At 45.4% G+C, this 72,089-nt stretch overlaps 1 protein-coding gene across 1 annotated transcript; it reads left to right on the top strand.

Annotated features, from left to right (window-relative positions):
* The first annotated feature begins 13,857 nt into the window (after positions 1-13,857).
* LOC119182255 (cytochrome P450 3A8-like) lies at positions 13,858-56,655 on the top strand. The gene is made up of 14 exons (XM_075868290.1): positions 13,858-13,972; positions 26,967-27,063; positions 27,662-27,714; positions 28,236-28,332; positions 33,119-33,244; positions 40,175-40,427; positions 41,524-41,654; positions 42,815-42,926; positions 49,495-49,588; positions 49,926-50,034; positions 50,113-50,201; positions 51,111-51,251; positions 54,592-54,757; positions 56,461-56,655. Exons 1-14 carry the CDS (start codon positions 13,917-13,919, stop codon positions 56,542-56,544), a joined length of 1,608 nt encoding a protein of 535 aa, XP_075724405.1. The 5' UTR covers positions 13,858-13,916; the 3' UTR covers positions 56,545-56,655.
* Positions 56,656-72,089: the final 15,434 nt, after the last annotated feature.

Here is a 72,089-nt window from a genome sequence, read left to right as displayed (position 1 = left end):
TTAGATGAATAACAGATGCAGTAACTACGAGATAGTTATAGTGATAGGATACGTATTTTTCCCTTCAAGCAGCATGCATATTGTTTTGCGCCAAAGGGCTTCTTTCCGCATATCTTCTCGCATACAAAGAGTTTTCTGTGAATCATAGCATCATGAAACAGCCGTTATTTTCTTTCATGTTGCTCACTCGTAGAATTATTTCTTTATTTCTGTGTGGCGAACGTACCGTCTCAGTTTCAATATAAGAAATGGCAACGATAATCTGTTTCTTCTTCTAAAAATCAAATGTGCTCCAAGTTTCACGGTTTTTTTGGGGTTCGCCTCTCAATCTCCCTTTACGTGTCGTTCACTCTCACACTCGGGCATTGTGTTTTAATGTATGCTCAACATACGTTTGTAAAACATAGCCTTTAAGGATATCAGTCGGAGTTCAACATGGCTTATCAGTACTCCACGCTTGCAAGTCGGGCCTAAAAGAGGCCCCATACCACGCAACTCGTTGCTTCAAAAGAGACTTCAATTGGTTTATGTCGTCCGATATCCTTAAACTAGCGGTTGTTTTCTGCCATAGGCTTTTTAGACGCTCAGATGTTTTCATAAATTTCTCAGGAAGTAGTAAATACCGATTATTTTGTGCAAATATAGTGCATCGGCGTACCAATATTCTCAATGAGGGTATATTGACATTGGAAGCATGAGCTTAAATGTGTCAGTTATTTTTAGTGGCAACTATTTGCGCTCAAAATGCTAAATTTAGGTGATCTTGCGAAAGATTACGGCGTGTTTCGAAGCAAAAACGCGCTCAAAATCCGCGTATCAACGTTCTTAGCGTTCACCCTTTTCACTTCATGCTTAAGAATCTGAAATGCGCGAAATATTGTAGATAAACTGCGGAAGAATTCAAGAAAACCATTGGACAAGCAGCAACAAACGCGTCGCAATATTGCACTTCTTTCGTTCCCCACTAAACTGCGCAACAAGGCACCTTGAAGAGGTGAAGAGATGTGACTCGAACCGGAAGTATCATAGCAGACGACACACTGGTTTGCTATTCACCTACTACTTATTGTCAAGTAAGAAAGAAAAAACATTGCCATGGCATTTTTTACCAAAGTAAGAATGAGGGCAATGGTAGCCAGGAACACGAAGGTTTGTTTTTTGTGACTGGTCCGGGAAAGAAAATAACGTTGGCGTGACATCGTTTCGAAGATGAGTTTTTGGAACCGAGTGGTCACAACATAACTCTGCAAAATGGTCACCGCAAAGGCTTCCTGCAGACGGCATTCAGTTGTCTCTCTTTAAGTTACTGACCCACTTCTCGTATACTTGAGGCCTCGAGCATAGGAAACTGCATATCAAAACGCAAACACCTCTAACAACCCCCGCTAAAAAATAGGCGGTCAATTACAAAAATTTCCTCGCAGCATGCGTAAAAATAATTATATCTTTGAAGGGAAGTTGAGAATTGGACGAAATCTCGTCTGGTCGGGAAGTAATGGTATTGTAGACATAAAGAGACATGACGCCGACCAAGATGGTGTTAAAAATACAATTAGAGATGTTTCGGCTTCCACATGTAAGCCTTCTTCACCTAGCTAAGAGCGCCAGCTTAAATTCACTAAAATAATCGCATGAGGCATCTTGCACACGGAAGCCTTTTTCACTAAGCTAGGACGCCCATCTTAAATCCACTGAAATATTCGCTTGAGGCATCTCGCGTTCGTCAGTGATAGATTTGCGGCGTTGGAGTTCAGCGTGTTGCTGGTTGTCTTGATAGTTGAAGATTCCAGATAGTGCCGTTTTGGGCAGTTCATTTCTCGGGTGATAACGGAAGCACGTTCCATGTCGAGGCAGTGGTGCATTTATTCTGCGTGCTCTGCGAGAGCATTGGAAGGGACTTAATTATTTTTCACGTCACTCATGTGCTCTTTTAGGCGTCGCTCAAACTCTCTGCTTTAACCAACTTAGACATATTCGCAATCAGCGCAATTCTTTTTATGAATGACCCCAGGGAACTTTTTCTTTTTTTTTATTTTGTTTTTGACGCAGATGAGCTCGTTACGAAGCTAGTGGCTTGCAGTGCGCGCGACTTGCACTTTGCATCGCTGATGCCGGAAACGTACAAAATGGAGGCACGACACCAGCTGACGGAGACACGTGGCTCAGTCGGGCGTAAGACTTGTTTCTCCGACGAAGAAAGAAAACTTCTGGGGTACTTGCAGGCGCCGAGTTCCCGTCGGATGCATGCTAGGTCGGAGCCGAAGTCCTCTTGCCTACTGCAAATTCTTTGGGCCTTTTTTATTATTGGAAAGGCTACAGACCTTTTGTGGCTTACGGGGTGGACCGACGCGAAAGGAAGATACCACCCGCCATGTGTGTCCTTCCTCTGAACACTGAAAGACAAACGCTGTTCTATATCGCCAAGAAAATGTAGACGTCCAGAGCTTTCTTCTACAATGGTGAAATTTACAGCTTTCTCAAGGCTGTTCATGTGGTTGGTGAAGGCGGCCAGGGCGTTTTTTTAATGATGTAAAAGCCTTTATCAACGTATCGAAAAATACTTTCCGAGCAGGGTCGAAGGAAGCCAGAGACCGGCTTTCCACTGGCTCCATAGCCAGGTTTGCCGCCGTCACCGAGATCAACGTACCCGTAGGGGTTCCATGCAGCTGATGTAAATTACCCCACGAAAAATAAAGTAGGTGTTATTCAAACAGAAATCAAGTAGCCTCATGATATCCTGCACTTCAAACATAGTGCGTTCACACAGTTTCTCATGATCATGCAGGGCAGCCTTCCACTCATTCACAGCAAGTGCCGCAGTGTGACGTCCGCGCAAACACGGACTGAACCCCGGTCCTTTCAAGATTTTTACGCTCGTTCCTTAAACCCACGCATAAAAACAGGAAAAGAAAACCTTCGGTGTAACGAATGGGCATTCCGGAGTGGAGTACTTGGAAGGATTATTTTTACTGTTCACGCCCCCCTCCCCCCCCCCCGCGCAAACACGAGGACCGGGCGGCGCCTTGTTGTCTACAGACAGTGTGACAGTGTACGGTGGCAATAATCCGCGCGCACCCTTCAGACTTGTGGCATAGGGGAGCAGCAGAGCACCTTTTGTTGTTTCGGGGAATGCGACCCTGCCGCAGCGCCTGTGCCGGATCGGGTCTGACTTTCCGTCAGCCTCCGTGCCTCCAGGGCTCATTACTGCGTTCTGCGCGGATGGCCACCCGCGGCGTTGAATGACGAAGAAGCGGCAGCTACGGAGAATTTCGCGGGAGACACCGAGCTGCATGGAGACGTCGAGACTCGTTCTGGACATCGGCTCATCAAGTACCAAAAACCGGGGAAATTGGTTCGGCCGAAAACTTTTCGGCACGACACTGCAAACTCCGGACGTTGGCCATTACAGGCGATGCACTTTGTCGGAAGCATCGGAAAAATTGTTCGCCCGTAATTAAAGTGTCTTGAGACAGCTCGCCCATCCCTCTCTCGGAGGCTTAGTTTGTACATTGTTACTTGCTCGGCTTTGTTTGGGAGGGGGTTTTCTACTGGTGTGGGCCGCGGGGGTGGCCGTCGAAGATGATACACTCCGACTGACAAGAAAATATGCCGCGTCGATAGTGGCGATTGGTTTGGTGCCCCGGATGGGCGGAGTCGGGTCCTACAAAAAGGGACTACGAGACAATACGAGAGAGTCAGAGATACTCGGCGACTGAGTCGAGATGGTAGAGAGACGGAATGGAAAAGGAAGATAATGGTGCGAAGAGATAGCGATGAGAGGCGATGAGATGATGACTAGGGCAAGGACGGTACGATGAGGAATGAAAGTTAGGGATAGGAGGCGAGTGAATGGAACGTTACGAAAGAGGACTAAGATGGAAATCTCGGAGAGGCATGACGAAGGTGACGATAACGAAGACGATGAAGACGCTGACGAATTGGACAATGACCCCAGGAAGAAGCCCTGAGCCCCAACTCGAACGGCCAGCTTCGAGGCCCCCGTCAACATGGACCTTTCGTGAGACGGACTTTATGCACCTTATTTAGATTAGCTTTGCGGAAATGGAGGGGGCGTGTTGAGACATTGCGGGGTTTTATTCATTGATAACTTCATCAATTGTGTCGTCGTGTGTTTTTTTTATGCATACCCTTGTATTGTTCCAGTTTCTTTATGTGCCTGCCCTGTGTCGAACGTCGCGAGTGTCTAAATCATGTGTTATAATTTTGTGTAGTGGTTGATGTACGCGGGTATACGATGTTTGCAGTTAGTATTAAATTTAAGGAAACAGTAAACAGAAACAGGTCGTAGCGTCTCTTACTTCCCGGCCTCAGCACGAATCCCTGTATGTGGAAAGTGATTGAGGCACATAGCCAAGAGGGAACCGGATAGACAAGGGGTTGAGTGGTCTTCCCTTTTTTTTGGTAATCGGTGGCGTAGCAGGGGACGTCTCAGCAGGATCACAGGTAAAAGGGGAGACGAAGTCAAATGACACCATAATTTCATCGTGTACAGTGAGATGAGTTGTGTGTAAAATGTGTTCGCGGCGACATTTTCATACGATTCGTAAAATTTATTGCTCTGCAGGTCTAAATTTCATTAAAAAGAAGGAAATATCCCTCACGCCTGCAGTAGGCGATTGTTCATGGCGGTGACTTCCGGGACACCAAAGGCGCCTTCCGGTATCTTGAACCGCGCGCGCTCGATGCGTTATCGAGCCCTCCCTAGTAAAGATCAGTGTTAGCAACCCCAAGTCGTCAATCCTGAAATGAAAGGTTCCTACATTTTTGTTTTACAACGTGAATCGTCTGCACGACTGCTGCTTAAAGCATGGAACGTAGAAAAACAAAGTAGCTTCATTTGCCCAAGTTCGCTACCCTTGAATTCCTATTTTGGCTGCTGTACGTTTTATCGCAATTCAGCTGCTGTGAGAAAATACTTTAAACAACGCTTTGCCTTTGAGCCAACGTTCTCACAAGTGTAATTGTCTCCCTAAAAGCTAGAACCAGATCAGTTTTAGCCTTGAGCAAGACAGGTCCACTTGTCGAAACGTGCGCTCGAGCACGGGACCCCAGTTTACGGATTTTTTGATCGCAACCTTCCCCTTCCGGCTGTTTATCGGCAATGGGCTGTCAGCAGTCCTCGTTACGGTAGCCTCTTCAGCCCCTGGGTACCCAATTGGGTACCGTTGTTTGAAAGGCTACAGATCATGACAATTCAGCGTCCGCCTGTGCGAATTTGTTTTGGCACAATAAAGATGTGCTTCTTTCACGAATCCCTGAGAAGTGGCGCCGTGTGTCTAGCCACGATCGCAACGTGAGCAAATGAAACTGACTGAATACTGCTAGAGTGCTGGGATGCGTCCTCGGGAGAAGTGACTATTTTTGCTTGTTTGCTGTAGCCTGAACGACATCATCTATGGTGCATTCTTTTATATGTGGACACCTTGTAGATCATATTGAAAGCCAGTGCGGTCTGATATTTTTGTTGCACTCAATCTTACAGGCTAAAAAAATTAGAAGTGCACATATGGCCACCACGACATTTTGTGACATCTCTTTGATTTTTCTAATTCACCATTTTTATGCGTTTGTTTTTAAGGGCAGGGAGTCAAATATTTCAGTTTTGTAAATTCTTTTTTCATTGGTTCATTCTTGGGACTGAGGATGATATAATGTTTACACGCAAGCATTTTTGTTGAAGTTATATCCACAATATCTGGTGAAGCACATCCCTTCATACACAAGTAAACAAAAGCTGCTCAGCACAAGCACTTAGTAATGGCCACGAAGCAATAGATATACTCGCCTTCCACTGAAGATAATTTTTAGGTGAACTATCAAATAATATTTGTAATGTGAAATTTTTTTGGAAAAACTTTTTTTGCGTGACGGAACCTAGAGAAACGGCGTAACCGAAGTGACATTACTCTTGACCTCTCCCCAGCAAGCCATAAAGCCCATTTTATTTTATTGGCATTTAAAAATAGTTGAAACATATAAAAGGATTCCGCTACGTGTCCCGTGTAGTATATGCTTAAGTTATGCGCTTGCTAAATTCACTGTGTGAATATTCATGGTGTTGCACGAGATATTTTTGCAGCCCTTATGGTTGACCGACGGATTGAGAGTTGTTCTTTATTATAAAACGTGTGCATGATATTTTGGGCAATATCTGTTGCACAAGCTTTACATTTGGGTCACTTATGTTCACTTCGTTCAATCTCTCCGTACACGGGTTTATTAAAACATAAAATGTTTACTTCGTACTTGGTGGTATAATGTAGCATAATCAATCCACGCACAAATAAAAACAAGCACAATAAAATCCTTATTGACCTCGTTTCTGTCAATTTCTCTCTATTTTAGCTCGACAGAGCTGCTTTATATATGCCAGTATGCTATTCCGATCTGACTCTCAATTACCAGGGATTCATATAAACATTTATGACTCTGAATCATCATTGATTAAGATCAACATGTGTTACCCACGTCGCTCTTTCGATTTTTACTAATATATAAGTCTTAAACACCTGTTTTCCCCTTAAACAACTCTGCTCTTTTCTAGTACCCTAAAATTACGCATAATTTTTCTTTCCGAGTCTCACTGCGTCCTTATGTATAAAATGAACCCAATAGACTATTCAATCTAAAGAAATCACAGCATATACACAGAGTGACTTATTATGAGTGGGGCGAAGCGTCCATGCATTAATTCGTTCATTCGTTCTTTGTCCGTCCGTGCATCGGTCTCTCTGTCTACGACGAAACAGTTGTTGGGATACAAAGAATAATTTTCTTATATAGTCATCAGGTTTACGGGAAGCTTTGTAATTACCAAATGTACAACAGAAGTACTTGCGTTGAGGCGATGGCTCCAGAGACGTCAGTAATTCTATCATTACTGATCATTCAGCATGCGTGTTTTTTTCAATATTATTACACGAAAGTGTTTTATGCTGAGGCTCACTAAATTGCTCCGCTGACATATTTCCTTCACATATATTACTTTGTAAAATATACTCTATCAAATGGCAAATAAAAAAGTGGCCCCGTATCGGCATGTTACATTGCAAATGTCGTCAAAAGGCGATAGCCTTGCGTCTAGAGAGAGTGAACAAAATATTCATTTTATGTTCTGCGCAAGAAAATTGGTGAATGGTATTCTAGAGGCGCTGCGTTAGAGTGCCTCGAGCGTGTAGCGGAGGCGAACGAGCGCATTGAGGCACGTTAGACACGAGTGCCATCTGGCAGTTATCTTCGGAAACGAAGTAAGGCGTGCGCGCCTGCGGAGAAAGATGCGTGCCATTCTCGGTGGTGATAAGGTGCAGAACGCAAAGCGGCGGGCAGGTGCCACCACTGTGTCGTTATGCATTCGTAACACTTCCCTTTTAAAGCACCAGGTTGCACTGCCAGCACAGCGTGTATAACGCTACGGTCCTTAGAATTACTTTAGTGTGCCTTCTCTAGTATAAAGTCAGACATAAAAAATATCGACGTGCTGTTATGGTAACTTAGATATGCGCAACGATTGCTTTTTATTTGATAATCGCACAAGTATGTGCGCCGAAGCTCGAGCAATATTGGTGAGCGCTGCGGATGGGGTCGGCCGTTTGAGGTATCGTTAAGGGCGGACAAACAAACAAATATAGACAGACAGACAGACAGACAGACAGACAGACAGACAGACAGACAGACAGACAGACAGACAGACAGACAGACAGACAGACAGACAGACAGACCAACTTTTTTCCGTCGAAGGTCCCCAAGAAAGACTATCACCTTTAAAAGAACGAGAAGGAAAGGTTCAGCCGCCGAGTGTGGATCCAGTGACCTCCCAATCTGCTTGGCGCGGCGCTGGCCATAGCCCACAAAGCGTAAGTTGTTATGAGTGCTAATGGCAAGCAATTTGTTCATATGCACCATATACCCTTTGGCGGTCCTCGTATCCTCAAAGTTTCAGTGTTTTTATGTCATCAGTAGTGAGATGGAATGGCGAGCTCGCGTTGGGCGCGCTTGGAAGGTAATCGTCTCTCACGTTTCGATAAGCGCCGCCTTCGCTGAGCATGACCTATTCTGCGCGCGTGCTTGCCAGCCTTGGGGACCTAATAATTCAGGATTACACAAAGAGCGCTCCATTCGCTTCCGTGTTCACGAATGTAGCACTCTGCTCTTCCACCAATAACTAAGGATTCCGACTGCTGTTCGTGCTTGTCCTGTGCCGACTTGGGCTTTCTTTCCGTGCGTCTTTCTTTCTGTTTGAACAGCGTCCTTTATTACAGTCGAGCTTTGACAAGTATTAGTCCGCACTCGGCCTGTGCGTGCTCATTTTGTTCGTGTTTTCTATTTTATGTGCGTGCCGCGAGTTTCGAACTATTTGCCGTTCTTCGCATGACTTTGCAATTTGTTGTCGTTGCATTCATTCGTTCGGCCCTGAAGCGAAACAATGCACACATAACGCTCGATTATCTCTATAAAGACACGTTTCCCTTCCGGTGTTTACCGACTCTAAGAAAGGGCGATTGGCTACGTTTTTTTCTTTGTGAACTGCATTTTTTCAAGAGCAGTTGGTCAAGCTGCTTGATTGATATGTGGGGTTTAACGTCCCAAAACCACGATATGATTATGAGAGACGCCGTAGTGAAGGGTTTCGGAGATTTTGACCACCTAAGGTTCTTTAACACGCACCCAAATCTGACGGGCCTAAAGCATTTCCGCCTCTATTGAAAATGCACCCGCCGCAGCCGGCATTCGATCCCGCAGCCTGCGGTTTGTCGAGCTTAGCAATAACACTCACTTAGCAATAAGACTATGGTCTGCATAGTCATTTTTAAGTCCATCCAGACATGAGCAGATATTACGCATCGTTTATTATTGCAAAAGAAAAAGACTTGGTCGAAAGAATTGTCAAAAAAATTGTCAGGTCATATGAAGGCTCTGACCGAACAGAATTTTTCGACGACGTGTTCTGCTACAGTAGTGTTTCCCACAACGTAGAACTCACTTTGTTCACAATAAAATTAAGCCTGATTATGTCAGCCGCTCAGTGAAAGTCATTTTACGTGAGTTGCAGTGACTCACAGATTTGCAGTAATAATAAAATTTGACGATTGGGCAAGTTGGTGATTCACAGTCATTGATTGTTCTTAGCGATTCATGGTTCTTCAGCCCAGATGAAAACAGACCCGACCACAAACAAGCTCAGACTATGAAAAGAATATAACTTTTTTGTTTGCGCGAGCTTACAAAAAAAAATCGAGCACATCGAAACAATGCGTACCAGACATATTGAATTAAACTTATCACCTGTTTAATACGAAGAATATCATGATGTATAGATATCCTTGACGCGGTGGTCTAGTGGCTAAGGTACTCGGCTGCAGACCCGCAGGTCACGGGTTCGAATCCCGGTTACGGCGGCTGCATTTCCGATAGAGGCGGAAATGTTGTACGCCCATGTGCTCAGATTTGAGTGCACGTTAAAGAACCCCAGGTGGTCGAAATTTCCCGAGGCTTCCACTACGGTGTCTCTCATAATCATATGGTGGTTTTGGGACGTTAAACCCCACATATCAATCATATATGCAGTGACCACATGCATGTGCACTGATGCCCTGGCTACTACCGTTCATAATGTTCATTACAGATACACCCGTGAAAGAAAGTACTCAGATCACGGAAGCGCTTGCTGCTATCGCTGTCCGTGTCATTTAGTGGCAAGCCATCTGCAGTCGACAGCATTGTTCCTAAGGAATTCGTCATAAAAGTGGCCACGACATCAGACGGATGTTTGCGCCTGTGGAACGTAGATTTTCCGCATCAGGGGAGTAAATGTCTTGAATGATGTAATGGAGGAACGGAATTTCGAAGTCCGTTTCTTTTGTCTGACACAGCCCTAATAAAAACCATTGTATAATGAAGCCGTGGAAAGCTTTCTCACTTTCGTTATCCGTGACTTTTCTTGAAAAATCGGTATGCACAGGCATTTTAAATGAAAGTATCGAAATACTCTTGACACATTGTTGAACACAAAAATAAGGCTTTAAAGTTTTCCTGAACAAGGCCCTCAGTTAGCATGTCTCTTTTTTTCTGAAACAATAAATGACTTGAACAAATTAGACCAGTCTATCATAAATATATTATCTAATGACGTATTTTTATACTGATAAAACAATTCTTTATATATCATAGTTACTGTTCACAGAGATCCCTGCTGTATGCTTGTGTACTCGTAATTTTGTTTTACAGGGAAAGCTGTATATGGCCATCAGGAACGAAAAACCATCCTAAGCGCTCTCGATTGGCTGTGTTGTCAGTTACGTCGTTTCCACGCACGCTCGCCATTGGATGCGTCGTGAGTGGCGTCGTCGCAGCTGTGGCGCGAGCCCACACGCAACTGTTTTTACTGAAGCCTCCCGGCTGAGTTGGCTTGCGACATCATACGCTTGCAACAACGTGGCATTGCGGCGCCAGTGTGGTGATTGCAGGAGCGCCTTCGCCGGAGTGAACGCTGCTTTCAGCGGGAGTTTCTCCAGCGGCACATTAGCTTGGGTTGTGGCGTCTAGCACCGCCTGTTGTTCGGAAACAACCACTGCTTAAAACGCATTCTGCAGCGCATTTAACCACTCATTACATTCCTCTCTGACCGTGATTGTACGAGACACAATGTGCTGCATGTGAAATACCTAAGCACTGTGGTTAACCCAAGCCAAAATTGTGTCTAACCTCGTTAAGAAGCACGAACATGCAACCAGTAATTGTAAAAGGCTTCATTGTAGCGTCTCAAGGAACCCACTGCTAAACATCGCGGCCACACGTTTCAGCTTTTGCTGGTTAACCATTTGTACGGAGTGCTTGGGCAGTGCTTTTAGTTCATTAATGCTCATATTCTCATATTATTGTTCATTAGTGCTCATATGATTTTGTATTGATTACTATAATACACATTCTTGGTAAGGTACTTATATGTGACCTTGTTGAGTTTTATTTTGTATTGTTTATAAGTGTTTGCATATGTATGGGTAAATATACCACTATGGTGGACATTGCTGCAACATATAGTCGTCTGTGGTGCTGTATAGCTTGCTACCACACTTATTTCTTCAATTTTTTTACTCACCTTTCCTCCCCTTTACCGCCAATAGATGCTGTGGCTCTAGCGTAAATAAATAAAGAATACATCATGATTGAGACTCAAATTGGGGGCGATTATTGTGATGCACGCAATTCATTGAAGGTTGATCTTAGCGCCAGCAATTGCTGCGTTGGTCCAACATGCGCGTCTGCGGTAAATTACCTCAGTGCCTGGACGGAGTCCCGAATGGCATCACCACCATCATTATTATTTTCGGCCTGCCTCATTCCACTGCCGGACGACGACCAACCGAATGATCTCCTTTTTGTCTTATCCTGTGCACTGGTTTCTTTTTGTCGTTGAGATGTTCTTAAAAGTATGTTAAACTGGTCTGATTATTCATTTTATACTCCTAAATGGTACTCTAAGAACATTAATTTCCTATATTTCACCACCATAGGTTTTATCCAAGAAAAAAAATTTCCATGCCAGTTTCAGATTTGAAGTCTGCGCCGAAATCTCCACGAGTAACGTTTTTCCGTATTTTTGCGATATCGGCTCATTGACATTTTCTGAAACTTGGCATGGCAAGTTTATGGACCGGTGAGAGGACCTCATACTTGCTTTTTCGCGATTACGAACTACACATAAGCAAGTAGATGCCATCGACATATCTGACGTAACAACATTCAGTGCGAACAATTTCGTAATGGCGTCGCCAGGTCCTTTTCAAATGTCCTCTGGATTTTAAAGCGTGTTCTATAGTGGTGTTTTCATTATTATGAAGGTTTCTTTACTAATACGTGAAAAAAATTACTTTCGCTTCAGGGTCCCATTTGTTTCTTCACCCATGTCCCCGACTCACGGATTTAAACGCAACACCATTTTTTTTTAAGTAAACCGATTGGTATGCCAGTTTTTATCGAGATAGATGCATCACGTCACAACGAATCAGGTCTCTAAATATAGTTTTGACTGATACGCAGCTGTGAGGCCATTCTTGCGGGCAAGCAGTCTCAGAGAAAGACTGCAAGCATAAGACAATCAGAAAACTCCCAAGAAAATTGTAATCACAAAACTTTACATTTCGAAGCCAGACCGGCTTCTTCAGCAGAGGTGAGAAAGCCAGAGATGTGCGCTGCTTAGTACGCTTGCTCGCCTTGAGTGAGATGTTCGCCGCGACTCGTCGTAAACCCGAGCAGTAGACGGAGGGCAATGTCTCAGTGGAGCCGTTATTGTTTCCCGCTGTCTGCTGAATGTGCCACGATTCGAGGAGTCGGCGTGTATCGTTTTTGTTGTTGTTGTTGTTAGAATCACTGCGTCAGGTCCAGATAGGTGTGGTAGTCAGACCATTCGCAGTGTTGTGCTAATGCGCTCCGTTGGCTGTTCAGTTGATGGAGGTCGTTCTTGAGCTGTCGGAACCTACGAAGGAATTTCTGCGCTTCCCCATTGATTCTGGCAAACAAATTCTCTAAACTGCAGTACTGCCTAAATATGCAAATTTTTCGGAAATTTTGGGTAAATGAAAAAAACACCTATTTTTCTCACTTTTTTTCGAAATTTCGAAAAAAAGTCAAACAAGAACGAACTTTCTTTAGCATATGACAATAGCGTATTGCCATGTGTAACATTTTACTGCCAATGGTCAAAAAGCAATAACTTTCGTTATATAAATAGAATAAATCAAATTATTTCCCTGTTTTTACAAGTGAATGCGGCATTTAACAGATCGAAGGCAGTCAGAAGCATCACCGTGAACTCATTAAGCTCTCATTTAATGGGTGTGGCTTTCTAAATATTTACGGCATTTAGAAGAAAGAAATGTCTATTTTGTCGTGCCTTTCACTACGGAAACATTGAACAAGAGAATAAAAAGATGAAGTTCAAACTCATCCTCAGAATTAATATCACTGGCAACTACTGCTGTCTTCATCATGTTAAGATATCGCATTGAGAAAAGAGTAGCTGCTGTTGAAGTGCTTACAGACAGCGACTCCCAGTTTCCCACCTCCAGTCTTCTCGACCATGAAGTGCATCCACATATTATGAATTAGCCCAACCATGGCAGAATATCGTTGCGCACGGCTTTTTAAGCGGACATCAGCCGCAGGTCACAGAAGTTTACGAGGGAAAGTCAAAAATGAACAATAATGGGTACCAAACGTCAGAAACCACACCAGACCATTACCACACCAGACCGAACCCGAAGCTAAGCTATAGACGCAAGCTACGTTGACGCTGCAGAAGCTGACTTCATGTGATGTCGATGGCGATTGCTCAGCCGTCGTTTGGTGGTTTCGTATCATGCGGGATGTTTTGACTTTAAGTTCAACGCTAGGTGGTGCCTAAGCTTTATTTCTGTAAGTGTCATCCCACAGAAATTTTGGCCAATATTTCCAACTGCGCCGACAAAAAAAAACGAAAAAGAAATTGTTGTTTTGTGGATTTTGTTTCCTTTTTTTTCCACACTTCGCATCTCCAGTACTGCCTCAATCCGCAAGCAATTACTGCGGTCCTTGACTGCGTTCTTTCAACCGTGCGTTGTACTTAATTGGGCACTGATATACATTAAAGTGGGTTGATTCACTCCGTATTTTGCATTATACCACGTAGCGGGCGCGAATATGTATGTTGAAACAAGTACCTATCTCACATCATGAATAACAGCGACACCATGAAGTGCGTACTCGCACGATTTCCGGCTCCGCGGAGAAGCGAACAACCCTTCTGGCGTAGTTATCACAGGTGCGTGCTAGAGGCCACAAAACGTTTACGCAGAGCGTCCTTCGGGCACAACTCTTGTTGTTACACTCGGCTCCACAAGGGCACCGCACTCGTGCGAATCATGCTTGAAGTGTTTCTCTTGAGCCTGATCGTCGGGTTCACAACATGGTTCTTCATGTAAGTATTACTTTGAACGCACGTTTCAAAGGAATATAACTCAGATATGTGAACTCTTTATCCTTGGAAGAATAAATAGGAAACTTTAGGCGTTCAAGTTTATGCACATAAACTTCCCAGGGAGGCAGACAGATACTTAAGTGCGTATCGCCCTCATAAACGAGAAACTAGCTTCAGCACGCTCAATACACTGCTTGGCGCGTGTAGGTTTCGGTGTAATACTGACGCTGCTATCAGTTTGAGCGTCTTATTTTCAGTTATCCCTTTTTACATCGCGTATTGCAATAAAAATGTAAACTGAGGCATATTTCTATGTTCATCTTTCTTGACCCTGTTTTGTACCTCATGGTAAAATGTACTTAGGTGTAGCTTGGATGACTGGACGCCTCACCGAAGCCGTATTTACTGCACCCGGCAGTGAACAATTTTGGAACATAAAATATTGCAGATATCTTTGCTCACTCCTTCGTTTGTGAACATTGACTCTACTTTAATGTTCCATCGCATAGCACTTCTTGTAATCTGTAACGTTAATCACTAGAATACAAGCGTCAATCATTGACAGATCGGAAATGCGTACATAATTCCTTTCTGGCTTGTTAAATCATAGATAACGGATGTCTTACTCCGCGGATGCGAAAAAAAACATGGAGAGGCAAAACAAATGATGCCATTTTTTTTTCAACATAGTTCGGCTTAGCAGCGTCATAAAATGTTTTAGGTGTTCATTTATTCTTCAGTTTGTCTTTGAAAAGTACAGTTTGTTGTTTTCCAACTTTGTTACTAAGATTAGTCATCTTCTCGCGCTCGAGAGGCTTCAGGTCGTTTCAGAATATTCAGATCGGGCAATTGTTAGTTGCTTTTAGAAAGGCTTTTTTGGAAGCAGCACGTTGACCGAATCAGGGGTATTGTTTGTTATCCTTGTCAGTGCAAGCTACTTGTCTTGGGATTGCACAGAAAAGTTGATATTTAGTGTACGCACCCACATGTGGTGCTGGCGCACGTGCAGTGCCTAGTGCGCGGACTGTTTTGCATGCGTCAGGTCATTTAGTTGCTCTTTGAAATAATTACGCAACCATTTTACATACCAAAGGTTGTGAAGCATGAATGTTTTGGGGAATCTTGAAGGCGGTTGAAGTGATGAGGCATCCCTCAGAAAGAGCAACCGGAGGCGAGGGCATGAAATAACACAACGTGCAGTGTGCAATTAGCCACACTCCTGCCGTTTCAAGCATACGTTGGTTCTTCAAATATACAAGATTTAAAAAGTGTGAATAAGTGCATATGTCATTGGAAACTGCTGTAAAAGCGTTAAAATATTGTTGTATACAAGAGAATTACAAGTTGCCTCTGCCGCAATGCAGATGTCTTATATGCTGAAGCACACAAAAAAAAATCACAAGGGGCCATTGTCATCGGACTTACTCTGCCTCTTTTTTGTTCTTTTAAAGGCGAAGCATTTCTTAGTGAACTTCGGAGAATTTGAGCGTATCTATCTATCTATCTATCTATCTATCTATCTATGTAATCACTCTATCTATCTATCTATCTATCTATCTAGCCGCTTACGTTTGGGTGCTCTCGTGGTCACCCGTTTGGCGTGATGGGGGGGGGGGGGTGTAAATGGTTCGACGAATGTGATGCACTGGTCAAGACAATGAATTTTGTCACAGTGCCGTCGCGTATGCCATCAAACACTTCCCGTGGACAGCGGCACATACCCTCGGGCGTGTATGTGCCACTGGTATGCGAGTATACGCCACAGGTGATTAATTATTAGTATCTACCCAGTAACGACGAGAACAGGCATGGGCAATTTTAACGCGCCAACGTTAAGAAATACCTGGCATCGGCAGCGTTGACCCGAAGAATGCAAAGAAAAAATATCAGGGCCCCAGCTGAAACCGAATCCAAGCGTTCTGCATGACAATGAAGCAATTCACCACAGAGTTACGCCAGGTCCCGGAACTAGCCTTTAAATAGACTCTAATCTTTGTGAAACGTAAATAGCGATTGCAGTGCTGCCTACCCAATCTTATAAAGATTACGTATGTACTCCTTTGATACAGGCGTGACGTCGGGTTCACGTCAATTGTGGTTAGCTGCCATGCGCTTAAGTTCATTTATTTAGCAGTGTCTAGGGCCAGCATTTTCGCGAGCATCAGCGCATCATATAAGCTTCTGCTGTTGCTAATACGCATGTTCCAGTTGACATCGTTGTGGAAGTACAAACAACTGGTTATATAAACAACAGCAACTCTTCAACATATCTCTGTGCATGAAACATTTGTACATATATTTCGGGTCATTTCATTACGTGTCGCTCAGTTGAAACATGGTCACCTTCCCTCCGCATGCTTCACATAACGTCGATTCTCATTTACATGAGATCTGGCCTTTTCTTTAATGCAAAGTATTTCTTAGCGAAATTCGGTGACTTCGAGCGTATCCGAAAGACGCGCCATAGAGGCCACCCAGAGCGGCCACGTTTAGCTAGCGCTCCGACAAAACTCCTGTTTCTGACTGCTTAAGTCATTCAATGGCAACTTGAACAAATGTGAAGCTTTCTACGGGAACGACCACATCATCTGAATTGATTTCAAGTGAGTGTTTCGCATTTAGCGTCCACGAACATAGACTTTTTGGCAGTATTCCACTACCTCGGTGGGCCTACTGGCTAGGCCTACCAACATGGTCATTCATCTTGGGATGGAGAGGGGGAGGAGCTTGCCTCCTCTCCCCCTCCCTCTTAACAGGACACCGAGAGAGAGGAGCTTGCCTCCGCTGAAGCTCTCGGCGATGATGAAGGCAGCTGGCGTCAAGTGTATGCCAGGGCCAGAAAGCCCACTTCATCCCCGAAGAAATCGACGCCTGCCATCAACACTTCGCAAGAACAGTCACAGAAAGCTCTCCCATCGTCTAGTCGTAGTGCCCCCATACCCCCTCTACTTCCAGCGGACGACTACAAATAGTCCTGCGAATACGTGGAGGCCTCATTTGTGCTGACACTCCCCTTCCGAAGCCCATACATGTCGTCCTAAAAGCAGCAGCGCTCACAAACTTCCTACGTGACTAATACCGCATCAACTCTGTAAGCAATATTCTGCTTATAAGCACATTGGACTGGGAACGCACCGAAGGATACCACCATATCAAATCCATAAATATGGATGAGCGCAGCTTTGAAGTTTTCCCCCAAATTACCGATCCATGTAATACCTGCCGAGGGGTCATCCGTAATATTCCTACGGAACACACACCTGAAACCATCTTGTCAAGTCTATTGGACTATGACAGACTAGGCCTCATCCTGACAGGACGCCGAAGGGTTCCACAATGCCCATCTTGGTCACCTTCAGAGGTACGCGCGTGCCTTTCTACATAAGCTATCAGGGTAGCATCACCAGATGCATGCCCTATAATGATAAGAAGGAAGCCTGTAATCTCTGCCGCAAACTTGGCCACAGACCAGACGTATGCCCAGGCGCCCCTTATTCTTTATGTTCAATGTTTGGCATTCCGAACCCACTCCTTGATAACGAATGTGAACCTAAGTGTGTAGTGTGCAACAGTGAGCACCCCACCGGCTCGCCCCAGTGCTCACAGCTCTGCAAGCCCAAACTAAAGCACACACTCAACGTTCGAGCAAGATGCAGCTTCACTCCTCGATCCAAGCACGTCTCTCAAGAACGCCCCTAGAGGACGCTCACCCAGTACCACAAGACAACAAAGCTGAAAAAGCCGCATCCGCAGTCGAAGACGCAACAAAAGCATTCGTCAAGACCCCAGCCACCGGACTGGCCTTGGACATGAGGTGAGCTGGGCTGACGTAGTTTCCTTTGAAAGATCCATTCAAAAGCAGCTCAAACTATTGCAGGGTGAAAGTGCAAAATGAGGGCAGAAAATCTAAAACGACGCCTAGACCTTCACTCCTTTAAACAACCATCTACCTCCCCAGACATCCCCGCCTCATCTCTTACCCCGACACTGATCTCACCGCCACCAGCTCCTCCCTCAAACACCCCTATAACTAGGTACCCCGCTCAACCACCTGCGCAAAAACGAAAAGTCTCGACTCCCACATATTCATTAGAAGAGCGAGTAGACCAAGTCGTAGTGAAACTAGAGAAGGTTGATAACGTTAAAGAAAAAGTAAGCAAACTCGAGGAAAAACTAGACAACTTTATTACCTTCTCCACAGCTTCATTGCAGAAGCTACATGAATCCGTGTCCTCGATACAACAAGCCATGTTACCGATGAAACAAACCCTAGATAGAGTCACGCAGTGGATCGACATGGTCCACGCTAACCATCCAGAGCTTGTCCAACCTAAGCCAAATCGACCTAGGGAAAATGCCTCCTCGTAACCACACTGGACTTGTCGTATGGCAATAGAACTGCAGGGGGTTTCGCCGAAAGAAGGCAAAGCTCCTGCAGTACATCAAATCACAAACTACTCCTTTCCCCACTATTACATTACAATAAACAAATAGCGTAGTGCAGCTGTCAGGTTATAGAACGCATAAAAACCCGGCTGATACCAAACCAAACACTGCTGTCTTAACTCAGAAGCACTTTATAGTTACCTATTCAAAATTTGCTGACATCGATATCAAGCATGACGTTCTCCAAATACTACCTGATAAACTTGACTCACCATTCTTATATATTCTCAATTTGATTGTAGACCACAAGAGAAAAGCCACCGCTTCGATTCCCTATTCGCCCGAGCTACATCCTCGGCTGGCAAACCCACCCTCATCATAGTGGGGATTTCAACGCCTCTCACCCAGCGTGGGGTTACACCGCATCTACACCGAAAGGTAGAACCCTCTGGCCCCACATTCAGGCACATCATTTTACATTGTACTCATTTGGGGAGCAGTGTGAACAAAGATACATTCCCCAATCTTACCCTCACTCACAATGCTCCCACAATGGTTTGGACTAACACCCAAAGTAATCTTGACAGTGATCATTATATTATTATATTTACCTTACAGCTAAAATGCTGGCCCATTGCACCCAAACCCCTGATGCTCACAGATTGGAAAGAATTAAGAAAGACCTGCAAGAGCGCCACTCCCTCACGTATTGCAGACCTTACTGAGTGGACTGAACATCTTCAAATAGGTGTTGAGTCCACGCTATTACTAAATTATTACAAGAGCTCAGTCACCATTTATGACAGCTCTTCGATAACATCCGCACGTTGCATTTACCTAAATTACGTAAGGATTCTATACCATCCTACACAGGGAAACCTAATGAGTCATTATATGAGCCGATAACACAGGCGGAATTTAGGCACGCCCTCGCAACACTCCGTACCACGTCGGCTTCAGGCCCCGACCGCGTTAACATCATACTACTTAGAAATCTTGACCCTATTTCTATCAAAGCTTTCACTGAGTACTTTAACGACTGTTTTTACAATGGCACCCTTCCGCTTTCGTAGAAAGATGCGAGAGTCATATTTCTATTCACACGGAACAAAACAGTCTTAGTAGAAAATCTGAGGCCCATTTTCTTAACATCGTGTTTCGGAAAGACTATGGAGCATGTTGTGCTCGCACGCCTCCTGAGACACGTGGAGGATAATGGACCACTGCCTCCAGAAATTATTGGCTTTAGAGCATCACTTTCGGCGCAAGATGTGATACTTCGCCTTCAACACGACATCATAACTCCTAACCAGAGCGAGGATACTCAGGCGATCTTTGGACTCGTCGTACATGGAGAATTCAATATGGTACCCCACTCAGCTATATATATGCTGGCCTCAACCGCATTCCTTGTGGCCCTAAAACGTACTCTTACATTAGAAGCTTCTTCACAGACCGCACAGCTACATTAACTTTAGGATCAGAACATTTCTCACCCAATACACAAGGCAGCTTCGGAACGCCTCAAGGGCCAGTGCTCTCTCCAATCCTTTTTAACCTCGCTATGCTACCTATACCCAACGGTCTTCAACGTATCCCTGATTTGAACTTCTCTATCTATGCCTATGATATCACCTTATGGATGAAAGGAAGCTCAGATGGATATATTCAAGACACCCTACAAACAGCTGTAGATATAATAGCAACACTAACATCTCAGGTGAATCTCTATTGCACCCGGAGTAAATCAGAGTTACTCCTTCTACCAACTCATCCTCGGAACAAACACGTTCCAATGATCGAAGTTCACATAAATGGGTGCCTCATTCCAAGAGTATAACGCATTCGTGTGCTAGGTTTACTTATTTAAACAATTCACTCAATACGCACACACTCGAAGCTTTACGCAGTACCGTTGAAAACACCTTAAAAATGGTAGGAAGAATCTCGGGGCAAAATGGAGGGCTCCGAGAGTCAGAGCTACTTCATGTAATACAAGCTTTTGTGGTTAGTAAAATCACATATACTCTCCCTTACCTTCACCTTAAACTAGCAGAGGAAAAATTGGTCAACACCCTCCATTGCAGAGTACAAAAACGCGCTAGGCATTGCAGTCACTACCTCTAACGCACGACTCCACCAGACTGGAGTCATAAATACCCTACGTTAAATCCGTGAAGCCCATTTAACAGCTCAATACGCAAGGATCACGACCACTAGTGCAGGTCGCCACATTTTATCGTCTACACGAATTAACTTCACCTCACTCACCAAATATAAATACAACATTGCCCATCACATACACAAACAATTACTTATACCGCCCCTACCTAAAAACATGTACCCAATATATTCATACTAAGCATCGAATCCAAAGAGCAAAAGCTCTTCAGAAAAATTGCATGGAGCCAATGACGTCTTCTATATCGATGCGGCAGAATATCCATCCTCCTAATCCTATGCCCTCTCTGCTGTCTATTATAACGGCAAGGTGCTCACAACGACATCCATCACTTTCAACTCCTCAGAGGAGGCAGAGGAGGCTGCGATCACTTTAGATCAGTCCATCCCCAATATCACTATGATTGTAATGGACTACAAAACTGCCATACGTAACTTCAGTGTAGGTCGCATCTCATCAACTGCCCTTTCGATTCTTGAGAAACACCCTCGCACACAAGAGGTTGCTGTCATAGAGACAATTAGGCGGCTTATACCTGTGCTCAAAGAATGACCGGCCGAGCGCAGGCCTCTTATGGCGCCTTAGGCTACGCGGCCTTTTTCAGCGCGAGAGATCGTCTTCTGACCTCCCACGATATCACAAATCACTACCGCCTACAGGGCACTATATACCCCCCCCCCTTACAACATGGAGCTTCGCGCTACCATGAAATACCATGGCGCCAGTTAGAGACACGTGCATTTCTTACCCCATCTTCTCGCCATCTTATACAACCGCCTCTTTGTGTATTTTCTGTCAACAAGGAGCTAAGCAAGACCATATCATGTGGAGGTGTACTCGAAAACCACCACCGTATTTTCTACAATATGATAGTAAGGAGCAGTGGGGGGCTTCTATGTGCAGCTCGGCGCCAGAGGTTCAGGACCAGATCTTGGATTAGGCCAAGAGGGTAGCGGAGACCTACGCTGGGTTGGCTCCCCATGACACTCCACAACCGCACCTTACCCTCTTGTGATAAATAAAGTTTTTCTCCTCCTCCTCGAGCGTATATATCCATCTATCTTGCCGCCTAAGACTTTTAGCTCTCGTAGCCGTCTAAATAATGTTATCGATACAAAACTTGGTATGGCATAACATGCTTGCATGCAGAATATATTTGACTAGTTATAACATGAAAATCATGATATGTATGTCATGAATGTCAGGATTTATATTTCATGGTCCTGCAGCAGTTGCAGTAGTTTCGTTCACTTGGCATGTTGCAAAACTAGTACGGTATGACATGATTGCATGGCAAACACAAGCGACAGACCCTAACATGAAAATCATGACATGCGTTTCATGTAACAACAGGATTACATGCTACGCTCACGATGCGTTGGCGGACGTTTCGCTACCTTCAAATGTACCAAGCTCGGTAATACGTGATGCGAACGGAAGACATGATTAAATTACACATCCAAACATAATAATCACGAGAGGCGTGTCATGTAAGAGCATGACTACATGCCGCACAGATGATCCACTCGCGGCCGTTTCGCTAGCGTCACATATACCGAATTTGGTATTACAGTACGTGAATGGATGACGAAGGTATGTGACTGGCGCAAACCTCGTAATCATGAGACGCGTCTCATGTAACAACATGACTACGTGCCACGCTCATGATGCGCTGGCGGCCGCTCCGCTACCTTCACTTAAACCAAATTTTGTATTACGGTACAAGAATGGGTGACGAAGGTATGATACTGATGCAAACAAGATAAAAATGAGATGCATGTCATGTAACAACATGACTACCTGCTACGCTGCGCATGCGCTCGCGGCTGTTTCGCTAGCTTTACATGTGCCAAACTCGATATTACGTGACGCGAGTGGACGATATAGGTAAATGACACATCCAAACATGATAATGACGACATGCGTGTCATGTAACAAAATTACTACATTCCACACCTACGAGGCGCTGGCGGCCATTTCGCAAGCTTCACATATGCCAAATTTTGTATTACGTGACGCCAATCTATGACGAAGGTATGTGACTAGTGCATACATGATAATCATGAGATGCGTGTCAATATAGAACATGACTAGATGCCACAATGAAGGCACCAATACATTTCGACGTGACGCGTTGCGCGTGCTCGCGGGCGTTCATTTAATCGCGTCACGTCGGCGTTGCCACGCCAGGCGCCGGTCCTGCCATGTATACTCGAAGGCACACGCCACGCTCCATTACTTTGACCTATGCACGTTTCAGTGCGTCCGACAATCCTCCGTCGCGAAAAGAGAGAGACGCAGTGTTGTCTGGGTAACGTACTGGAGCGAAATACAACAGACGAGAGATGGTGCAATTGCCGCATGCGACAAATCTTTGTGATTTCACTCGCACTGGAAGAATCCTCAAAAGCTTAATGGCGTTGAATTCGTGGAGAAATAAGCTCTTCTGGTGAATTCATTTCATGGTTACTTTAGAAAGTGTTTCAGGGCCCCATTAACGCATTTTGTTCTGCAGGTGTCACGACGAAAACGAGCCCATTCGGCGATTTGTAAGTGCATTTGGGGGAGCCCTAAACTACGTTGAAAAGGTCAGGATAGTGCAGCCATCGCCGCTAAAATCACACAGGAACTTTGAAACAGCTCTGAAAATGGACAATTGTGTCTATCTAGCGGAAAACACATCATGCCTTTCTAGAGGCGTTGATCAAGCAAACAGCAAACGCTGGATAATGTGCTGCTATCTGTGAGGCATTGTGAGGCTCTTTATGGCCTCCGAAAATGTGAGCACGTGGCGTGTATCTTGGAGGTCATGCGACTCGCTTTAGATCAGAAACCTGTATGTACCATTCGCGCGCGTGTGCTGGTACGATCTACTGTGTGCTGTCTGTGTGCGCCCGTGTGTGTGTATGTAACAAATCATATTAATAAATATGCGCTTAGCGGTTGAATGGCTCACTAGGGGCCGGATTTCGCTATTCGCCACTTCCAGGCACCGTGGCGTCGTGCTGCGGTGGCGGCTGGAAGCTCTGTTAAGATGATCGGTGTTTTGGACCAGCATCAAACCGCAGTCGTTGCTGCTTGTTTCACTGCACTTGGGGTCGTTTTACAACGTTTTGGACGGCCTAGAAATTACCGGAACCCTTTGGGTTGGTCAAGGTAAAGAGAAAGTAGAGAGAAATCCGGCTGATTGCGAGCCTCGATGCTCCTAGCCTACGTACACCGTAAGAAAAAGTAAAACCTCTTGTTCAAACTAGCGCCCCAAAAAGCCATGAAAGATTAAGAAGGTCAAAATTAACAGGCAAATAACGCCCGTGAATGTGTGCAGCACCCATTTTTTGTACAAGCACAGCAACATTGAGGTTTCAGTTCATAATTTGGAGTTGTTGCTTAGATCGTCTGCTCGACACGGTCGCTGTGCAAACAGAACAAGAACTAAATTACGAAAGCGGTCCGCCTATAGAATAGAATGAAAGGACCGGTTTCAAAACGTTTTTCGCATTATTGCACATCTGAGGCGCCTGCGAAATGCCTCCATGACCATGACCTCTATGACCTGCAGCAATTTGTGCTCAGTCTTACCTCTTGATGGCGGTTTTTCTTTTTTTTGTCGCTTCTGTCCCGTACCATGCTATCTTTTGTACTTATCAAACACTGAAGCATAGAATAGTAATGAGAACGACCCCTCTTAAACGTGAGAACTGTATATAACCACAGGTATCGTTCGTGCTGCTTGCCGAAATCATTTTCTTGATATTAAGTTGTTTTTATTTCGGTCAAGAAAGCATCCTCAAATCTTTTATCTGGTAATATGACATGGTGCTTGTGCTTCGGAATTCAAAAACAAATTTTTTCGTCAGCTTACTCTGCTTCGCGCTTCTAGGTGAGCTGTACAAGCTTTGCGCAGAATACAATGCAATCAAAACTGTAAGGCAAATCACGTCTCCGAAAATGTTTCTGAGATTACTGAGAAATTTGTTCTGAGACTCCCAGTATAACACTTTTTCAACGTGACACCAGTCATTGCGCACGATTACGCACAACGCCTCATGAAGAGCGTGCGCACGTGTGTGCCTTATTTACAATGTTGCGCATATTTCTCTACCCTGTTGTACCCAGAATTTATTCACCTTATATATTATGTTGGCGCTCCCCTACAATCTCAAAACCATAAATCAAAAGGTCGCTGAAGCGCCACATATTGCAGCCGAAAGTGTACTCTACGGTACTGTCTCTTTCGGGGCGATCATCTCAACGACAGCCATGTTGGATGTAGGTTAGCGCCACATATAAGCCGTGAAAGTTGCGAATCGCGTTCAACTCCTAAAGGCGAAGCTTAAGGGTTCCCCAATTTTTGCACGAGTTGGAAGGTATTACAGGCAGGCTGAAGCGCAGGGTTTCAACAGATAGTGCTTTGTACAGGTGTAACCTACGCTCGACGGACACTCCCCGAGTTTAGCCGGCAAGAAACCTAAACAATCGCAAATGGCAGGCAGCCCCTTTTTCACGTACTTTACCGCTGGGGTCCAAGAGAGATCGATTATCAAATCCACCAAGAAACCAACCCTCCCTTTTTTTATGGGCGGAGCTCGTTGCTCTGTGGCTCTATCCATCTGCGCTGGGGCTCAGTCCAGCTACGCCTTACTTCTAAGAATCTTCGCTATGTGGCGCAATGTTGTTGCTGTATGTGAAATGATCAATAGATGAAGTGACCGCGTGTTCCGTGTGGTTTAGTTTCATATAAGTTTGATTATGTGGCGGACAGACGGACGGACGAATGGACAGGCAAACAGACAGATGGACGGACTAATAGACATACAGAAGGATGGACGGAAGGACGGATAGACAGGCAGAGGAATGGATGGACCGACAAACAAAAAGATGGGCGGACAAACAGACAGATAGTCCGTTCATCCATCAGTCCGTCCGTGCGTCATTCTGTCTATTCATCCATGCTTCCGTCCATTCGTCTGTCCATCCGTCCATCCGCGCTTCCATCTGTCTGTTTGTCCATTTGTACATCCGTCCGTGCCACCGTACATCTCTATGTTTGTCTCTTTCTCCGTGGGTCCACCCGTGCGTCCTTTCATCCATCCATCCCTTCCTCCGTGCTCCCGTCCGTGATTCTATTCATCCGTCCGTGTGTCCGGAAGCATGTATGGACCAACGGACGCTTCGTCACACTCATCACTCACTCCGCAGATATGCTGTGATTTTTTTAAACCACCGCACCATATAAGAGTCTCAACCTGAGAAGCTTCCACTTAGTACAGCTTTGCAATACAATTACATTTAGGACCACCTACTCTTCTGCGCTAAGTTTGAATGAAACCACAAATTACATGGACCTCCAAATCAATCAGTTTACGGCTTCATGGCTTTGTTGTCTTCCCTTATTTGCACCACCATATATTTAAGAGATGCCAAACAACTAAGACAGAACATGACAAATTACAAAGAAAACGAACTTTTTGTGAAGCCACAGCTCAAAACAAGGAGACGAAAGTACGACAGAACGAGCGCTACATATAATAGATTTTTTTGTATTTCTGAAACGTGTCCTGCTTATACGAGAGATGGGATAGCAATGACTGTAGGAGAAGTTCAAGCCAGCATCATCGACATACGCGAGGTTTTTGCGCTCAGAGAAATCGAGGGGGCACTCCCTTTGGCTTCACTGCTACATAGAACATCATTTACCTAAAAAAGCTCAGATTACCACTGTACTTGGATATGCCTATATTTAAGTCCTATCCGAAAACTTCCTTGTCTGATCTGCAGCGTCCCTCATATTGATAGGCATGCGCGCGAGCAGAGAGGGGTGCAGGCGGAGGGGCCCTTCCCAGTATTGTAAGAGGAGCGCCAAGTCTGCCCCGTATAACTCGGTTACTCTTTAAAGTGCTCACTTACACTCTCTGTTACGCAGGCAGCCTGTGGTTAACGTAATTGCGGTTTTGAGCGAACCATGGCTCGCTTATCTTACACGGTGTGCGAAACCGCGGATATGCCGCTCCCCGCGATTGTAGGCAACCGAGCATGGCAACCGTGGTTTAGTGGTTACACACCTCTAAGGCGTCCTTGGCTTTAACCGAGGACGTTTTAAATGTGTGTTAAATCGGTGAACCATAGTTGGCGCTCACTGCGGTTCCGCGCGGTTCACCGTCGTTGTTCGTAACGGCGGTTAACTTGCCTATGTGAGTACGCCATTGCAGTCATGCACGTTCCCGACCATAATGGCGGCCACTGCTGTTGGCTCATGACATCTCTATTTACTTATTGACTAATGACAGGCTGTTGTAAGAAGCACTCATGACTTTACTTTTGTGTATGCTTTCGTTACGCAACTCGGTTTTTTTTAGATAAAGAAGCTATAAAAATAAATAGGCTGTAAACGAATGATCACAGCCTTATGTGTTTTGTGTTTTTCAGACAACGCAGGAGGCGGTTTTCCTTCTTTGAAGACCTTGGAATTCCAGGTCCCCCACCAAGTTTTCTTTCTGGAAACTTATCCGAACTTATACAGAAGGTAAAGGCGAAATGTCCTCCGAGTACGTGTTTACGCAAAGCAGCGGTTGGTCAATTTTTTGTAACGAGTACAGCATGTACCGAGAGTGAGAAACCATCTGAGATTGTTGCCAATATGAACGTCACGTGAAAGCTGAACCAGATTTCTGAAGTTATTTCAGAATTCCCCTAAAAGTAAACCTCACATAAAATCTAAACAGGTTTGGTAAGTCACTCGAGAGTTCCTGAAAGTGAATGTCACATGATTTTCGAAGCTCTGAAGCGTTCTGTTGTTTTCTAAGTGTAATAAAGCTGTCCAAAAACCATTCAAACTGGTAAAAAAACTAAATGCTCTAAAAAACTCTGTCATGGAGGGACTTTATTGTTCCCACGTGAAAAACTTGTGACCATTATTACCGTGGTGTGGGACACAAAGATATCGTCTGAACATTAACTGATATTATAAAGCTGGCTAACTTACTGATGGAAAATAAATCTAAAGTGCCGTAAATGTCAAAACAGTGTATTAAAAGCATCGACAGAGGCAATTTGAGAGAGCTGAACCGTTTGATTTTTCTATTGTGTGTATTCTAGCAGTTGATCCCGTTGTTCTTATGTAGGGAACACTGGATAAATACAAGGAATGGCTGGACAAATATGGTGACATTGTTGGGTACGTGTACGAGTTTTCTTATTTTTCGTAAGCATTTTGTTTTCTGCAGAAATGCGCTTCGTGAAAACTAAATTGAAGCAATGTTAGCTAATTGGCAACGATAACGGAAACCTTTATACCTGGAGAAGGGCTCGTATTTGGCTTTAGTATGGTATAGCTTTTTTTTGTGCTTTACACAGTAGTTAGTGGTTCGTTGTGTAAAGCATAAATATTTTAGAAAAACGTGGAGTGCAGTACAATATTTACCTTAATGATTGGCCATTTCATATTCAGGGTATCTTAGTGCAACACTCTGCGTTGAAATACGGGCACGTTATCGCCATGACGACTACCCGAAATTTCTCATTCAGGTTCAAAAGTCAGCGCCATGTAAAAACGTTTGCGATACCCCAAAAGACACAATGAATGTGGCGAGTTTCCTGAACTGTGATTTTATCGTTACAAGATATACTTTCGACCCAGCACATTGTGGTTAAGCTAAGTCCTCTTCATGTAACCTTCTTTTCGACGTCACTTTTCAGTTTTTACAACGGTGCTCACCCATTTCTTATCGTGAAAGACCCGGAGCTTATCAAGAAGATCCAAATAAAAGATTTCCACAATTTTCATGGCCGAGGGGTGAGCATAAACGTCCATAATTCGTGCAGCTTTTGGCATGCCAATAGACCCCTGATAAATGTTACTGCTATGCTTTCAAACTGAATTTTTAAAGTGAATAATGCCGGGAAATTTTTATCACAATACTTTTCCCCAAATTCCCGTGTATCATACCCAACACTCATTCGGAGTTAGATAAGACTAACCTGGTGCTACGCGTGTACTAATTTATCGATACATCATATCACGAGTTAACAGCGCTATGTTCTTTGCGTCTATGTTGGAAAATGTTGCTATCACGAGCGAAAAGTGACACTTTTAATCGTTATGGCCAGTGTCATTTACATGCGTCCTCAAAGGGGCCCTGAAACACTTTTTCAAGTAAGCATGAAATTAATTCCCTGGAAAAGCTAATTGCCTCACGAATTCAACGCCGCAAAAATTTTAAGAATCTGTCCAGTCGAGCGGAGTTACAAATGTATGTGGCATGCTGCAATTGCATTCTCTCTTCTCTCGTCCGGACTAAAGCGCTGGAAGCTGAGCAGGGAAGAATTGCAGGGCTAAAGAGAAACATCACGCGGCCTCCTGACTTTAAGTACTTTTTCTTTTTTCGTTTCCTTGTATGCGCGGCATTTTTCTGTCTGATTGGGCGCGCACGCGTGAACAAGTAGCGGCCTCCCGCGGCAATCTTTGTAACAAGTGAGCGCGCCGTGTTGAATTCATCCAATGGCTGATAGATGGGCTTGCTACGTGTGGTTTTTTTTTGCATATTTCGTGATTTCTTGAGAGAACAGATAGCAATTTTCAGCTGACTTTGATAATTTATCGTGAATTTCAAGCCACGTGCTGCGCTATATAATTTGGCTCGCGTGTTGTTGGGAGGCCACTACCACCGATCGGCAGCGTTTTCTCACCATGCTCAAAATGTGTTGCAGAGTCCCTTTACACTGTGAAATCGAGGCCACTTATTTTACGTCACTGCGTCTCACTGTTACAATGGCGGTGGTAGTTCTTGCCTGGAGCAACAGCATTGTTGCGTGGAGCACAAGCACCAAGGTGCTGTACTCGACAGTGAAGGAGGAGAAAGCTAGGAGGGAACATTGCGCCATGAGAAATAAATAAAAAGCGCCAGGCCTGCGCGGAAGGCGCAGCAAAGTCACATCGTAAGCTAGAATAGCGGCCTTTCAGAGCCTTTTCTAAACAATCACTGCGTAATGGCTGGAAACACATTTGCTCGGTACCTACTACGGCATTAATAAACTTTTGGGTAATAGACTGGCATTCGCTATGCTATTTTTCGTCATTCTTCTGAGAAGTGTGGTGTCCGCTAAACTTTTGCGAGGAATTTTGTCCCAATTATTCATGCAGTGGCTATCGACGATGAGGAATTGTGTCTAAAATTGGTATGCACCACAGTTAATACGTGAACAAAAACAAGCTTTTGTAATTGGTTCAAGGATTGGACTACCCATCCATTACACTATAAGCATTGTGTGACGACTGGTTGTTGTTTCGCTGGTTTAAAACGCTTTATAAGTCGTATTAACGCAATTACTTTACCGACATAAAGCCTGCCCGAGGCAAGTTTGCTAACAAGTCCCAAGCAAGAGATATCTAGCATCTTGTCTTTTGAATCTAAAATAAGGAGAAAGAGCTTAGATGAACACTTGAGAGGCTAACAGCTTTTAAATGTAAAAACCCGGAGTATATGCGGAGGATTTGAGGAGTATCAAACAGAGTATAGAGGTATGTGAGAAGAAACGCTATAGCGGAGCGCTGGTGCGAGCCAGAGCAACATCAATGACTGTGGATGATCGCCCGACTAAGCGAGCACTTGGTTTAGAAAAGAGTAATGCCAGAAGAAATCATACAAATGTCATTGAAGTCAACGGTATCTAAATTTCAGACAATGAGAGCAAAGGACGAGCGTTTGACAAACACTACGGGGTATTCTTCGCTGCCGCGCCTATTGATTCAGAGGCATTTAGCAAGAGTTCCTTAGCAAAACGCCGAACTTGTCAGAATACACCAAATCAGCTTTAAAGTAATCATAACAACAACGGAAGTAGAAAGGACTATAGATAAAGTGAACCCTGGTAAATCTTCCGGGCCGGACGGGCTTCGTGCTTCGTTTGATAAGGAGTTTTAAAATACTATCCCAAGTACACGCAGATGTCTTCAATCAAGCTTATAAACCCAATGGCCTCCCTATGTCCTTCAGTGAAGCACATATAGTTTTGATACCTAAGACAGAACACTCAAAGAAGTTAAAATTTGCTTCTTCGTATAGACCTGAATCCCTGACTAATTGTGATTACAAACTTTTTATTGAAAGTACTAGCACGACAACTTCAACGGGTAATCAAAGAATGGGTAGGGCCCCACCAAACATGAGGGATTATAGGACGCTCCATTGTGACCAATATACACAAGATGCGCTGCGTACTCGAGTGTTAAGATGCCAATCAAGGAGAGGTAGCCATTCTACAGATTGATCTCGAGAAATCTTTTATTGTGTTTCTTGTAACCTTCTGCTTTCCATTCTTGACCATGTCAACGTTAATTCTGTATTCAGAGATGGGGTATCTGTGGCATACCAGGACTGCACGACCATTCTGGAAATCAACAAGACGCTAGGAGATACAGTTAACATAAAGCGTTCTGTCGGTCAGGGCTGCCCAATGAATCCCCTACTGATCAGTTTATATATAGAATCGTTGTGCTTAGCAATAACTCAAAACAGTAGCATTCATGGCTTTAGATTATAAGAATCCCAAGTTAAAATTTTGGTGTATACCGACGATGTGGCTGTTTGCTGTACCGATCAAGATAGTGTTACTACTACTATCATTGTAGTTAAAAGGTTCGGCAATGCAACTTACAGTCTAGTAAACTGGGGAAAGCTTCTGGGTTTCTGGCATGGAAAGTGGTCGTCAAGACCCACTATTTTGTCAATGTAAATGGATGACCACACCTGTCAAGTACCTTGGGGTGCCACTGGAATTTTATGAAGATAATGAGAACTACTGGCACGAACAAGCGAAACAAATCCGGACGAAAGCCGATAGATGCAACGGTAATCATCTGTCAGTGTTTTTGAGGGTGACTGTCTTTTCTTTGCCTCAAAACTTTGATAAGTGATGCAAGTATTGCATGGTTTAAGGGCAAACATACAGATGCCCCATCGCATCTTCGCAGTATTCGTGTGGGCCTCGAACTGGGAGAGATGCAGTCGAACTAATCTGTTTCGAAAAGTGAAACATGGAGGGCTGGGTTTGCCACATCTTTCATATGCCAAGTCATAAGGTTCTTTTTTTTTCGCTTCACAAGGGATTCTTTCTTACGCACAGTGCGCCAACTGAGACTGATGCGGGATTTACCTGGATATGTGGTTCAAACCAACGACATGACTGGTGCTGTCGGCGGGTGTCTTAAGAAGGTTAATCTAAGTGCACGGCTTTTATCTGTTAAATTTTCATATGAATATTTGTTTTCAGTCACTCGCAAAAAAGTTGTGCAAAGATGTGTGTGATGTTGTTTTACCTGAACTCCTGTACCATGCTATGTACACTGGAGGTTAAGCGCAAGATGTGCTTAAACGAGTGAAGAGAATGCAAGTGGTTCCTGCCGCGAAGTCCTTCTTGTACATTATCTGTCGGGACATTTAAAGCTGACCGTGGTTTTTACCTACCTTGGGGGACAAATTGCCTTATCTGTGAAAAACTGTTAACTATGAACCATGTTTTCTAACATTGTTGGGAGGAAGTATATTTTTGGGATGTACTTCCAAGGACGTTAAAGAAAGAATTACCTTTAAATTCTTATGCTATGAGATTTCTGTCAATAGTGCACGAAAAAGGAATGCCTTTTGATTTGATTATTCTATGTGGCCTTCACTGTTTACGGCGGGCCCGTATGGCGGGTTTTTATTGCGATCAGGATGAATGACCTGCACGAATGTATTTCCGTAAATGTATGGCCAAGTGCGTTGAACTGCAGAAAACTCTGGAGATTGCACCTGAGTGGTTGTCGAGGGTGGAGCTATTGGCAGCACTTAGGGAATTTTAGTTTGTGTCGGACTGTTACTACTTCTTTTTGTTGTGCGCCGCCACGGTGGTTCAGAAACTAAGGTACTCGGCTACTGACCCGTAGGTCGCGGGATCGAATCCCGGTGGCGGCGGCTGCATTTCCGATGGAAGCGGAAATGTGGTAGGTCCGTGTGCTCAGATTTAGGTGCACGTTAAAGAACCCAAGGTGGTCGAAATTTACGGGGTCCTCCACTACGGCGTCTCTCATAATGATATGGTGGTTTTGGACGTTACACCCCACATATCAAATCAAAAATCATTCTTTTTGTTGCGCTGGTAGTTTGCTGTGCGCGCCTATGAAGAAGCAATAAGCAGAAAAACAGCCTGGCTTAGTTGTAGAATACTGGGCTGGCACCCAGCTGACCTGGGTTGGAACTCTACTGTGTCATTGATGCTAGGTTTTTTTTTTCGATTTAGCGCGATGTGGTTACAGGCACCGGTGGTGGTGCTGGACAACTACGGCACTGCGCGAGGCCCTAGTTGTCATCTTATAACACCTTTCGCTGTAATAAATAATCAAAACAAATTATCGGGCACACGCCAAGCATCGTCAACTCTCATAATTTGCACATGAAAAAAGAATCCTCATTGTTCATTTATGTTGTATTGGTTCTGTATTCGCAACGTTGAATGGTGCCTCAACCATGCACGAAAAGTGCGTAGGGACTTCACCAATTCACAGCGAAGCAATAAATGTTAAGGCGTACGAACACTTACAGGTGTGGTCCAGCTTCGCGAGCACTCATCCGATCAACAAAGGAAGCATTCTCCACGCTCAGGGAGAGCGCTGGAAGAAGATGCGCAGTCTTCTGACGCCCGCTTTCACGACGAGCAACATGAAGAAGGTGAGCGGAAACGTTATTCACCTCGGTAGCCCATCATACCACATTACTGGCACTCGATGAAGCGGGCACGGGAAAAGAGGTTTTGACGGCAGCTGCACAATTCGAAGATAAGTATTAAAGTCACCGAAAAGATGACATACAAGCTGCAACAGAGTGCGTATAAATATTTATTAACTTTTTTAAATAAGGAAAACTGCCAATCTCAAACGAAATCTAAAGCGCTATGCAGGATCCCTCGAGCTTGGCGAAACTGGAGATCAGCTCGGGCTCCTTGCGAGCTCTGGCGACACCCACTTTTGATTGAGCAAACAGTACGACAAAGTCCAATTCACCCCTCAGCGCGCTGCATTTCATTCGTTACGAAGGGACCTGGCATCGCGTCAAGGACGGTCGACAAAGTTGGGTGGTGGTTTCGAACCACGTGCATCTTCTTTCCTTTGTTTTTCTTTCCATCAAGTGCAGAAGTGCACCCGTGCAATGAAGGCGTCAGAAACTTTACGGGATGATATTTTTTTTAGACGCACACGGTGTTTAAATTTATTTTGATGCTTTCAATACCTCTACTAAGATTGCTTTAGAATACTCAACAAGGTTGCCTCTGAGATTAGTTACTGCCGAGCGTCTAAAAATATCACGACCACAGCTAAACCTGAGACCACGTGTTAATCATCATGCCCGGCCTTCACACTCTAGCGCGCTGCTCAGCTAGTGCGCGCCTTCTTCGTAGACTTCATCATCACCCGATCACTCGCGCCCTGGTAATTAGCTACTTCACTGGGCAGTGTGCTCGGCTAGCTAGGCCAGGACATGCTATGACCAAGCTAATTACGGCAAGTTATGGAAGTCAGGGTAAGGCCAGCGTAATTGCGCCACATCTTAAGAACATCAAGCTAATGACGCTATATGAGCTAAGACCAGGCTAACTAAAACATGCTAGTTGAAGAGCTATCTGAACCTTGTTAATTAACGTTACGTTATTCATGAACACGCTAAGTAAGACCATGGTAGTTAGTCTTAACTTATATGATAATTAGGATTGTGCAAGTGAGGATTGGATTATTAGCTTCACATTGATCATGACCTTGCTAATTGGGCCCGAGATAAATGCCTCTTATTTGAAAGCTTACCATTGAAAACAAAACAGGTCAGTATATTCGTAATTACGCCCTAGTCGATTACTATATTCAAAATTAGGGCAGGAATAATGCGGTTTTTACCAAGCAGATGAGTGCACGACTAACTTGAAAAGCTAGAAGAAGCTAGGTTATCACAAGCTCCTTCATGTCTCCCACCTTGCACAAGTATAGTGCAACAAGTATAGGTTATACAGCAGAATACATAGAAACAGCAAACAACTTGCTCTAGGTTGTACGACAATGCATAAATGCAAACATGTGGTAACTACAGGTTACACAACATAATATACTCTATGATATCTAATAATATTATGTAGTCGCATGTAATAATAGTTGGGATTTTACGTCGCCAAAGCCATGATCAGGTTTTGAGGGACACCATAACGGAGGGCTCTGGAGACGTTGACCATCCCTATTTTTGTATTCTACTTTTTGTAAACGCTCCACCACTGTAATGCGCTGTGGGTAATGAAATAAAGCAAATAAATCAGGTGCTCTTTAACCTGCCCAGGCATCGCACTGTACGTGGGCCTGGGGCATTTCGATTTCGCCAAAACACCAACACCGCGACCTGAAGTTGTTATGAATACCTTCGGGTCTGCAGTCAAGAACCATAACAAATATATCACCGTGGCGTTATTGTAATAAATAAGAGAGAGGCCTTTTTTGTAGGGCTAAGGAAATTTCGACCACCTGGGCTTCCTAACGTGCTCTCAAATCCATCTGCCCCGACCTGTATCATCTAAATTGCGGCCAGAATTCCATCTCGCAAACTTCGTGTCAGCTGCCGAGCACCATAATAACTAAACCAGGCGCTTGTAATTATGTGTCAATTTTAAACGTGCTGTTTCGTGGGGCTGAGCGGAAGTTTGTGTGGATACTGCACAACGGTTTCACACATATCTACGTAGTAGTTAGCATGTTAACCATAACAATAAATTTTTACTTTGATAGACACAAAAGGCCGAGGCTTTGCCGCAAAGGCGAAGCAATGAACGCGATAGCAATGAATTGGAAAGTTACGTGCAGAATGGCAAACCGATCGGAACGTGCCCCGCGTTTCTCACGCACAAATGACACACGAAACGTACTCACAGGTACAGATGAACGCGAATAGGCGTCTCAGTTGTTACTTCGCTGTGTTTGAAAAGCGCGCCTTTTTCGCAAATGGAGGCTGTGCAACGATTGCAGTGACCACGGTGCGCCCCGCAACTACAACAGAACCGTTCCAGTGCGAAGCCAACACCAGCCAAAACGTGCGATCCTCCCCACCGGGAGATAAGAGCGCAAGAGAGATTGTCCACTCCCCTTCTCTCCGATGGGCATAGTACGTGTGAGAGATGAGAGCAGCCGCGTGCTCTTTGAGTCATCTTCCGGATAATGCTAAAAACAGGATAGTCCCCCCATCCCCCGAAATGCCCGCCAACAGCGGTAAGTGGCAGATGGAAATAGTTTGCCGTTTAAACGTTCAAGGAGGTGCCTCTCGTGGGTTCAGTGGTTAACGCCTCGCATTCACGACGCGCAGTTCTCACGTTCGATTCCGCGGGCCGGGGTCTTTTTTTTGTTTTTTTTCTTCTTTCTTCTGTTTTCACATATATATATAAATATATATATAAATATGAAAGTAGATGCGCTTTCACATAACAACTGTTTATTGTGCCGACGTTTCGACAGGAACCCTGTCTTTTTCAAGGCATAATACTATTTACACATGTTCCGTGCCTTTTTATATCCTGTCGAGACAGGAGGGGAGGGGTCAAATGAGAGAGAGAGAGAAAAAAAAAAGAAGAAACAGCGAAACAGGAGGACAAACATTAAATAAAATATAGAAAATCTAGGAGAAGAAGCAAGACCGACATGGCGTAATTAGAAAGGAGCAGCATTTCAACAGAGTAGGGCAGAGGTAGATGAGGAATGTCATCATTGTCAACAATACCTCCCCCGCACCCACACTTCCCCAAGTGGGCAGGGAGCCGCGGTTTTTGTATTTTCACCTTTCCGTGTAGTCCGCTGGCGGCTCGTTCCTCTTTGAAGTGTATGACAAGTTAATGGGGAGGGCTTAAGCGCTTTAAGTGCATGCTGGTGGCATCGGGAGGAGCAGAATGTGCGTTAAAGGATTTAACGAAGGAAAAAAAAGAAAAAAAAGAAGAACAGGGGGGGGGGGGGGAGACTGTACCACTCCGGGACAGTCACCACACAGTTGTGGCGCACTGGGAAGATATGCGCGCATGTAGGAAAAAGTTAACGAAACCACCTAGCTGTCAGCTCCTTGTCAGTGAAGGAACAGAATGTGCGTTGGAGCTTGACGAAGAAAAAAAAAAGGGGGGGGGGGGACAGTACGACCTCCGGGACCACTTATCTGTGCGTTCCGGCTGTGCTTGATGAGGCAAATCATTTCTATGTTGTCAGATGCATAGGCCAAAAGCTTTGTTAGCGGGTAATATTATTGTCGTAATGAAACCGGACTGATTAGAGAGAAGCGTTTACGTCTTTTAGCGGTCGTAACGCAGACAGAGTGCCTGGGTGTTCATTTATTCCGTATTTTACCGTGTTAAATTTGTAGATAAAATAAGATTCCCGTTGTTCCCGTTCTCTGATTGTTCTAAAGTTGTTTTCTAGTAGTGTAACCGTGATGTCATCAAAGCTGTGGTCTTTTAATGTGCAGTGTTTTGAAAGTGGAAGGCCTGGAAGAGATCGTACATGTGCCCGATGGTTGTTGAATCTAATTTTAAACGGAGTGTCTGTCTGGCCCACGTATTGCTTGTTACATACCCCACATTCCAGGAGGTATATGACATTGTCTGAGTCACAGTCTAGTGCACCTCTTATCCTGTGCTTAAAATCCGAGTGGGTGCTTTTCGCCACTGTCGTTGTCTGCATGTGTTTGCATACCCTGCATCTGCTTTTTCCGCAAGGGTGACACCCAATTTGAGGTTTCACACCTATCTTTGAATTTATTAAATGATCCTTTATATTTTTCGGCCTTCTGTATACAACACAAGGAGGAGAAGTGAAAATTTTGGATAGTCGCACGCTCTGTTCCAATATCTTGAAGTGTTTTCTTAGGACCTTGTTTATGTTCGGTGGGTTGCTCGTGAAAGTTAATAGCAAGTTTTTGTTGCGGTGTTGGTCGGCGTTTCTCTGGTGGTTGAGAAGAATCTGGCGGTCGGCAATGGGTACAAGAATCTGGCGGTACGGCAATGGGTACAAGAATGGCCCCAAACTACGCCAACATATTCATGCACCACATAGAGTCCAATTTTCTTTCATCTTGTAATATCAAACCATTACTCTATAAACGGTACCTAGATGATATATTCATAATTTGGACACATTCGGAAAACGAGCTCCTCAAATTCATACAGGCATTCAACCAGGTACACCCCAGCATTTATTTTACACACACCTACTCTAACACTGAAATAAACTTTCTTGATGTACTCATTCGAGTTGACGATGGTGCGTTGGTAACTAACGTATACAGAAAACCTACAGACAGGCAACAATGCCTGCACTTCAAAAGCTGCCACCCGCGACATTGCAAGACCAGCATTCCCTATTCCCAAGCACACAGATTTCGACGAATCTGCTCCCGCACCGAGGACTTCCACAAAAACAGCACACATATGCGCGAAGTACTCCTTAATCAAGAATACCCACCAGCTATCATCGATGACGCCATCAAAAAAGCTGAAAATCTGGACCGCCAGATTCTTCTCAACCACCAGAGAAACGCCGACCAACACCGCAACAAAAACTTGCTATTAACTTTCACGAGCAACCCACCGAACATAAACAAGGTCCTAAGAAAACACTTCAAGATATTGGAACAGAGCGTGCGACTATCCAAAATTTTCACTTCTCCTCCTTGTGTTGTATACAGAAGGCCGAAAAATATAAAGGATCATTTAATAAATTCAAAGATAGGTGTGAAACCTCAAATTGGGTGTCACCCTTGCGGAAAAAGCAGATGCAGGGTATGCAAACACATGCAGACAACGACAGTGGCGAAAAGCACCCACTCGGATTTTAAGCACAGGATAAGAGGTGCACTAGACTGTGACTCAGACAATGTCATATACCTCCTGGAATGTGGGGTATGTAACAAGCAATACGTGGGCCAGACAGACACTCCGTTTAGAATTAGATTCAACAACCATCGGGCACATGTACGATCTCTTCCAGGCCTTCCACTTTCAAAACACTGCACATTAAAAGACCACAGCTTTGATGACATCAGGGTTACACTACTAGAAAACAACTTTAGAACAATCAGAGAACGGGAACAACGGGAATCTTACTTTATCTACAAATTTAACACGGTAAAATACGGAATAAATGAACACCCAGGCACTCTGTCTGCGTTACGACCGCTAAAAGACGTAAACGCTTCTCTCTAATCAGTCCGGTTTCATTACGACAATAATATTACCCGCTAACAAAGCTTTTGGCCTATGCATCTGACAACATAGAAATGATTTGCCTCATCAAGCACAGCCGGAACGCACAGATAAGTGGTCCCGGAGGTCGTACTGTCCCCCCCCCCCCCTTTTTTTTTTCTTCGTCAAGCTCCAACGCACATTCTGTTCCTTCACTGACAAGGAGCTGACAGCTAGGTGGTTTCGTTAACTTTTTCCTACATGCGCGCATATCTTCCCAGTGCGCCACAACTGTGTGGTGACTGTCCCGGAGTGGTACAGTCTCCCCCCCCCCCCCTGTTCTTCTTTTTTTTTCTTTTTTTTTCCTTCGTTAAATCCTTTAACGCACATTCTGCTCCTCCCGATGCCACCAGCATGCACTTAAAGCGCTTAAGCCCTCCCCATTAACTTGTCATACACTTCAAAGAGGAACGAGCCGCCAGCGGACTACACGGAAAGGTGAAAATACAGAAACCGCGGCTCCCTGCCCACTTGGGGAAGTGTGGGTGCGGGGGAGGTATTATTGACAAAGATGACATTCCTCATCTACCTCTGCCCTACTCTGTTGAAATGCTGCTCCTTTCTAATTACGCCATGTCGGTCTTGCTTCTTCTCCTAGATTTTCTATATTTTATTTAATGTTTGTCCTCCTGTTTCGCTGTTTCTTCTTTTTTTTTCTCTCTCTCTCTCAGTTGACCCCTCCCCTCCTGTCTCGACAGGATATAAAAAGGCACGGAACATGTGTAAATAGTATTATGCCTTGAAAAAGACAGGGTTCCTGTCGAAACGTCGGCACAATAAACAGTTGTTATGTGAAAGCGCATCTACTTTCATATTTATAACCTTGCGGCAACCGAAGTTATTCTTCTATATATATATATATATATATATATATATATATATATATATATATATATATATATATATATATATATATATATATATATATATATATATATATGTGTGTGTGTGTGTGTGTGTGTGTGTGTGTGTGTGTGTGTGTGTGTGTGTGTGTGTGTGTTACGTATACGTGCATACAGTGAGTGACGTCGACGCCACCAGCTAAATCCAGCCAATCGTGTCCATAAAATTGCTATTGCTATAGTAAACAATTCCAACACACAATTCGACCATGTAACTAGTCACATGAATCGGAGGTTCTGGGTTCTGGAGCCAAATTTACCTGTTTCATAACTATTTGGTAAAGGCGTTTTCTTATCGCTCAGCTGGCTTCGTTATTGTTATGTCTCGCATGGCGATTGGTGGCAATACTCTCTTGTCAGAAGTTTTTAGCGTAAGAGGTTGTTGCAAATACAGACCCTGTTTCAACTGTGTATATACAGCCAGTGATCAAATACACGACTTTCACTTCACAGATGGCAAGCCTAATAGACGACAGCTCCAACGAGTTTCTTCAAGTCATCGAATCCCTGAGGAAGAAGGACGAAGCTCTCGAGTTCCGCGATCTCTTCCAGAGACTCACCGCAGACGTCATCATTCGATCGGCGTTTGGTGTCGAATCCGACCTGCAGCAAAAGGACCGAATGAAGAGCACAACGGAGTCGCTGTTTCGGGAAACGTTGGATAGCTTGCTACAATTTCGCCGGTCATGGATACATTTCCTTACTGGTAAGTTTAAGAATACTGTACCTACCCTAAACATATAACACCAAAAATAGTGTTTTTGGTAAATTTTGTGCTTCGAAAACTTTTCTGTTGTGTAAACACCTTTTTGTTGTATTGAAGTACTCAGCCTGAGTACGTGGGCGTTGTAATACGACCACTCGACTAAAGAAAAAAAAGACAACAAACGTTGTGGCCTGGTACATCGTGCAGCAAAACACGGACACTAGCATAAGCACAGTGTCGACCATTTCGCCTGTGTTGGGGCCAGTTGACATACAGCCACTCGTATTTCGAGCGAAAAAAACAAAGTTTAGTCTCAAGGCCCAGAGTAAACTCTACAAGTTTCACTGTCACAGGTATACAAGCACTTAAGTTCATGCTAATAAATAGCAAACCCAGTGTGATTAAATTGAGCGCGAGTACGATTTATTCGTTATTGAATAGGATTACCAATATTTAGCAATGTAGCCAAAACCTGGACGCTCACTAAGAGGGTTCAGCTTTTATTAAGGATGACGCAGAGATCAGTGCAAAAAAAGGGTCGTGTAACATTGAGAAACCAGGAGAGATCAAAGCGAATCAAGAAACAAGCCAGAGCTGGCCATCTTAGTCGAAAATATATACAAAAAATTAAAATATGGGCAGGGCACGTAGCGCGAAGTCAAGATAGCCGTTGCACGCGCAGAGTAACTGAGTGGTTTCCAAGAGAAGGCAAGCGTGGGAGGGAGAGACAGAAAGCTAAGTGGGCCGATGAAATTAAGAAGCTTGCGGGTATAACACAGCAGCAGCAAGCGCAGCATCGGGTATAATAACACAATAAAGCAAGGGCCGTTACCCTGCAGTGGGCGTGGTCAGGCTGATGATGATGATGATTGTGATGATGATGATTATAATGATGGTTATGATAATGATGATTGATATGGTGGTGGTGATGATGATGATGATGATGATGATGGTGATGCAAGAAGTAATGGGACCTACCTTGCCTCGCCACCTAAATATGCGATGTCACATGACGTCACCGCATCCTTGTCTATCGCAACGATTTCTTTTGTTATTTTCAATGTTTTCGCCCAATTTCATTTTTTTTCCTTGCCAGCTTGCTTTCCGGAGTTTAATCCTTTGTGGAGGCTGATCATATCATTCGGTTCTCGCCATAACAAGACAGCGGCAGACAAGTGTTTTGACGAGATCACTTCCATCATACAGTTTCGTCGTGAAAACCATGAGGTAGGTCTTTTAAGTAGCCGTCAACGCCACTATATTGATGGCCCATCTCTCCCTCTACCAGGGTCAGGTTCCGGGAGTTTTTGAAGGGCACAAACGGGAAGATAAATGTGAAATTTCAGTTTAAGATATGTTTGCAAAACGTGTACACGCTTCTCCTGCTTGTTACACTTAAGCCTTGATCATTCAGTGAAGATGTACCTTGAAATGTGTGTAGTCGAAGCGCGTGCGTTACCGTGATTAAAGTCACAGTCCCTTCTGTCAACAATAAAAACAGCACCGGGCAAACGGTCTCTTTTTTCGAGGTATGAAATATATTATCAATGCAAAGTTAGCCCCAAAAAATATGGCAATAGAGAGCTAAAAAGATACAGGAGAGGCGCTTGTTCTGTGGTGACCTCACCAGAAAACGTCGGCCACAAGATTATGTGAAGGGCGCCGTCACGTGGTACAATATGATGAGATGAATTCAATGATGACCTCGTTGCTAGCGTAATGACGACGCCATGATCTTATCTGGTCAGAGGCATCATGCTGATGTCACTTAAGAACGTCATTGCGGGACATGAGTGATGCTGTCACGTAACATGATATTGCATTTATATTGAATGAGATAACGTTGTTCGTATGGCAGCTAATCTCCAACAGTGCTTGTAATTAGATAACACAACACGTTTGCTACCACTGACAAGCATCAGCTGGTTGTAGTCAACAGTAGGTGGTGGCATCTTGCTCGTAAACATGGCAGTTTCATTCAGCAAATCAGTTTTGTTTCAATCGCACTCTACCTTCACAGATGAAAAAGATCATCTTCATTGTCACTAGTACGTACAACACTATTTATATCAGTTGGCATTTCTGTACCTTCTATGTGTGGTGGCCACATTTTCGGTGAAGGTGAAAATGCTTGAGGCTCAACTGCTTAGATTTAGGCAGTCGTTAAACAAACCCAGGTGTGTGAAATATCCGGAGCCTCATCAGGTGGTTTTGAGACGTTAAACTACAGCAACAATTTTATATTATTATTATTATTATTATTATTATTATTATTATTATTATTATTATTATTATTATTATTATTATTATTATTATTATTATTATTATTATTATTTGTAGGTTTATAAGAATCTTGTGAATAAATTGTCTAATTTTCGTGGTTTCAGAGAAATAGGTGCGATTTTCTGCAGCTGATGCTCAATGCTGAAGTGGAGGACGCTAACCTTGTGAACGTGCACTCGCTCACGGCATCCGGGGATGCTGATAGCGCATCTGAAGGTACTAAACTTTGCCGAAGTTTCATAGCATGTATCAGTCTAGGTTAAAAATGTACTGATACGATATTTAGACTTCATAGAACAAAGATATTTTAGACAACACGCATGAAGAATTTAACTTTGATTCCGAAGTTCTGAGCATCAGCAAACCATCCCGCGAAACGCGACCTCACTGTCAGTTTCTCCAGACAGCTGTCCACTCATTATTCTTAAGATCTGGACCTAGCAAGTTGTGGGTGGCTTTCTCCAATTTACGTCACACTGCAGATATATGTCACTGAAACTCCGCTGCGTCGATATCAAAAACAATTTTTTAAGGTAGCTATATGAAAATTGTCACTGAAAATTTGAAAATTCGTGAAATTTTGACCTTATCTATACAGACGCCCATTTTCGGTGGTTACCGGCCACCACGCGCTCTGCTGGCTCAACTGTCTGAAAGATCCATCAGGCCGCCTTGGTCGCTGGGCTTTGCGCCTGCAAGAGTTTTCCTATTCGGTGGTCTACAAATCAGGCCGCCTACACCATGATGCCGATTGCCTCTCCCGGTAACCTGTCGACGATCCTGAGGACACTGATGAGCCCACGGAGAACTCTATCTTGTCAGTGTCCGACTTCCTTAATATTGGGGAAGAACAGAAGCGCAATCCAGTGCTGCTTGATATCATCAGTCGTATGAACTCCTCCCCAAACGATGCTTCCGTCGATTACTTTGTCATTCAAAAGGGCGTGTTATACCGTCACAATTTCTGACCAGACGGGCCCGTCCTTCTCATTGTTGTGCCTCAGCATTTGCGCCACTGTGTTCTCACCGAACTTTACGATGCTCCCATGGCTGGACACCTTGGTGTATCCCGCACGTACGAGTGGGTCCAACGCCGTTTCTTCTGGCCAGACCTTGCTCGCTCGATACACTGATTAGTCACCACGTGTGACCTATGCCATTGTCGTAAAACACCGTCTGTGCTACCCGCTGGCCATCTTCACCCAATTGACATACCCACCGAACTATTTTACCGTGTTAGGTTAGACCTGCTTGGTCCTTTTCCCACATCAACATTGTGAAACAAATGGATAGCCCTTAGTACACTTCAGGAGTGCAGCGATGGCGTAGGGGTTAGAGCATCCGCCTCGGATGAAAAAGGTCCGTGGTTCGAATCCCGGTGCCTCGCAGTTCTCAACCGGATAAAAGAATCCGCGTGGTGATGGAACTGCATTAAAAGGCCTGGGGTGCGGCCTCACCGGTATCCACCACTGGGAACGCACTCCCTTACTAGAGAAGGATTGGCCACCCTGGTGCAGTACCTGGCCCCTACCTCCCACATGCATACGTCGAAAATACCTCACGGCCCTCAGTCCCCAGCAGCTGCGAAGCAACTGACCACGGCGGCGGTCAGATATGCAACGCAGCAGTGGGTGCTAAGAATCTCTGGATACGGACACGCCGTCATTGGAACCTGAACTTGGCAACGTTTAACGCTAGAACCTCATCTAGTGAGGGAAGCCTAGCTGTACTACTCGAAGAGCTAGAAGGTTTTAAATGGGATATAATAGGGCTCAGTGGGGTTAGGAGGACAGATGAGGCCTATACGGTGCTACAGAATGGGCACGTCCTTTGCTATCAGGGCTTGGCTGACAAACGAGAACTGTCAGTGGGGTTACAAATTCACAGAAACATAGCTGGCAACATATGGGATCACTATAACATTATGAAAAGGGTAATAGGTATCGCAATTAAACTGAATAAAATATACAAGATGAAGGTGCTACAGGCTTACGCGCCTACATTCAGCCATGATGACGCTTCAGTTAAAAGCTTCTATGAAGACGTGGAATCGGCAATGAGTAAGGTAAAAACACAGTATACTATACTGACGGGAGGCTTAAATGCAAAGGTAAAGAAGAAGCAGGCTGGAGACCAGGCAGTAGGAGATTATGGCATCGGACTAGAAACACCAGTGGAAAGCTACTAGTGGAATTCACAGAACGCAATAATTTACGGATTTTGAATACCTTCTACCGAAAACGAGAAAACCGAAAGTAGACATAAAGGAGCCCTAATGGCGAAAATACGAACGAAATAGACTTTATAATGAGTGCACACCCAGGCATCGTGCAGGATGTGGAAGTGGTTGGCAAGGTACGATACAGTGACCATGGAATGGTACGGTCTCGAATTCGCCTAGACTTGAAGAAGGAATGACAGATACTGATACGTAAGAAGCCAATCAATGTGCTAGCACTGAGAGGGAAAGTACAAGCATTCAGAGTCTTGCTTCAGAACAGGTACTCCGCTCTTAGTGAGGAAACCAAGCTTAGCGTAGATGCAATGAATGATAATCTGACGAGTATAGTTACGGAGTGTGCAGTGGAAGTTGGAGGCAAGGTAGTTAGGCAGCACACTGGCAAGCTTTCCCAGGAAACGAAGAATCTCATTAAGAAGGGTCAAATCATGAAAGCTCCCAGTACAAACAAAACAGAACTGGCAGAGCTTTCAAAGTTGGTTAATAGGCGTAAAGTATGCGAGGTAAGACGGTATAATATGGAGAGAATTGAACACGCTCTCAAAAACGGAGGAAGCGTCAAAGCAGTGAAGAGGAAACTTGGGATAGGGACAAAGAAGGCAAAATAACTACCAATATGGATAGGGTAGTTAAAATAGCGGAGGACTTTTACAGAGATCTGTGCAGTAGCCGGGACAACCACGACTTTAATACTATAAGAACTAGCAGTAACCCAGATGACACCCCACCAGTAATGATAGAAGAGGTCAGAAACTCTTTGGAGAGCATGCAAAGAGGCAAAGCTGCTGGTTAGGATCAGGTAACATCAGATCTGCTGAAAGATGGAAGACAGATTGTGTTAGAAAAACTAGCCACCCTGTTTACGAGGTGTCTCCTGACAGAAAGAGTACCAGAGTCTTGGAAGAACGCAAACATCATCTTAATACATAATAAAGGAGATGACAAGGACTTGAACAATTACAGGCCGATCAGCTTGCTCTCCGTCGTATACAAGCCATTTACAAAGGTAATTGCTAACAGAGCAAAAAACATTACAATTCAATCAACCAAATGAACAAGCAGGATTTCAAACAGGCTACTCAACAATCGACCACACTCATACTATCAATAAGGTAATAGAGAAATGTTCAGAATTAACCAACCACTATACATAGCCCTCATAGATTACGAGAAGGCATTTGATTCAGTCGAAATATCAGCCGTCGTGCAGACACTGCAGAATCGGCGTCGATGAAGTATATATAAACATCCTGCGAGAAATCTACAGCGGATCAACTGCTACCACAGTGCTTCATGAAGAAAGCAACAGAATACCAATAAAGAAGGGTGTAATGCAGGGGGATACAATCTCCGCAATGCTATTCACCGCGTGCTTACAGAAGGTTTTCAGAAGCCTAGAATGGGAACAGTTAGGGATAAGATTTAATGGAGAATACCTTAGTAACCTGCGCCTCGTCGATGACATTGCATTACTAAGTAACTCAGGGGACAAATTGCAGCTCACGATTACGGAGTTAGACAAGGAGAGCAGAAAGGCGGGTCTTAAAATTAATCTGCAGAAAACGAAAGTAATGTACAACAACCTCGGAAAAGAACAGAGCTTCGAGATAGGTAATAGTGCACTTCAAGTTGTAAAAGCGGTTATGACCTGTCTATTTAGGACAGGTAATAACGGCGGAGCCGAACCACGAGATTGAAGTAACCAGAAGACTAAAAATGGGGTGGAGCACATTTGGCAAGCACTCTCAAATTATGACAGGTAGATTGCCACTATCCCTCAAAAGAAAGGTATATAACAGCTGTATCTTGACGGTGCTTAGCTACAGAGCAGAAACCTGCAGACACACACAGAGGGTTCAGCTTAAATTGTAGATGACGCAGCGAGCAATAGAAAGAAAATTGGTAGGTGTAACCTTAAGAGACAAGAAGAGAGCAGAGTGGATTAGGGAACAAACAAGGGGGTTAAGGATATCATAGTTGACATGAACCAGAGGAAATAGACATGGGCTGGACATGTAGCGCGTAGACAGGATAACCACTAGTCATTAAGGGTAACTAACTGGATTCCCAGAGAAGGCAAGCGGGTTAGGGGGAGACAGAAGGTTAGGTGGGCAGATGAGATTAAGAAGTTTGCGGGTATAAATTGGCAGAAGCAAGCACAGGACCAGGTTAACTGGCGGAACATGGGAGAGGACTTTGTCCTGAAGTGCACGTATTCAGAATGATGATGAGCATGATGATGACGATGAAAATTGTCTGGTATGCATTCTCAGCCAGCATATTGTATCTAATAAGGTTTTAACACCAGTCTAATAATGCGAAGATGTTTGAAATCCTTTTCGACACTCCTTCAAGTCTTTTATTTGTGTTAAATACAGGGTGTCCGTAAGATCGCAGCGCACTTTCAGCTTGTCACAGGACATCAACAAAGCAAGATATAAATGTGAAATCTGCATCAAATTAAATTTCAAAAACACCAACTTTCGTATCTGTTCAATGCAAGTCTAATAGCCTCCATCATACCCTACACATGCACCTAAGAACTGGGGAGCTAGGTTGTAAGCCTTGGCTGGCGTTGCGTTTTCACTAGAACTGTTTCACTTTTGTAGTTAACGCGCGCACAAAGGTCACTGCAACCATTGTACAGTCTTCATTGGCGAAAAGGGCGCGCTTTTTAGACGCAGCGAAATAACAACTGAGACAGTTATTCGCGTTCATCTGTACCTGCGAGTACGTTTCGTGCGTCATTTGTGCGTTAGAAACGTGGGACACGTTTTGATCTGCTTGCCATTCGGCACGTAACCTTCAAGTTTGTTCATTGTTCATCTTTGCGGCAAAGCTGTGACTTATGTTATACTAGGGGCTAGTCATGCGCCGTCAGCGTCCCCAGCCTGCCCTCCTCCTCTGCCAGCCATCTGTGCATCACTTCCTCCTCTCAACGCAGCGCGCACTGCGCTCACTTCTCCCCTCCACGCGCAGCGCGACCTTTAGTTTTACGTGTGGAATCTGTATGCTAACGCGCCCATGCGCAAGCCGGGGCCAGCGCTCGCTATAAATAACCGTGTGTCGGGGCACTCCGCCCTTTGTCGTTTGGTTTGTGCGGTTGCTCTACATCCGATGTCGCTGGAGAAAACGTATGCTAACGAATCCGCAAACACACTTACTGACGTCCCTTGCAATGGCGTCAGCCAATGTGTTGGCGGAACCGCAAGCAATTCCGAAGACACTTCGTCCGTGGGCAAGGCCGCACTGAGAAGACCTCGCGATGCGGTGAGCAAGGCCACGTACTCATGCTCGTGTACTCAAAAACGGGAGTCGTCAGCGTCGAGCCCGGCACTCAACAACGTGCCAACGGTGAACACTGCGTCGCTAGCGTCTCCAGAGTCGACGTCATGAAGATGTACCTCGCGCCAGACTTATCGCGCGCCGCCATGGAGAAGTACGTCGACGAAGCTGGGGAAGAATACCTGAAACAACGACCGCAACGACGACCCTTTGTGATAGTTGGCGACTTCAACGTCGACGCCATCAAGGACGATTGGGTGGTTGACTACATGGAGTCGCGGCACTCGCTGAAACGAGCAAAGTGCGACGGCAAACATCATTCGACCACAGTTCGCGGGATTTGCATCGACCACGTCTTTGCGAATTTCAACCTTCAACCGCCCACCCTCCCACCCTCCACTTTACGGACCATAAGGCCATCTTGCTCAAAATACCCAAAGCGTCTCACCAATAAACAGCCTCTTCCGCAGCATACGTACGTGCGTGTTCACTCGTGTTCACTCGTGTTCACTCGTGTTCACTACTCGTGTAATGTGTAACGCATGCTTAGAGAATGTTTATTGCTATTTCTTGAAATATGTTTCCTGTTATGGTGAGCTGCTTACTGTGTTTTTTGCTTATTGTGTTATTAGTAATGTTGCTTGGGCTATCGGTCAGTTTGATAACTAGTATTACTCCCTGACATGTTGTTTTACTGATGCTATAGTAACCTCTTGTATGTATCCCCCTTATGTAATGCCCTCTGGGCTCTTAAGGTATTTAAATAAATAAATAAATAAATAACACACACGCATGTCGCAAATTACAAAACACATTTATCGCAGTTCAACATATATGCTCCGCATGCTAACCAGTGTTCCCACTTGGGAAACTGCCATCATTTTTTGGTTATTAATTCAAAATTTTTGTTCTTTAGTTGTTTTTCTGTTACCGCCCTGCCGTGGTGGATAGTGGTTAAGGTACTCGGCTACTGACCCGCAGGTCGTGGGATCAAATCCCGGCTGCGGCGGCGGCATTTTTGATGGAGGCAGAAATGCTGTAGGCCCGTGTGCCCAGATTCGGGTGCATGGAAAAGAACCCAAGGTAGTCAAAGTTTCCAGAGCCCTCCACTACAGCGTCTCTAAATATCTTATGGTGGTTTAGGGACGTTGTGCGCCAGATATCAATCAATCGCCTTTCCTGTGATCGATCGAATGTGCACCATGCTTTTAACGACAAACTGTAACCACGTACGTAAGTCACCTCTCCCTTATCTTTTAGGGAACCAGCCTGAAAAGGTAAAGGCAGGTGGAAAAACGTGTGTTCTCACGAATACAGAAATCTTGGCCAATGGCTTCAGTTTCTTCACAGCGGGGTAAGAATCAACGCACGTTCTAAAGCTTATTTGCTTGACGTTAAGTGGACGAAATGTTGTGGCCAGCGACTAGGAAGTCATTTGGACAACTACATGCTTAAATTCAACGAAACATTTTACAACAAAGTAATCACACACAAAGCGTGGTATATCACATCGTTGTCCAAAATGTTCACAGTGGCAAACGATAAGCCTTCTAATACTGTTATGGCTCAGCAGAAGAAAAACAGTACCTGAAGACGTAACATCTGAATGGAAACTCGCGGAATCGCAGTGCGTGCTCGCGTCTAGCAACTTCTAACAACATTGAAGAAGTTATGTACTGCATAACTTACAGGTTCGAGACGACAGGCTCATCGATGGCGTTTCTGTCATATCTTCTGGCGAAACACCAGGACATTCAGGACCGACTCAGAGAAGATGCCCTTGCCGTCCTCAAGAGAGACGTAGGTCGTTTTATGAACTATCTCTCCACAATTTTTTTCTATTCGCTCGTCATTCACAGTAAAAACGTGTTTTTTCAGGGTGCCTTCACGTACGACAACGTCTTTGGCATAAAATACCTGGACCAGATTATATCAGAATCTCTTCGCTTTTATTCGCCAGTCGTAGGGTGAGTCATTCTATGTAATTTTAATAGTTCTCTTCATTCAGAGCCGACAATCATTCGGGGTAATTGCCTGGATGATTCATGGAACGTGCTAACATTTATATCAAAAGTGGGGAAAGGATAACACCGTTCCTATCACATCATATAATATGTTTTCAGGTGCACTTCCACGTGTGTGAGTGTGTGTGCGTGTGTGTCTCTGTGTGCTACAGGGTCTCAATGGTAAACACTGTTTCACGTTTTAAACACTCGGCTAAAGACAGACATTTAGGTATCACCACCTTTTTCCTGTTTCTTTTTTTTTCAAATATTATTACGAGATTTCATGCGTGGTGGCACCAGGGGAGTAAATAAAAAATTGAAACATGTCCGCTAAGACAACACAATAATCTACGAATAGCCAACGAAATTGATCTGTTCATAACGTTCACACACTCTACCTACTGTAGTTCCCATGACGATAGTACTGTAATAAATATTTCCGAGGTTTCGCGTGCCAAAAGCTATATATAATATTCTGAGGCTCAGCAAAAACGGGGCTCTTCAAATTTTGAACTCCTAATGTTTTTTGACGTGCATGGCACCACAGAGTAAATTTGCCTCTACCATTTTGTGTCTATCTAAAATTCCATCGCCACGTCTTGAGTGGAACCCTCAACTCTCTGGTCGGCCGCCAAGCAGCATAAGCGTTAGACCAACATGGCGGCCCACAGATTTACCTAATTTGGACTTCAAATTTTACTAGTTTCGTTGCTACTTTCCTCACCGTCAAAAACTCAAAACATTGTATTCTCAAGTTCTCATGTCACAATGAACTACCATGCAATGACATGACCGATGCCACTACCATTGCTGTCACTTTTCGCTTTGTGACGTTGATTGAATTACTTACGCTGATTCTGTGCTTGGCAGGTTCACGACGAGAAGATGCGCTCGTGAATACGTGCACAAGGATATGAAAATACCCGCTGGAACCAGCATCGTTATCCCCAACCACCACCTGAGTCATGATCCGAATTTCTGGGAGAAACCCGAAGTCTTCGATCCCGAAAGGTTTTTCCCTTTTCTCTTACCATGTAAATTACCATAAAGCCAGCCGCTCAATGTGTCACACGTAGTCAAATTTACAAAGGTTGTCTGTTTGCTAGAATCTGTAGCCATTCAAATGCTTACTTCGATTGTATGTCCGATGCCACAATTTATCTGCAATTTAAGGCTCCATGCCGGACTTCCCTTCGCAATACATCGTTCACATGAACACATTTATGTCCACGTTGAACACATAGTATACGGTTTAACACGTCATTTTGTAAGTATCTACTCATGGCTGTTGATCACGAACGCTCAATGAATGATTATCCACCAAGAAGACTTCTAAGAAATTTTTTGCCTCTTGCAGCAGATGCTCATCTAAAGTCACGGTCACAGTAAGTATTGTAATGTGAGAGGTTTTCTGAAAAATTTCAATTTTTTTGCGTGCCAGAACCTCTGTAAATGGAGCAGGCAGGGTCACCTAAATCTCGACTCCTCCAGATAAATGCAGTTAAAAAAGCAGAACAAATTATCGGCCTATGCTTTCACGAATAGTTTTATAACGTAAAAAGATACAGCAACGTGTTTCATGTATCGCTTAGCGATGTTATACTACTTTTATATCTACAGCGAGGGTATTCATGGAGTTGTACAAAATATACTCTTGGTACTGATTGGTTGTCTACAGGCTGAGATTTATTTTCCACTGCAAAATGCATATATGACCAATTCCAAAATATAGCCGTGTCACGAACATTGTACCCCTGTCTCTTATGTTTCCGTCATTTTTTTTCTTTCTGTAAGGAATAAATAATAAAACATACTACACTGCTGCTGTCGCACTTAAAACATGCATGAATTGAAACAGGCAGCGACAATGGGGAGCCCTATTATTTCTGAATGTTTCAGTTTCTGTTTCAGCATGAAAGTGATGCATTAGGTCTACAAATATGTAATTCCTGCCTGTTACTCTTAACACCCACTGGTTATCTTGCTACATGCACTGCCTATGTCCATTTATTTTTCCCTTCGAGCAATCTGTCTTAAGCACACATTTGTTCCCTGCCCCACTTAACTCTCCCATGTAGCCTGGAGACCTGCAATGTTGCTGAGGTCCAATTCCCGAAGAGATATTTTTACTGAATGCCACATTTCTGGAGGTATAGAAAGCAAATATTTATTCACAGCGATTCGTCCTTGTTCTGTCAACACTGGATATTGCTTTTATACTTATTTTCTCGAAGGTTATTATTTTTTGCAGGTGTTTTCTATATATTGCTCCTAACACACTGTTCTTCACTGACTCATTATTTCGCTCTCTCCTTGTCTCTTAACGTGCATAGTTTTAAATGTGAAGCATTTCTTTGCGAACTACGGCGACTTTGAGCGTTTCAATCTACCTATCTATCGATCGATCGATCGATCGATCTATCCACCTATCTATCCGCCTACGACTTTTAGCTCTTGTGGCCGTTTCGATAATTGTATCGATACCAAACTTGATATGGCACAACATGGCTGTACGAAGAACGTATTTGACAAGTCACAACATGAAAATTATGGCATGTATGTCATGAATGTCATGATTTACATTTCATGGTCCTGCAGCTCTTGTGATGGTTTCGTTCACATGGCAAGTTGCAAAACTGGTATGGTAAGACATGATTGCATGGCGAACACAAGCGACTGACCCTAACATGAAAATAAAGACATACGAGTCATGAAACAACGTGCCTACATGCCATGCTCATGATGCGCTCATGGCCGTTTCGCTAGCGTCATATATACCAAATTTGGTATTACGGTACGTGAATGGATGACGAAGGTATTTGAATGGTGCAAATATGATAATTATTACATGCGTGTCATGTAACAACATGACTACATGCCACGCTCATGATGCGCTGGAGGTCGTTCCGCTAGCGTCACTTTTACCAAATTTTGTATTACGGTACGTCAATGGATGACGAAAGTATGATACTGGTGTAGACAGGGTAAACATGAGATGCGTTTCATGTAACAACATGACTACATGCTATGCTCATGATGCGCTTGCGGCCGTTCTGCTAGCTTCATATGTACCAAACTTGGTATGACGCGATGCGAACGGACGACATAGGTAAATGACACATCCAAACATCATAATCACGTCATGCGTGTCATGCAACAACACGACTACATTTCACACTCATGATGCACTCGGGGCCGTTTCACTAGCTTCACATATGCCAAATTTGGTATTACGTGACGCCAATGGATGATGAAGATATGTGACTGGTGCAAACATGATAATCATGAGATGCGTGTCATGTGAGAACATGACTACACGCTACCATCAAGGAGCCAATACATTTCGACGTGACGTGGTGCGCCGGCACGCCTGCGTTGCCATGCCAGGCGTCGGTCCTGCCATGTACTCGCAGGCGCCCGCCACGCTGCGTTGCTTTGACGCATGCGCGTTTCAGCGCGTCCAGCGTCCCTCCGTCGCAAAAAACGGGAGACGCAGTGTTGTCGGGGTAACGCATCGGCACGAAAAGCAGCCTGTCTGTCGCATTTCGTGCCGGTTTCCATCGGGCCGCACCAACGGACGCTGGTCGTACCTGGCGCCAGAATATAGAGTGCTCGCGTTTCCCTAACGTAGCGTCGCTGTGCCCAGCGTGCGCGCGCGTCAACGCTACATTAGAGTACATCGTGCCCTTTATGATACACTCGTGGCCGTTTTGCTAGCTTCACACATACCAAATTTGGCGTTACGTGACGGCAATAAATGACGAAATATATGACTGGTGCAAACATGATAATACTGACACGCGTGGCATGTGAGAACATGACAGCATACCACGCACATAGCGTGCTCGCGGCCGCTTCACTAGCTCCACATAGACTACATTTGGTATTACGTGACGTGACTAGATGACGAAGGTAAAAGACACATCCAAACATGCTATTCATGACACGGAAGTCATGTATGGCATCATTTACCTCCACTTCGTAACGTTGTGCTGACATATCAATATTTCTCATTTGTGCTTCGCATATCATCGATTCCCACTGTACAAGGGATCTCCCATCTTTTCTTTTTGTGATTTGTTGCCTGGTCCTCGATCTGCGTTGAGCCAAAGAGAAGACAAGGCTCCACGAGAAGGCAAGTGTGCGAGGGGGAGGCAGAGCCTTGGGTCGGCCAATGAGCTCGTGGTGGCAATATTGCCGTAGCAAGCACACGGCTGGCTCAGTTGCAGAATTATATACGATGTTTTATTTTCTCGGCAGAAGCCCTAATCAGGCTGATGACGATTCTGTTTCAATCATCATCAACGTCAGCCATCATGATCTTACTTCTTTATTCCAACTTGTCTTGCAGATTCAGCCCACAAAATAAAGGCCTTGTTGATCCCGTGGTGTACCAGCCTTTCGGTCAGGGCCCCCGCAACTGCGTCGGCATGAGATTTGCCCAGCTGGAGATGAAACTAACTATGGCGAAATTATTGGCAAAATACAAGCTTCTTCTGGATGAACGTCACATTAAGGTTTGTGCGCTTTTTCCTGAATAATGTTTTCAGCATTTCAAAGAACCCCAAGTGTAGATTTCGTCTCCATCAATCATAATTCAAGTATGCATTCATACAGAAGCGAGACTTTTCAGCTTCGGTGGTTTTATCCGTAACCAAACATTCATTTTGCCAATCCCCCCTAATTGTTATTAGTGACGCAAGTTAACTTGAGGCGGTAAATGACCAAAACAATAATTTTGTCTATCACACTTAATAGTTATTAGCAACGCAAATGAATTTGAGTCAGCAAAAGAGAGCTCCCTTATGTCTCCTATTGTGCACTTGCGGTGTTTCTAAATCACTAGCATGTTTACCCACACACCCAGTTTTACATTCACCTATATTCAATTTAAACATGTTAGCATGAAGCCCCAGCAAGAAAGCATGGGCAATTGTGCGATTTTAATGTTAATTTTTTTTTTCATCTCAGTGCCAATATAAACTAATCGTTATCAAATTTTCCGAAATTCCAATTCCGAAATTAATCGTTTTATTTGTGTGTTCTTTTTGTGGCTCTTTATTTTTGCACTGCAGTTTTGCAGGAATAACAAACGCCCTGACTTGAACATTGTGACTGAACAGCGAAAAACACGGCCCAGTGTCAGCAAGCATGCAGGACGCAGCACTGTTTTGTCACAGTGTTCATAAACCTTCTAGCCTGCTGATGAATCCTTGTTTCTTTATTTGGCAGTGGAAGCCCGATATCCATAGGTATAGTTTGAAAGCATTCAGGTACAGAGAAAACTTGGGCAGTCATCTACCCCACAGTTACACAAAAAAATACCATAATGCTAAAGGGCCAAGCCACTGCTGGTGCTCTGCTTTCTTCTCGGGTGCCAAGAAGATTAGCAACGTCAGAGGAAGGCTGAAGACGGAGACACTTAAGGCAGATGGCATCAATGCACCTGAAGACATCAGCGTGATACGTTCACAGATTTCTTCGTTTTAGTCTGCGTACGTCGCCCCGCCGCGGTGGTCTAGTGGCTAAGGTACTCGGCTGCTGACCCGCAGGTTGCGGGTTCAAATCCCGGCTGCGGTGGCTGCATTTTCGATGGAGGCGGAAATGTCGTAGGCCCGTGTGATCAGATTTGAGTGCACGTTAAAGAACCCCAGGTGGTCAAAATTTCCGGAGCCCTCCGTTACGGCGTCTCTCATAATCATATGGTGGTTTTGGGACGTTAAACCCCACAAATCCATCATCAATCTACGTACGTCATCGCCGAAAAAAACAAGGCATGCTCAAGTGTCCACATTCAGGTTTACTTCACTTCCCAACGTAAAATGTGTTAGGATCGAATCTTCTCCTTAAAAATTTCGTATTTCATTTTGCTCAGCACGTTTCCAAGAGGCACGCTGGATCGGGTGCATACGTGTTTTTTTTCCTCAGTTCTTGCACATGCGTAGTTATAATTATGGAAGTGTTTTATGCTTATCAGACTCAATTAGAAGTTGGGCGTCTTTCCTATCTGCACCCGCTTTCAACGACCTAGTTTCATTATCAAGTTTTCACTCTTCAAAACCACGCAAGCGCTACACGAAAACACAAGGCTGAATTTAGTGCCAGTACATGGTGTTCTCATGTTTTTCCTGTCCTTTTCGTGCTACTTTTTTCCCATTGTCATGAACCAAGTCGTACAACAGAATGTTTTGCTAAATCTGCCCATCGTTTAATGTTTCAGGAGAAAGACTTGAAGCTAGAGTCTACTTTCATATTCGCGAAGCCTAAGGATGGCATCTGGCTCAAGATCAAAAAAGTTATCTAATAACGCTTTTTTTATCCAAAACTAACAGCATTATTTGACTTTATTCTGCTACACGAGTGTTTCTCCAACATATTACTCAGTCTATGTATAATAAAACTCTTTGTGTCATAACATTTTGTAAGCTGTCAATCATATCGTCGACTCGCGGAAGCATCTGCTTGCTCTGAATGCAATAGCTGCGCACAGTCGTGAAATGTTCAATTTTTTTTAGATTGCACTTACGCTGTGAAGAAACGAGGCAAGGCATCACTGCTGTTGTTATTGTTATCCCCCGTGACCTGAAGTCAACAAATTTGCACAGCGCGAGAAGACGAGTAGTTTCTGGGTAACTACAGAAGGAAGACACAAGCACAAGAAAAATTATTGACTTCTTCTCCATGTGTCTTCCTTTTGTAGTTACGCTATAACAACTCGTTTTCTTGCGCTGTGGAAATACGTTGATTTGAAATCATCATTAAGCCTAAGCATCCGTCTTATCGAGTGACCTGCTACTGTCATTTGATTCTTTAAGCAGCGTCACAAATCTGTGCAAGCATTTCACATAACTCCTGTGCATGGACCTAATGTCACTTATGTCACGGTAAGGAAACAAGAGAGACAGAGTGAGAGAGGAGTAATTTAAAAACAGGTAGTTTATCCAGATATGTGTTTCGTATTTTGGCAGCAGTTTTTTTTCTATAAGCATAGCTTTTCCAATTACATTACGGCACATAACCAGTGACCTATAATTAATAATTTGCTGTGACAGCATCGTGGCAAACTTCTGTGTTCTTTACGGACATTTTGCTTGTGTATTTACAATTGGTGAACTCTTGTGTTCAGTGAACTATAGCTTTTATAGACATCCAGGAACGAAGTGAGCTAGTGTCCATTCATGTGCCCATTTGTATAGCCTTGTCATCAGACACTGCTGGGCAACAATATTTTTATATGTTTGTAGAGGATCAGTAACTTTGATGGTTCGGCTAGTTGGTGATAGTTTGTTTACTTATGAAGCAGCGCGCGGAGGCAAGCACAGAAGGAATGAAAGGACACCGCTGGCCTCGCGATCAGTTTATTTCGTGGAAAGGACATTATTTTTATACATGATAGCGTACCACGTGCTACAATGACGATCAGTCGCAGCATATTTTTAAAAAATTACACTAAGAAATTGCCTGAACTAATCGATGCTTGGCTAAGACTGTCATCTTTGTGTGTGTGTGTGTGGGGGGGGTGATGTTGAATGCCTAAATAACTTCATTGGTCACAGAGGAATACCCGCAGACTCAAATTGGTGGTGACACCTTATTTTAGGCATTTATTTTGAAAGCTGCTTGCCCTGTAATCTTAATGTGTGTAAGGGGTGTGATGGAGTGCAAAAAAATATTCATGAATGGACGACAAAGTATTGCAGAGAGGAATATTAAATACCAGCACACAAACGTTGTCAGTGGCCAGTCACTATTCGCCACTTGCTCAGTTTGTTATTTTTTTATAAGAAACGGTTGCAAACCCTTTTAGCGACTAGCATTGAAGGTCATGCTGCCAATGCCTTCAAATTTCGTTTTATGTGATCTTGAAGTGGCGAAGCCCACGAATCTTATACACATGCGGTATACGAGTGCCAGGTTGCGAGAGTATACTGGTAATCGAAGGGCACCGCAAGCACGTCAGCCGGGCAACTCGCGGCCCACAGGATACTCGACCCGCGGCTGAAGAGACGAAGGTATACTGAAAACATATTCGTCGCTACTCCTATACATTACCGACTGGAGCAACGGGTGTGCCCTCCACCATGTCCAGAACCATAAGAAAGCAGGAATCATGTATTCAGACTTCTCTAGAGCATCAGATACACTCATAGAACACTCATTCACCATCTGTACACAACGAAACATGGGTACATAGCCCGCTATGCAGTGCACCGAATACCCTGGCGCACCTGTTTCTTGAATGCCAGTGTCATGCGAGCCGCATTATGCAACCAGAGACAACTGACGCAGTACAAACGAGCGACAAGCACCTAAGCGAAAACTTTGCACCATCTGCCGCTAAATATAACAATGTGCAGAAAGCAGCAGGCTTTAACATTGACACTAGTGGCGACGTTGACGTTGGGACTCATCGCGGCATTTCCCTGAAGATAAACCTGAGTAGGCGCAAAGCACGTAGCGATAGAACGATGTTCACTACTGGAACATGGCAATCGCTGCTAATGAGCAGTCAGAGACAGAAGACTCCGCTTGGGCACACACCCACAGTTCGCTTTTAGTTAACGCTCATGTGGCAAAGTTTTAATTATTGCGGAATGAATCCATCAATTCGCGGGTGGTTTTATCGCTTTGGTTTTATGGAAAATTTGACACTTTTTTGTGGATGCTACTGTCCTATAAAAGCATAGCGATAAAACCACCCGCGAATTAATCGAATCATTCCACATTAGGAAGTGCGGCGAAACAAGTGTTAGCCACCCCTTCATTGCCATTTCAGAGAAAAAACACTTATATGGTAAAAACTGCGCTACTATTTTTTGGTTAATTCAGCCGCTTGTGTATATTTTTTTGTCTTTTCTGTTTGGGCACATGCGCCTTGATGATATTTTTACGAATTTTTGCGGAATAGCGTTAGCTTTCTAGTTTTTTAGGCGAGAAAACTTGCATCATTTGACAATTTTTGTAAGCTATATATGTGTTTCACCTTCCATAAACTTTCGGTTGCGAGTGTGCGCTTGTGTTGTTTGTCTATGCTCCAGTCGATGTTACGTACTGCTCCCCACTTCTATCTTTCATAATGAACTGCAACCAACTAGCCCAAATTAGTGTTTTGCTTCCCGTACTAGCGCGGTTGAACCCGTGACGCAACCCGAGCGAAGCAACGCTGCGGCTTCACATCCCCTCAGGGTTCCCTTCGGGAAGATATCGCTACCTTTTCCTTTGTAGGCGAAAATGCTTGAGGCCCAATTACCTCGGTGCGCGTTAAGAAACTCCAGGTGGTTAAAATTTCCAGAGCCCTCCACTACGGCATCTCTAGTAATCATATCGTGGTCTCACAACGTTACCGTGAACCCAGATATCATTAGGAAGTGTGTCTTGGAGGCATGTCTAGTTTTCCGAAGAAGTTGATGGTAACCATGTCAACAATATTCCATAGGCTCCATTGTTTCAGGGGGGGGGGGGGGGGGGGGGCTGCCTGCGCGCCATGGTGTAGGCCGTGCTGAACTTTGACTCCATTGATTTTCGGCTTGAACCACGGGCAAGTTCACTGTACCTCGTCAAGACCAGCATCGTTCGCTACGGCAACTCACTGGCAACACGTGGATACAAGCATAATTCAGGTGGGCCGGTTTTCAGCAACTTTACGGCTGATTGTCACCCGACTACGTTGGAGACGCCATTCAGCGAAACAGCGACGCCGATGTCTGGCAGCGTGAAACCGGCTTTCCGAGGCGACATGGCTGCCTCTACGCTCACCCAGCGTAGATACGACCCCCATTATATGGCGTGGGAGAGGATTACGCCTTCCGAAACTCCAAACACTGCTTCCTTACCGAGGTTTCGGAGCCTATAGACTCCTGATGTAACAAGTTTTCAAGGTAGCGTCACTCATTATTCTCGCGCCGTCCTCCTCACTCTCTCGTTTGCCCCTCCTATTTAGGGGCGAAGCTCCTTAAAGCCGAACCCGTATGTCCTTTGTAGCCGTTGTAGTGTGTAACAAGTATAACATTTTTACCTCCAAGGTGGTGCTGGTAAGAGATTTCTTCCGTGCCTTGTTGAACAATAAGAAATAGTGCTCAATGTACATGCCAATGGCTGCTAATGGGGAATGAGAGACAGCAGCATTCGGCTTTTAGTTAACGCGCACGCTGCGATTCCCGTTAGCAGTCATTGGCATGTACATTGAGAACTATCTGACCAGAAAGGGTTGCTACGTTATACTCGCTGGGTGTAACCTCCTTAGTATTAGAAAAGTTTAGCGAGCGTTTAGCCGCGGTGCCATGAATACAATGAAGTAGTATACACCATGAACTCGAGGTGCCTAAAGGTGGGAAGTAGATACGAAGCGCAAGCCATAAGAAAGTAAAAGCCGAATTTACTTTCTCTCATTTCCCCTTAGCAGCCATTGGCATGAGCATTGAGCACTATCTGACAGGAAAAGGTTGCTACGTTATACTCGCTGGGCGTAACCTCTTTGGTTTTAGAAAGGTTTAGCGAGCGTTGGGCCGCAGTGCCATGACTACAGTGAACTAGTATTTACCATAAACTCGAGGTGGTTAAACGTGGGAAGTAGAACCGAAGCGCAAGCCCTAAGAAAGTGTGCCTGTGCCACCTCTCGTTCAGTCCTTGGAATGTCCGTTGGATGGCCGTGCTGCTGTTTGAGTAATATATGATGAAAACACGCGAGATGGTGGTACTTGGAGTGTCGAATAGATGGACGAACGAACAATCCGACAGATGCATGGATGGACGCATGAACGGACGCAGGGGCGGATGCATGGACGAAAGCAGGGACGGACGCACGAACAGACGCACGCATGGACGGGTGAATGGACGCATGGACCGTAACACAGATGGACGCATGGACGAACGGAAGCAAGTACGATTGGACGGACGAATGCCTCGCCCCACTCTCCATCATTCATTCCGTGGATATGCTGCCAATTTTTTCTGCCATCCGCGTCTGTAACTGGTGCATTTCTTGCAAGTGATGTTGCAAATGGCTGGTGGTGTAGTTTATTGTTATGCAAAAGGTTCGAAACGAGTACGCATACGCATATGGCTCTTGTCGGAGTCTCGCCATGACCGAAGACAAAATTGTAGCCAGGACATAAACTGAAGAGGCGGAGCGTTTAAGAGGGCGCCATGTCGATATTGTTTCGCGGTGCGCATTGAATCCACATCCACGTTTTTCGACTATGTTGCGTTGCCGTGAAATAACAGGAAACAGTTTTGCTCTCTTCAACTTACCTCGTGCTATCCTAGATGAAGCGCACCGTGAAGTGTTGCTATGAAACTTTTCACGCGGATGCTTTCGTGCAATTCCGTCGACGTACGTCGACGTGGATCTGCGCAGTGAGTTTATTTGTCGGTTTTTATTGAAACGCCAGGAGCACGTCTAATCCGCGTCTAGGGCATGTCTGTTGTTACAAATAATTCTGCCTATGCACGTATACAGAGCAGCTGGAGTGTGTAATCAACGCACCTTCAGAAACATTTCACGCTTGACCAGTTGACCAAAACGTGGCATAAAGAAACCGAAACCCGCTGATTCTGGACACCTCACTAGTAAAACTCTCACTTTTCAGAAAGTTCCGAGCATCACACCAGAATCATCGCACCTGGCATCAAGATTGTCCAAATTGGCACATTTAAACAAAAAACGTCATCGCAGTGCGGTTGGTCAAGCGTTCGTACCAGTCTGCGCGTGGTTTTTCTTGCTTGTGCACAAGCCGGCAGTAATCACTTTCACTACGTCATGTCTTGTGGTCACTCACAAGATCCAGCATGAAGCGCGTTCACTCTGTCACAGCACGAATAAAACACAATCGGAGAAGTGGACTAGTTATAACTGGACAAACTACGACGTACGACGCGACACGCCATAGCTAGTGGTGTAAAATATAGAACGGCACAACGTTGCCAGTTGAGTAACGCACATCCCACTTGCTCTTGTGTTGTACCGTTTACGTTATTTAAGGTAACCGTTCATTCTACGACTCATTTTGTTCCATTTTTTATTTACATATATTCACCATAGCAACTCTTTGCTTTCTGGTGAAAGTTTTGAACTTTCTAGGAGGCGCTCCAGAAACATAGGAAGGAGAAAAAGAAAGGGTCTTATTATCTTAGAAACTTCTTTCATCTCGGACGTGCAAAATGCCTTTGATGGCCTGCCACACCCGGTAGTCATGCACGCACTAGCAGACCTGGGCGTGAACAGCTGCATGCTGTGCTTTGCGCAGGGCTTTCTGTCGGGCCGATTTTTTCGCGTGAGAGTCGGCCACGCGCTCGGCTCTCCACAATCGGTATTGACAAGTGTTCCACAGGGTTCTGTACTGAGCCCCTTCTTATTCAACAACGCATTGGCACGTCTGCTAGCGGTCATTTCTTATGGGCAGCGCTACCCAGTCCGATGCTCCATATACGCTGACGACGTTGCCTTGTGGAACTGAGGCCCTACCAGGAGTTTGAGAACTGTCCGATCTTGCCTACAAAGAGCACTGAATACTGTAGTCGGCCATGTCACATCTGTAGGTCTGGCTCTCTCTCAGCCCAGAACGAAGACAATTCTTGTGCACCTCAGACAAAAACACGCAGCAGAGTGGCCTGTCTAACCATCGAGGGCATCACAATACCGTGGGAAAGTGCGATGACTAATTCGGGCTTCGCAACAACCATCGGCTGTCTTGGTCCCCCGCAGTCAAGGAAGCCAAATGCATGGTGAAGAAAACCCAGAAGGCAGCGAAGGGTATCTTCCTCAGTGGCCGTGGCTTCTCGCAATCCTGGGCTCTTCGTCGTTACATGGCAGCAGAAGCATCATGGCTGCTGTACGCATTGCCCGTGATAGCACTTCCTCGGCGGCTTTGGTGCACCTCGAGTGATGCATAGGGGCGTCATCCACTGTGTCTTTGGCCTGCCGTGGTCCTCTCAAATCGCAGCCACCCTGGCAGAGGAGGGTGTCTGGCCTCTCTCCCTGCTCCTAAAGCAACGCGGGCTCCTATGCATTGATCGGCTATCCCATGCGCCTGAAGGGTGCCTCCAGCTTGCCCAGCTGCAAAGTCGACCAGGATCTCGTATGGGTGAGCTGCTGCAGATCTATCAAGCAGCTATAAAACCGGTGCCTCCAGCCATCCCTCCCCCCCAACAGAAAATCCACTTGTATAAACACTAGTCTGGGAGGGCTCTCCAAGCATCGCTCGCCCATTTGCGCACTAAAGCAGGCATCTACCTCTATGATAGAGGAAGAGCTGGCAGGAAGGCTTATAGCGTACACGGGTGGCTCCGTCATCCCAGACAAAGGCTCGGCCAGAGCTTCCTGCGTTATGCCAGCATTTCGTTGGCCGGCCTGCAGCCGCCCAACCTAGGAACAGCGGCAGTTGGTCGCGAATTCTCTGACCACTGGCTTCAACTATCGCAAAAGCTACGCTAGGTGTCCTTGTCGCCTTGTGAAACTGAGGCCCCACCAAGAGTTTGAGAACTGTCTGATCTTGCCTACAAAGTCCACTGAATACTGTAGTCGGCCATGTCACATCTGTAGGTCTGGCTCTCTCTCCGCCCAGAACGAAGACAATTCTTGTGCACCTTAGACAAGAAAGACGCTCCAGAGTGGCCTGTCCAACCATCGAGGTCACCACAATACCGCGGGAGAGTGCGGTGACCTATTCGGGCTTCGCAACAACTATCGGCTGTCCTGGTTCCCCGAAGTCAAGGAAGCCACATGCATGGTGAAGAAAACCCAGAAGGCAGCGAAGGGCATCTTCCTCAGTGGCCGCGGCTTCTCACCATGCTGGGCTCTTCATCTTTACATGGCAGCAGAAGCATCACGGCTGCTGTACGCATTTCCCATGATAGCACTTCCTCATCGGCTTTTGGTGCACCTGGAGTGCTGCATAGGGGCTTCATCCACTGTGTAGAGGAGGCCTTTTGCGGCCTCCTCTACCGCTGCAGAGATGGCCGATATACATGAACCTTGCCTTAACTCACCGTCGTCTCGTCTGCTCGTCTATCAGCTCTGCGCACAAGCAGTCGCGAGCTGAGTAACGCACGCTACCAAACGGCTGGTGACCTTGGCGGCGGAGTTTGGAGCAGTGGTGCTTTCAGGACCATGTTAGCGTCTTGCCTTCGTAACAGTGGTTGGCAGCTGCGGGACCGGCCGGTGTCCGCGACACCCATGCAGTGAGGGCCTGATGTTTTCACCTTAGTTCACCAGACTACTCTAGCACAGGTTATAAAAGTCTAGAGAAGGGCTGTGTGAAGCATCAGAGTGAGCTTTGATAGTGTCAAGCAAAGTCGAAGCGCTTTGAAACCAAAGTTAATGCGGAAGGTGTAAACACGGCAGTGTTAAAAATTGCTTGTGCGTCTTGCTAGTAGACTTATGGTGCGTACGGCAAGTAGATTATTACCAGGGCCAAACAGGAAGAGGCTAATGCGAACGATGGAGAACCTTAAAGTGAAGGAACTCCTCGAAATTTGTGGCGAACTTGGCGTTACTTTGGGCCGTGCGAAACGAAAGCATGCGATGCTTGAGATCATAAAGGATAAAGGAGTGTGAACTGAGGAAGTCAATGAGGCCTTGGCGGATATTAAAGCACGCCGCGAGGAGACTGAAAGGCGAAAAGTTCGCGAACGCAAAGAAGCTGAAAGGCGTCACGAACGTGAAGAAGCTGAAATGCGAGAACGCCGTGGGTAGGTTGAGAGACAGGAGCGCCTTGAGTTGAAACGAATAGAATTTGCAATCCTCCAGTATTTGCAGGCGCCTAGCGTAGCTTCTGCGATAGTTCAAGTCAGCGGTCAGAGAGTTCGCGACCAACTGCCACAGTTCCTAGTAGGCGTGGACATGGTAAAGTATCCAGTCACGTTTGAACACATCTGTGAGCGAAATGCTTTGGAGCGGTCTCTTTGGGCACAGCACCTGTTAGCTCTTCTTCCTGGCAAAGTGTTCAACGTGATATCGTGCTTGTCGAGGGAAGCGTTTGAGAGCTATGACGAGATTAAGGAAGTCTTCTTGAGACGTTATAAGTTGTCACCCGAGGCTTTCTGGCAAAAGTTCCGGTATGCTTAAAAGGGGAATGAGTCACACGTTGACTTCGTGTTTCGTCCTAAAGCCAATTTATTTGAATGGCTCAAGGGCGAATGTGTTTAGCACGATTGCGATAAAGTGGTAGAATGCATTGCATTGGAGCAATTCTACCGCTGGCTCCAGGAGGATGTGAAGCTTTGGCTGCAGGACAAACTTAGTGAAGTACAGCTAAACAAGGTGGCAGAGTTAGCTGAGGAGTATTATACCCGCCGAAAGTTGCATAGCAGGGCTGTGCGCGTTGAAAAAGATGAAAGGAAAGAAGGCTTTTCAAAGAAACCTGGTCAACGGAAACCCACTCCGCACCGTAATTTCAGGAAGGACCCGTCTATTACGAAGGACACTGTGGGGGAAGGGCAATAGGAAGCGAAGAAATTGAGTGAGGTTCCTAAACAACGCACTGATACCACACGGGCGTTTGAATCACGGAAGCCGCTAATCTGCTACAACTGCAAAAAGGAAGGGCACATCTCGATAAACTGAAAGCAAAAGTTTGCTTTCGCAACAATCCGAGATGCGGAAAAGTGCACGCGGTTGTTAAAGCCCTATGTCCAAGAAATTAGTGTGAATGGGAAAACGTGTCGAGCACTTCCAGACTCAGCGGCAACCACGAACGTTGTCTATTCTTTGTTGGTGTCTCCGGATGAATTTACAGGAGAATGCGCATGGATCAGACAAGTCGCCGAGGAGCAGAGTGCTTGCTTACCAATCGCTACGGTTGTCATTGAGCCCGTTCGGTAAGCTTCGCACCGAAGCGGCCGTGTCTGCCGCACTTCCCGATTGTTTTCCTTATCTATTTTCTAATAACTCAGAGCAGCTTCTCAAAGAGCAGGGTCAATGTTTCTTCTCCAACTTAGCGTACTTGGCCCTCATGCGATCGCAAGCGCGGAAGCTTTCGTAGGAACTTGATCTTGTTCAATGTAGTGAAGCACCAAGTGCAAAAGCTGCTGATCGGTGTGACTGTGGTGGTGAGTCGACGGAACATCAAACAGTAAATTCTTCGTGTGAGTCCTTTGAGCAGTCACTCGAGTGGCCCGTCGCCGAAGCGACTGGCGTGGTCTGTGTAGGCGGAGGAGCCGATATGGCACCATTGAGTCAGAGTGAGAGGGGTGCAACGCTCTCGCCTGTAGCGGAAAGTTGGAGTGATCTGCCGAGAATTGATCGATAAACGCTCATTTGAGAGCAGCGTGAGGACCTCTCGATTAAAATACTTATGGAAAGTGTAAATTTAGGGAAAAATAAAAAGAATGTTTCCTTTTTTGAGAATTGTCAGGGCTCCTGTATCGAAGCTACACAAAGTGCAAAGTAGCAAGTATGAGCAGCTCTTGGTGCACACAAAAGTATCGTCGCCAACTATTGGAACTGGCACATTGAAAACGCGTGGGCAGAGCATCTCGGCATAAAAAAAGACCAAGGCTAGAGTTTCCCTTGAGTTTTATTGGCCGAAATGCTGGAAGCACATCGAAGACTTTGTACACTCATGCGACACTTGTCAGAGAGTGGGGAAAGCCTCGGACAAGTGGAAGGCACCCATGAAGCTTGTATATTATCGCGGAACCTTTTCGGCGCCTAGTAATTGATATCGTCGGGCCATTGCCAGAGTCAAGGGAAGGTTGTTTGTATAACCTGACAGCCCTCTGTGTAGCCACAAAATTTCCGGAAGCGATACCACTTAAGGAGCTCAATTCCCCTCATATCGTGAATGTACTTCTATCTATAATTGCACGCGTCGGATTTCCTTCTGAAATCCAATGCGACAATTGTAGTGTCTTCACCAGTGGCCTTACCTCTACCTTTTTAAATAAATGCGGAATAAAAGTAGTGCACAGCTCGATCCATCACCCACAATCTAATCCGGTAGAGCGTATGCATTCCGTTCTGAAACGGATACTGAGAGCTCTTTGCTGCGAGCACAATTGCGACTGAGAAGCGTGTATTGTTCCCGCTATGTTCGCTTTGAGATCAGCTCCTCATTAGAGCGCTGGTTTTAGCCCTGCAGAGCTTCTGAATGGCAGGAGTTTGAGAACACCATTGCGAATGCTACCAGAGTCCTGAGAGGGATTCGATGAGGACCCTAATGTAGTTGCGTGTGTTCTAGACCTCCTTCAAAAGCTTGCTAGAAACTGAAGATCTTGTGGAAAGCTACGTGAAGGCTGCACAAGTGTTGTGGAAGGAGTACTACGAGAAATCGGCGAAGAAGCGCAACTTTGAAGTAGGTAGTCAGGTAATGCTGCTGTGGCCGTATAAAAAGAACAAGCTTGAGGTTCATTGGGAAGGGCCCGCCAAAGCAAAATCGAAGCTTCCTGATACCAAATATGAAGTGAAATTGGGAATGCGGTCGAACAAAATTTACCACAGTAACTTGATTAAACCATACCTTCAACGCCAAGCGGTCGTAAATTGGCTTTTGATTGATTCAAAGAGGGAGCAGAAACTTTGAGTTTTAGTGATAAAATCGAAAGGGGGTCGAAGGTAATCTTGGAGCAGTTCAACCTAGAGTCTAGGTTAGGTGAAGTACAGAAGGAGGACCTGAGAAGGATTGTTTCCGAGTTTGAAGACGTGTTTTCGGACATTCCCGGAAACACAACGGTGATTGAACGCGATATCGTTCTAACTTGTGAGGAGCCAATCCGTAGCGAGCGGTATCGTTGTTCTCCTGTGCAAAAGCAGATCATGAAAGCGGAGAACGTATCGTCCACTTAAGCTGAGCTTTGGATTGAAAATTTGCCCTTTTGTTTTTCAGGCTTAATGGACCGCGTTCTTAAAAGCCTCTCTGAGTTCACTCTGCCGTATCTTGACAATGTCGCCATCTTTTCAAACAACTGGGAAGAACATGTCGAGCATTTACACACCATGCTGAACCAGTTGAAAGAAGCTGGTCTTACCACGAAACCTACTAAATGTCACCTAAGGTGCAGCGAAGTGTCCAACTTGGGACACGTTGTGGGGCGTGGCCGGCGTACACCTTCAGAAATTAAGGTAGGCGCCGTCGTGAACTATCCACGACCAACCGCAAAATTTGAGATAAGGGCAGTCTTGGGCCTAGCTGGATACTATCAGCATTACGTGAAAACTACTGTAGCATTTCCAGCCCTCTAACTGATGCACTTCGAAAGTCCGAGCCGGTTAAAGTAGTATGGGACTCAGAAACGGAGAATGCGTTTTGCCAGCTGAAACAGGCCCTAAGCAAAAAGCCCGTTTTCATGGCACTCGATTTCACTAAGAGATTTGTGATTCGAGGCAATGCGAGTGATCGCGGCATGGGAGCTATGTGTGCCAGGAAGACAGTGCTGGTAACGAAAGGCCAGTTTTGTATTTAAATCGAAAACTCAGCTGCAGGGAAGAGGCATACAGTACCTCTGAAAAGGAATGCGCTCACCTTGTGTGCGCCGTTCAAAAGCTAGCCTTTTATGTCTTCGGTTCGAGGTAGGTTTGTGGTCGAAACGGACTACTGTCCTTTCACTTGGTTGAATAACATGTCACCTCAAAATTCCCGGATACTGAGGTCGAGCACGATACTCCAACAGAACAACTTTGACGTTCGCTACAAAAAAGGAAAGCTAAACGCTAATGCAGGCGCATTGAGCCGTGCGTTTTACTTAGTACCTTCTCCACCTTTCGGCATCTCACTGGCGATGCGGGGCAAAATTTTGTCCTCATCACGGCCTTAGCTGGGCGCTCTCGTCCAAAGTGATCTCAAGGAGCCAACTTCATGTTATATTCTGTTTCATTACGTTGTTGTACGTGTAAACATTCGAGTTCTCATTTTAAAAGTCTCGTGTCCCTATGTGCCTCTTCATGTAGAGCGAATGAAATTCCGATACACACGTAGCTAGGCATATGGTGTACTATACTTTGTCTGCTGTTCTGTCAGGTGACCGAGGGCACTTGCTTGTGTCGTGTGTTGTCTGTTGTCGAACCGTTTCTGAGAGGTTGCAGGACTATCGACAAGCTGGCCGACAAGTTGTGGTGACATGCCAGTGGAGCTGGGATCCGTCCTCAAGAAATGAATGTGTTCATGGAGCTGAGCCTAGAGCTACATTCTCCCCATATTCCTGGAGGTATACCTGTAGGGACCTGGTGAACAACCGCACCCGACATCCGAGCCACGTGGAAGCAGCTTGTCTTTCCGGCGCATTAACTGGTGGCGGGGGTGGCGTTACGCCTGGGAGTTCACACCGAACGTCAATGCCTCTGCAAAGGCAATCTGTGTCAAGGTCAGTAATCGAGCCTGCCTGACACGATCGTTTCGACGATGTCATCAAGCGGCGGCACCGGTCTGTCAGGCAACGCACAATGATCTCCTTCAGCCCACGAGCCCGTTGAAGCAATCGATGCCTTCCAGTCTGGCGAGTCTTACGAAATGCGTGAGACCGTCACTCGCCCTTGGCTGCAACCACGCGCAGCTGCTCCAGATTTGATAAGCATGACGCGGCCCAGCGGCCGGCCTCATTAGAGGATTCCGACATCCCGGCCAGTGGTGCTTCTGGTTGAACATTGGGGACTCAAACGATCCACCCGGTGCCTATAAAAACAGCCCCCTGGCACGTCGCCAACAGTAGAACTATTTGTCAGAGAAGCCTCTCGTTGCTTCGAGCCCCTTCGCAGTCGGCGCGGCCGATGTTTTTGGAAGCGGCGAGTTTCGTGGCGCCCTTCGTAACCTCGTCGGTGGTGCGCTTCGTAACAGCTGTCGGCCCCAGTGCCGAATATGTAACGCCTATATTTATATGCTGTACATAAACCTTGCCTTAACTCACCAGCGTCTCATCCGCTCGTCTATGACCTCTGCGCAGAAGTAGTCGCGAGCTGAGTAACACACGCTACAAAACGGCTGGTGACCTTGGTGGCGGAGTTCGGAGCAGGGGGGCCTTCGCGACCATGTTGGCGTCTCGCCTTCGTTACACCGTGCGGGGCAGATGAAACCATGGAGCACCTGTTGTGTGTTTGCCCAGTGTTTCGCACACGACGCGGAGTCTTGCTCGCTGCACTTCATCGCCATGGACTGCCCATGGCTACACAGAGGGCTCTTTCCTGCATGGCACCACACCCAGGTCTTCAAGGCGGTTCCACGCTACGTTGCGGACACTGGATTACACAACTGGCTATAGAAGCCTACCACCACGTCCTTGTTCATGGACGCAATTTCTCTTCTTTTCTCTTCTTCACATCTTTAGTTTCCTGTTCCCCTCCTCCCCTACAGGCGCTGAGCCGTGCTCTCGATAAGGGCTGCAGAAGTTTCGTCTTTTCTTTACCTGAACCTCTGTCTCTCTCTCTCTTTCTGTTTGATTTAGGGTGAGTCGACTAGTGACACTCCCTCAGTAACTGTGACAGTTGTTTCAGTGGCCATCGGTAGTCTGTCATGTCACATGTTTCCCACGGCGAGGCATGGCGACGTCCTGTAGCTCAGTCTGCCCCACCCGGGACGCACACCCCTTGCCAATGCCATCGCCATTCGGCTAGGGCTTCAGCGGCGTCGTAGGAGCCTACCAGAATCTGTGAGGAGCTCAGAAACTCTGAGGTCCCCCAAGCGAACGTCGCCACTATTGTGGACTTGTGGCCGACGAGACGCGCCACTTTCTCAGCAGCTACAGCTGGAATCGTGGCCGCTCTTGCCGTCGCTGTGCTGTCGAGCCGTCCTCCGAGTTCGTCCGCACGATCAGCAGGGCCTTTACGACAGTTGACCCCACCCGAGTCTTCTCTAGTACCCCCATTGTACTCGCTCGACCCTAGCCCTTGCCCACTGCCTGCGGCCACAGATGACGAGCTCATTGACTCCATGAACTCCCCTAAACAATGCCGTAACGATGACGGGAGCGATTGCGACGCTCCACGCAAGCATGCGCACCCAAAACCGAGTTCCCCATGTATGGATGCTTCTGAGAGCTGTGACGCACTGCCGCGTCCAGTGGATATTTCAGCACATGGTGGTGAAATGTCTCAGCTGAGCACAGCAATTTCGACGCCACAACTTCCGTATTACCCAGCTGCGCCTTTTTTGAAACGAAGCCACAGCCGATGACCGTAAACATGGTGAAGAAGAAGGGCTAGTCAAGGGTCCATGGGCCACATGGTACACCGCAGCTCCCACATCGACCTGAGGTGCACGCAGGCACTGCAACCACGTCGCAACCTCGGTGCACACAGGAGGTTCCTCACTGCACCAGCATGGCGGAAAGTTCTGCGCCACAAGCCACCATTCCAGCTCCGCAGGAATTTCAATCTTGTGTGCTCAAGGGGTGCTCGTCGACGTGCAAGGGCACTTGCCGCGTCTCCTGAGATCCCGTTGACACAGCCATAGCAGGGACAATTTTATTCAAGCCGTCAGCATTGAATGGTGCCTTCATTCCAAGATCGCGCTTGGTGCTGGCGTCTGCGCTATCGTCGCGGTGTGGTGTCATCAAGGTGCGAGTCAACAGCCACCAAAATATCATCCCAGCCGACGTGTCCTTCCAGGAGGGCCAGGAGAAGCTTCTTAGAGTCACGGAACACGGCGGCATCGCCGTGTCCGCCCGAGTTCCTGCTGACCGAGGATATAGCACAGGGTACTTACATGGTGTGGAAGGTGACCTTGCGGATCATGAGCTGCTGCAGGGCATTGAGTCGAGCGCCTAGGTAGTATCTGCAGTACGGACCGGAAACGCAGCAACACTGAGGTTCGCTGGCCCTGTTCCACCAGAGCATATGGGCCTCTTCAAGTTGTGGTGACAGGTGTGACCTGCTAATCTGCGTCTATTGCAGTGTATGCAGTGTGGCCGCCTTGGTCATGCACG

This window comes from Rhipicephalus microplus, chromosome 7 (assembly GCF_043290135.1).
Source record: "Rhipicephalus microplus isolate Deutch F79 chromosome 7, USDA_Rmic, whole genome shotgun sequence".
Taxonomy (NCBI): domain Eukaryota; kingdom Metazoa; phylum Arthropoda; class Arachnida; order Ixodida; family Ixodidae; genus Rhipicephalus; species Rhipicephalus microplus.
This window is presented reverse-complemented; position numbering and strand designations above follow the sequence as displayed.

Coding starts and splice junctions, on each gene's coding strand:
- LOC119182255 (XM_075868290.1), top strand. CDS start 13,917: ATGCTTGAAGTGTTTCTCTTGAGCCTGATCGTCGGGTTCACAACATGG. Junction 41,655..42,814: donor TTCGTCGTGAAAACCATGAG/GTAGGTCTTTTA, acceptor TCGTGGTTTCAG/AGAAATAGGTGCGATTTTCT. Junction 51,252..54,591: donor GAAGTCTTCGATCCCGAAAG/GTTTTTCCCTTT, acceptor CTTGTCTTGCAG/ATTCAGCCCACAAAATAAAG.